We start from the raw sequence: 56,960 nt of genomic DNA, 5'->3' as shown, positions 1-56,960 counted from the left end.
AGTTGTCCTTACTGCCTGGACAGAATCCATGCCATCTCCTGGCAAACTGCAAAGACAGTTCCAAGCATCTACTAGCCAGGGTATTTCTTAAATGGCTAACAGAGTTTTTCTCCTCCTGTATTAAATGAGAGTTCAGTATTTTAGTTTTGCAATGCAATGGACTGAACTTGTTGAAGCCTGTATTTTTTTTTTTTAAAGCTCAGATTCAAAATCAGATAAAAACAGAAGCAGACAATACCTGAACAACCTCAGTATTAGAATATTTGGAATACTAACAATATAGAAAACAATAAATAAGTGCAGGGAAGACGAAAATACTTAGTTTGTTATTTTTGCTTCTTTGAATACTATGGAATGAAGTGTATTGTTAGGAATTCAAGCAGGGGGTTTAAAAATACCCAGTACTTAAATATGCCTAGATGCCCTGCATCACACACAAGGAAAAAAAGACACAAATATAAAATGTATTTGTTCTTCCTATTTTTGAGCTGCTGCATTTCTTTGTTAGCTGTATCTTCCTTATAAGGTTCTTATTACATAAAATCCCTTATTTGTACAAAGTGTAACTTAGTCTGAAAATGAAACAGAGGAACTCAAACGCTCTTCAAACTGTCAATGAACATGCAGGGAAAAGCTGACACCCAGTACAAAGGAATTAATTGAGAGTTTATTCCAGATGGTTCTCCTCACTCAGTACACAAGTCATCAGAATAATCTATCAAATAGACCTGGACTTTAACGATATTATTTTTCTATAATGCATTTTGGGTTTGGCTTTGAAATCCTGTTTAAAAAAAAAAAAAAAAAAATCTGCCAGATGAAATGTTCAGCACAAACTGCAATCCTTACTATTTGTAAAAAATATGATTTAAAAAAGGACACTATCAGGTAATTCTTATTTTAAATGTTTACACTTATAAAAATGCTTTGGAAGCTTGAAACTGAAATCCTTTGTAGCAATTTTCTTCTTCTACCTCCCTCTTCCCATCTTAAAAGCCTTTATTAGCCCAAGATTATCATAAATGACGGAGTGCAGCTGCTGATTAAAAACATTAAAAGACCACAACTGGATAAATTGTGTTTTTTTGAAAAAAATGGAAGCTTACATGGATTTTTTCTCCAACAAATAAAATGCATAGACGGCTACGGTACTCATCCGTCAACCTTTACAGTGTCCGCTTGAGGTAGCCTTTCTAAAGAATTACTAAACAAGCTACAACATAATCTAAATATTTGCATCAAAACCGCTATCTCCTCAAAAGTCCACTCTCAATTCAACACCAGTGGTGATCAACAACATAATACATTTTAAAAGCTCTTGAAAAAACAGCAGGTACAGTGGACATAAATGTTAGTTCTAAATCTGCAGCCCTCCATGTACATTGTATGCACATAAATATCTCAGCTATAATACACATTCAAGATCCATCCCTAAAATCGATACTATCATGTAAAGCACAGCCATGCTAACTTCAGGATACAAACCATAATTCCACGTCTACAAAATGAAAGTAGAATTAGTGGCAGTTTATTGCCCCATACAAATTTAACCAACATGGCCACCATGCCAAAGGAATTAAAACATTTTCAGGACATATGTACAGACTGTACATTTCAGAAACATCTGAACAATAAAAATGCAAGAACAATCTCTGCGTTATGAATTAAACTAAACAAATGGTTTGAAACCGTCAATGCATTGAATGGGTTTACAAAGGCACTTCCCTACCCAAAATAGGAAATGACAATCTGCAGCCTAGAGGGAGGTTGGAGAAGAGTGCTCATCAACTACTGCACAATCTCAACTTTAAGAAAAAATAAGCAGGATTTAATCAAACATTTATAGGATTCAATGTGATCCACTTCTGAAAGAGTTCACGCAGTCTCATCTTTGTTTTTCTGTTGCTTTTCTTGGCTCTCTGGTTCTGTACTTTGGCTCCTTCGATGCTCGTGTTTGTCCGAATGGTCCTTGCTGTCACTGTGATCGTGTTTGTGGGAACGTTCTTTGCTTCTGCTACGCTTCCTAGATTTTTCTTTGCTGGGACTCTGGTCTCGTTTTCTGGACTTCTCAACACTATCTGTTCTTCCTCTGCTTCTGCTTCTACTTCGTTTATTTGACTTCTCTTTACTTTCATTTTTATGTTTACTTGATTTCTCTTTGCTCCTGCTTCTGCTGCGCTTACCTGTATTCTTACTTCGGCTCCTGCTCCTATGCCTTCTTTCCCGGCTTCGACTTCTACTATGTTTTCTCTCTTTTTTGGAATCCCTCTTGTCATCTCTGTGTTTCTTGTCATCCTTTTCATCTTTGTGTCGTCTTTCTTCTATATCACCCTTACTTTTCCTTTCTTTCGATCTTTCTCTAGATCGATCTTTTTCCCTCTCACTACCTCTTTCCTTATCATAATCTCTCTCTTTTTTCCGGCTCCGTTCATTTTCTTTCTCTCGCTCCCTATCCCTGTCTCTTCGATCTCCTTTCCTGTCACGACTTCGACTACGGCTTCTGTATCTGTCCCTGCTTCTGCTTCGCCTCCGTTCTAGTGTGCGATCAGTGCTTCGAGATCTCCGCCTTTCTTTTTCTCTCTCCTTAGCTTCACGTTCTAATCTCTGCCGTTCTCTTTCTCTTTCTAGCTCTCTATCAAAACTGGATGATCCATGGCCTTCCCGATGATGACTTCTGCTTCTGGATCTTCTGGGAGACCTCCTGGGACTGATAGATCGTCTTGGAGACCTTTTAAAATACAAGATACTCAATATGAAACCCTTTTAAAGTTAAGTGACCTTCTTTACTTTATACTTTACATACATAGCCTATATTTAATCTTAAATACCAAATGTCATCTGATTATTTTAATTAGCATCCATAAACTGTTTTGCTTGTTGCCTTAAAACCTATCTCAGTGAAAAGAAGACACGTTTCTGGTAATAAGTAGTTCAACATTGAACTTTAAACATTCATTTTCCAAACACGTATACGACCTTGAACGTCTACGTTCTGCATGCCGGTCTATTTCTTCCATTCCCTCCTTGCCATCTTTCTTGATTTTTCTAGGTCTGCTTTTAATTTGCTGGTCAATGGTTTTCTGGACTGGCACAGGAATTCTTGGAAACAACGTGGAAAACCATTCCAGCTTAGTGAGGAAGGAACGAAGCATCTCCCCGATGGTCATAACACAGCCACCACCTGCCTTCACATCCAGGTCCTACAAAATACAAGCAAAAAATATCCTGATGGTCAAAAATACTCTTCACTTATTTAAAAAAAATGTTGCTACACTACTGCCCTCTTGAAGTCTCATGATTATGAAAGTTTACTTGTCTCATATTCTAATACATTTCCTTAGAAAAATTCCAACTCTGCACCCTTTGGATTTGCAGTATGTTACAGATAGGGAATGGGACTTAATATATATGCATGCAGGCACATACTAATCCTGCAGCCATCTGGATGGTAAGGGACTGTCAGTGAAGAGATTAACGTGAAATCCCCTTACACAGTCTGGCTATATGGTATGATCTTGTATTTCATTTAAATGCCACGAAGTTGAGAAGTCCTCTCAAACTACATTTAATACTCTGTTTTGTAGATGTACAACTGTGTACCATCATACCCAACCCTGTGGCCTAAATCACTTAAGAACTACATCATTGCCTATCTAAAAATGATCATAGAAAAACCTCTAGTATAAAATGGCATCCTAACAGAATTGGAAGCAATAGCAAACCAACTGCCATGAAGCAGTGAGGTTTCTAATTTAGAAATATGTAAAAAAAGAAATAAATGAACAAATAATTGGAAACGCATAATCCATGATGACCATTGTCTCTGAAAAGGGTCATTACCGCATGAAGGCCTTCTTGCTATGCCCTCTCACAGCTCAGGACATGTTAGTCAGCTATTGTCAGTCCCAAACCTATAGTGCAAGCACACAAGGAAAGTGAGATTTGTTATCTAAACAGGAAGAGAAAATCTAAATGTAAAACTGCTTGCACTCACACACATTTAAGTGTTCAGATATACAGATTTTCCAAATATAATCGCTGCAGAGATCTAAAGAAGAAAAAAAGGAGTTAAACGTAGCACCTAGAGAGTACGTACAGTTAAACAAAATAAACAAACATTTTGAAAAGTAAATCTGTATCCTGGGAAGTTTTTCACAGCAGCATGACAAAGATGAACTGCTTCCACATGTTTAAGAACTAGAGAAAGGCTTAATAATTCCATGTATATAAACTGGCTTCATCCAGTTGAACTTGACCAAGACTGGTAAGAAACTTAAAACAAGCAGCCCCAAGCAATTTTTCCTACATAACACAAAGCTACTGAAAGCAGCTGGAAAAGAAACTCTAATTCCAAAAATATATTGGGAAATTTTAAACCACAATAAACAAATATATGCTGATAATCAATATCTGCAAGAACTGAAATGTATAAACTAAAAAAGGCGCTTTGAATAATGAACCAGTTAAGACCTGCGATCACTTTATTGTCCTGGGAATCAAGTTGTTTGTGGGTCCCTGAAAATGAAGCCACCCCAATCCTCCTCATAAGTGACAATGCAACACTGCAGAGTTCATATTAACTAGCACCACCTGGGGGAGAAGGAGGATATCACAGCGATGCAATCACAATTTACATTTGTTTAGATTTTTTAAAAAACATACAAGAACACAGGTTTACCTGAAATAATAGCTGTTTCCTTTGCACAGTGTTTTTGATACTTAACAAGAAAGATGCTGTTTAAAATAAATACACTGCATTGCAGTCAGATACAGGTATAATTAACACTATTTTTAATACAAGAGTTCAGACATCATTCACAACTACAACATTTGAAACTTCCTGAAGATGCCTGCTGTCACACTGAAGAGGGCAAGTGATCTTTCCTGTTCCATTCTTAAATCTTGGATGCAATTTAAAACCTGCTCAATACATACAAATTGCAACAGTATGTAGCAGACTGTATATTCCACTTCAGAGATGGAGAACCTCACCCACCAGCTCCTTCTCCATTTGTCCACACAGTAGAATAGGACTATGGTACCAAAAGTATTCTATCTGGCTGAGTAATAGTGCAACCTCTTTACTCAATTTCTTCAGTTAGCAACTCATGTTGATTTTTTGCCCCATTAGCAAAGACATTAAGGTTACCAGAAACAATGCCACATTATGTAGTAATTAGGCTATTTGCTTCTCCTCTGAAGAAACCGAGTTTAGTTATTCCAGGACATGAATATAAGCCCAGAGATCTTTGGTATATTTTTCAAGATGAATGTTGGTTTCTACTATATACTTCTCATTCTTCCTTCTATGTAAGCACCAATTCCCCCTAACCCAGTAGTAAATGCAAAATACAAATTTAGCACTCTCAGGACTTACTATACCTTGCTTAAAAAAAAAGTTTTCTAAAAACCACATGGAAGCCGCACTCACGCAGCCTGTTGTCTGCATTCTGATTTAATAAACCTGTTTCACATGTCTTTGTAATATTTGACACTGTAAGATCCTAACCAATGGAAAATCCTGTTGGATCTTTAAAATCTAAGAAAAAAAAACTGCGTCCCAGCTCAGACCTGCTTCTTGCACTAATTAATGAAGTTACAAGAACATAACATTGCAACATTCGAACTGCATAAAACCTTATCAAACAGCGTTTAAACCTAAAGTGGTAATGTGAAAAGAAACAAAAGAAAACAAATTATTACCCTTGCGGACATACCTCTTCATCATCAAGAAAGGATTCAAACCAGTCCCATAGATCTGTAGGTGGCTGTGTGTACCTTGAAGTACAAAAAGAATGTAAAATTTTAATACAGGTTTCAATATATTAAATAAGCCATTCGTTGATTACATTGATACTTACCTAATATACATAAATCCAAGAGCCCTAATATATGGAGAGTCTGTATGAGTTATAAGGCCCATCACTTGCTTACGAGTGAGTTTCAGTGTAAATAATTTGTAGAGCAGACAAAAGGCAGTAGACACAATTCCTCCAGTTCCAACACCTCGCACCTTTCAAAAGAAAAAAAGTTAGTTGACAACACAGGAATTCACAAAGACATTATCCCAAATCTACAAAGGAACATGAGAACTAACACAGGATAAACTGCAAATCTACTACATGGAGAAAGTAACACTACTTGCATCTGCTGGTTTGGAAGCAAGGGGAATATATTCACTTTTTGTAATATAGTTTTACATCTAGAGATGCAAGTTTTAGCTGTGCTTGGGAAATTTATTTACCAGACAGAAAAATTTAAGAAGGCACGTACTTCTACTTACCCCTCCACACATCCCTGTCTGGCCTGCTGTTTTTCTGCTCCCCTTTTCCCACGGTTCAACGTGCGTAACCTGAAAAGTTGGGATGATGGAGAGGAAGGAAAGAAAGAAAATTACAATTACAACCTTCAGAATGTTTATCTGCCTATAAAAACCTAATTTAAACAATTAATATCCTAAATCAATCTTAAATAGCTTGTCTTCTCCTACTAAAATCAAGATCAAGTCTGCTTTGTCATTAAAGTAAACCATTCTGCTTTTTTAATTATCACATTGAAAAATTACAGCCAAAATCATGGATGAAGTTTTTTTTTTTAAAAAAAAAAGGGGGGGGGGGGGGGAACCAACAAAGCAAGCATCTATGCTTATTCTATACTCCATGTACTTTCAAATACTTTATGACTAAACCCCATCATTACTATTTTCTGTGGTGACTAAACCTTTATTCAAACTGTCTCTTAACAAGTTTAGTGATACCTGCCACTGACAGCTACAGGAATCAATCTACAGTCTCATTCATAAATCTCATTTATGCGTTGATCTTAGCTAAAGATTTGAGTATCATCTACAATCAGGACAAAAGAAAGATGTCTATAAGTATTTTAACCCAAATAGCCAATATTTTTTCTTGTAGTCTGCATTTATGTTTATAGATAAAATGGTTCCCAAGAACTAATAAGTAAAGCTTGCCTAATTCAAATATTTTGAGATGCATTTAGAGGTGAGTGCATAAATATAGTTAACCAACACTATTTGTTGAATTTGATACTAAGAGTCATAAAAAGTTAAAAACCATAAAACCACCTAAGCTACTATCTAAAATTGTGAAATTCAGAGCAGTAACATCCAGTTCAATAAACAAGTATATTTCCTAAACACGTCAACTTAAAAAAAAATAAGAGAAGACAAAAAAAGCTACAATGGTATTACACTGGACTGGAATAAGAGTTTGTGGCCAAGTTGTACTGTAGTTCACAAATCAAAATCATTTAACAATACATGAAACTAAACTAATTATGTACAGAATGACATGACATCAGAGATATCCTAACAGCTAAAGTTGCTGAACTGTTTTGTTGTTTTGTTTTTTCCCCACAGTTGCTGTCTTATGCAAATAGGAAACATGAGAGATGCCAATACCATAGAATTCAAAATCCACTATGACTTCCTGTATTACTAGCACAATATGAGAAGTTCACGAATCCTACATAAATAATACTGCGCATCCTTCTGATTATTTACGGTTTTGTGTCCCACAGGAGTAGCATTTTTTAGTCAAAGGGTCAAGCACGATGCTATCAGAATGGCAGTCTTCTTTTTTTAATTACAGTTAGGTTTATTGGCCACAATCAATATACACATGCTGGTTTTGAGATATATCAATAAACCCCAAATGTTTGAAAAGAAAACTAATTTCAGAAGAGTAAAGTTTTGATCCTACCAAAACTGCTGCACATGCATGCTTAACTTGTTGGAAATATACAGACTAAATGCAAGTTGAGGATGCTGTAATGCTAAGATCAAGGATAAAGAAAGAGGAAGTCAGTCACTTTGCAGATACAGAACTGAAACAGGAGACCAGAACCACAAGTGAATTAGTTCAAATATCTAGACAGAATCCATGTCTTCAGAGATGGTCACTATTACTACCTGCCTGTGTGAGAGAATCCAGCATTCTTAATCTTTTTTAATGAGCTACTTATTTTGGTTCCCAAAGACAAATACACTCGAAAATACACCTGCTATGGTAGATATCACAACCATTAAACACCCAGACAAAGCCAGCAATTTTTTCAGGAATTTTAAAACATTAACAGAATTAGTATCTTCTGCACATAATTCAAATCTTCTCAATATCAACAAATAACCTTAACCATCAGGTTGTCCTCTCCCTCTCATCTATTACTCATAAGGCTCTGAGTTATCACTTTATTTATAATGCAGTTTTGAGTCAGAGTAACTGTCAAGTTCAGTAAAACTTTATTTATATTGGATTAATAAGCAGATATTTAATGATATATCACATTTCTTCCCCAATTTAAGATTAAGCCACTTATGAAATGAAAAACCGAAACAAGCAAATGAACTATTTAACCTACTGCAGTTGAGCTCTACCAATATTAAGATGACAAATCGCATCAAATATTTTTTACTACATTTGAAAAGGTCCACATAAAATACAGTAAGCTCTCAAATTTCCTGAAAATGTTTCTTTTCTAAATCTTTCAGCTCTTGCCATCACTTGCAAAAATAAACTTTGCTGCTTTCCATGCTGATAGTCAGAAGGAATTATTTCTACTTCATATGCAGCAAGTGGTAAATTAACTGAAGAGAAGCGTTGTAGACAGTCTGTCATTCTAAGGATGAGTAGAATTAAGCAGTCCGCTCCAAATGACAGAGCCCAAGCAGAGAAGCTTTATCATTAAGAGGAAAAAGAGTAGCAACATCTTCATAAGTGCAAACAATGCCTGAAATCTCCAAATACTTCCACTGAGTTACTTTCCCACAGTTATAGTGCCCTGAGTAACATGACTTGCCCTGGTTAAATAATAAAAAAGGCTATTTTAAAAAATTGTTTTAAAGTATATTGAAACCCACTGACACATTAACATCATCAAGCAGAACCAATTCATCTGAAAAAATATCTCAATAACCGAAGTGCAGCTGACTGAAGACAGCAGCCTGGATTATCTAAGTTTTGGTCTCATTATCAGAACAAAGAAGGTGGCTGTGTTGATGAGCATTAATTATGCATACCTCTACCTGGGAGAATGGCTTGATGGAAGCCCCGCTGCAAAACTGATTCAATCCTGCTAACAAAACAAGAACTGAGACATGGGTGCACTGACAGTTATCTACCCGGTATATCCTACCTAACGCCAAAAGAAACACTAAAATGAACTAGCCTTTGGTTTGGTGTGGAGCACAGGATCTCAACCTCTAACTGAAGGCGGCAGCCACATGGAAACTCCTGCTGAAAGCGCCTGCAGCGACCACGGCACCTCCAGCGCGGTCACACGGCTGTGGGCAGTCCGGGCAGGGCCCGTCCCCGAGCCGGCAGCAGGTCGGGCCCCCTCTCCGCAGCCCTTCGCCGGCCATTTCCTCCCCATGGCCGGGCTCACACTGCCCGCTGCCGAACTCACAACTCCGGGATTCCAAATGCTACGTGAAACTCGCCTCTTTCATGAAGAGAAGGGACTATCTCGGATTCCCCCAATTAAACAATAAAGGATGTTTGCTCGCACCCCTTACCGGCAGATAAGGGTCAGGGAGGCAGGAGAGCCCGCAGGCCGCATCCCCTCGCACCGCGGGCGCAGGCGGGCTGGGCACCGGCGCCAGCGCGGCCCGCAGAGCCCGGGCCTCGGCTCCCCGCTCACCTTGAAGTAGATCTCGTCCACCACCTCATGGTAAGTCTTGAGCTCGTAGAGCTGCACCTTGAAGTACGGCGACGAAAGGATGTTGGTGAGGATCATGGGGTTCAGGTTCATGGTCTTCTCGTTCCCCCACAACGGCAGCACATTGCCCTGCTTGCCCGAGGCCGCCGGCTTGGGGGCTCCGCTCTGCAGCTGCTGCTGGGCCGGCGGGAGGGCGCCCGGCTGGTGCTGGGCCGCCTGCTGCCCCTGGCAGTTGCCTGCGCCGACAGCGGGGCTATTGTTGGCCATGGCGGCGCGGGGCCTGCGGGGCGGACGAGCGGCCACGCCACACCAGAGCGCGGGCTGCCGGGCCGGGCGCTGCCTCCGCCGACCGCTGACAAGATGGCGGACCTGCGGAAGTAACGGCTTCGCCTTCCGGGGCCGAGAGGGCCAATCCCCGCAAGGCGGGGGCGGGGGAGCGGGAGGGGCGTCCCGTTCCCGGCGCTTTCCCGCCGTGTGGCTGCGGGTCCGTGTTCTCAGACATCCTGCTGCGTCCCGGAGCCCGTGCGGCAGCAGCCGTCCCGCCGCCAGCAGCTGTGCTGTCCCTCTCCGAGGCTCACCCCAGGCCGCCGGGCTGCCCCGGCTGGGCCGCGGGGCCTCCAGGCGGGGAGCGGCGGCCCAGGGCGAGCGAGGGGCCCTAGCGGCCTGCCGGGGACAGCTGCCGCCACCGCAGCACCAGGTGTGAGGCCAGCGGCTTGGCAAACTTGTGAATGAGTGCCGTTAGTCACCCTCGTTGTTGTGATGAGGCTGGAGCCCAGCAGAGCACCTGCGGCCTGTGCCTGCCTTCACAGAAAGCGAGAGGCTGAGAAATAACGACAGGAATCCTGAGTGAAGAAGCGTGTGGTAGTGGCTGCACGGCCAGGATACATCAACGCCTGTTCATTTGAAGCTAATGTTGGTGGTGAGGCCCATTCCCAGGGGCCTGAGCAGCTTCCTGGAGTCTTGTCATGCACCAAGAAAACGATAACTATTCCTGTGGCTAAATTCAGGCTGGATGCCTCTTTCTGAAAGCAGTGATACTACATACAGACTTGGAACAACCAGAATAAAGTTACTGCATTTTCAAGTTAAGACAAAGCAGTTGCGTTTAGGAAAGTAACAGGAAACACAAGTTAAAATCCTCCAGTTTTGCCTGAAAAATATCTGATAGATGAATTGAACTTGAATTTTCAGGTTACGTTTAACTCATTATTCAAAGGTTCCCAGTAGGCTTTGAATTACAGTCTTTTTTTTCAAAAGCAGAAAGAAAAATAAAAACAAGTTTCATACTTCGGTGTTGAGCTTTAACTTGAAGTACAGAAAGAAGACTGAATGCACGATGTTGAAGAACTACCATGAGATTCTAAATGTCAAATGACTGTGCAAAAAAACTAAGTGAAAGTCCACCAAAATAACTGCAAACGGCACGGTGGAACAAAATACATTCAGTTGTACACACAGAGAAGGGTTCGATGTTGCTCAACACATCAGGAAACAGGTGCAGGGAGAAGCTGGTATGGAAAAAGCATCTCTACAGGTGTGATATTTAAAACTAATTTATTTTTTTAATTTAAAAATGAGATAAATACTGCTGGAAGTACCATTAGAATAGTTAGAGTATCTTCACAGTAATTAATCTTCCTTGCTCTGGCCCTTTTAACATACTTGAGAGCTCATACTATAGCAGAAAAGGGTCCTTATCAGTCCCTGGCAGTTAACAGTTTCTCTAAACTGCCTACTGTGCTATCTAGGCTCTTCACACCTCTTTCAGCCTCCACTTCCCATGGGGGCTGATTTCTAAAGTTGTTCACAAAACCTTTGTTACTCATCTCATGACTCTACCATCTTGATACAGTAAATGTCCACGTAACAATCTCATATGAAATTACAGAAAGAATCACAACATTAATTCTAAGAAAGTGGCCTTATAGCAGTGAAGTAATCTTGTTCTGGAGACAGCGAGAGTAGTAACTTTTCTTTGAAGCTGAATGGGTTGTTGTTGTTGTTCAGGGTGCCCTTGACTCTTTGAGTGCCTCCTTAATTTTTCTTGTATAATCACTTGAAGACAGCCTGTATTTCTGTTGTTACCCAAAATGTGTTTTCATGCATTTATCTTTTCCTGTTGAAAGATTTATTCAATAGGTTCCAAACCTCAGTGTTTTTTCCTCTGTATCGGACAACATTTTTGTACTTCTTACGCAGTCCCTCTTTGGTGGTGATGCCGAAACCTTTGATATAGCTGTAACCTATAAATCCATTTGCTGCAAATTAGATTTTCTTCCCTCAGGCATCCCAACCAGTCTTTGTACAGAACAGAGCCAAAGAAAAAAAAAATCAACCAGGAGGTGGTTTTCACTTGCAAACTGCAAGGAACTATGTATAATTATAAAAGAGTACAGTGATCTGTGTGTAAGAGCCTAGCCTCACTTCTCATTTGCACAGTTCGTTCTGAATGTTCTCAAATGAGCCTAATCTGTTATTTGAAGCTGAGGAGAAAGAAACTAGTACTTAGTTACTGAACATCCTCTGAATCTGTTTTTAGAGCAGTGGTTGTTAACTCTAAAATTACAGATGAGGCAGTATTGCCGCATGCATTTTCTTGTCAAATATCAGTGTAGATAGGAGTATTCAGGCAGCAATGCTGCATTAGATTACTATTTAGTTGTATGCACTATAGCTTTAAAGGGAAAATAAAGGAACTGTGTACTGTTGTCTTTCTCATCCCAGTTACTGAAGGATAAAGTAAGTTTCAGCAGTTTAAGACTTTTTGATTCATTACTTTCTATTGTGAGATGCCTTTATTTCAGTATGGTCATATAAATTGTTGCTCTCTATATGGTACAAAAGTAACATACTTCTCTAAAAATAACCTGTTTCATTTGTGGGCATATTGAACTGAATGCAACTTGAAATTCAGTTTGAGATTGTAATGTGAAAAATACCTTTGAAACAAAGTTTCTGAGAAACCTCATTGACTTGGACCTCCTTTGAGCAGGGCTTGTATTAGATAACCTCTAAAGGTCTCTTCTAACATAAATTGTTCTATGATTCCTTGAGAATGTTAGGAGGATTTAACACCGTATAAGGAAAAAAACACCCTGTATTTTCTCTTCTAAAAAGCAAAAATGTAATTAAAAAGTAAAAATCAATTTACTAGACTAGTCAAAGGGATTTAATGGGAATTATTCCCTGTACAAATATAGTTTCTGTGCATGGCCCAATTGGGTTATGCAGGTCTTTAAATCTTATTAGGGAAAAAATCCTACAAAAATAATTGACCAGGTGTTACATACAGTCTAAAATAAATTTCCTACATAGGTAAAGATTGGTAATATTACAACATGTATTTAAAACCTGTTTGCAATCCAAACTGATGGAGATAGCAACTCTCAGGCTGCCTTATTTGCATACACTGTTGTTAGCACTTCACCGTGATAATGGTAGGAAAGCAATTGTGAAATTGTACGGACAGTTCCTTATTTCTACTACTCATAAACCAAAATTAATACAAAGAAAAGCTATTTACCATTGTATTGCAAGCTCCGAAAACCAAAGAAGCTCAAACAGAATGGAACCATTCCAATAACTTGAGATTTCTGAAAAAAATGTCTGGATCACCAGTTTGCAAGCACACTTAAATACATTTCCTAGCTATTGAGTAAACAACATAGCTAACCTGCTGATAACTGCGTATCCTCTGTCTAGGCCGCATCCTGCAAAACTTAACCTTAGCCAAGACTCAAGTTTAAGCCATCACAGACAGGTATCAGCATGTAAATTTCTAGTATTTTCTGAAAACTAAACTGAAAAGCATTGAATTGTGGTCTAATTTAGTTAACAAATCTTCTCAACCCTCACTGTCACCGCAATCCTCCTTTCTTTTGGGTCCAGGCACACAGTGCACACCCTCCTTTTCACAGAGCAGCCCCACCCTATCATTAACACAGCGCTTTACAGACTTGTGAACAGAAAAAGTAACAGGAAACGTGGAACCGTATTTTCCTTTCTGCTTTCACTGTGCATCCAAACAGCAGCCTGCTCTTGGAGAGACAAATCTTGCCCCAGTGTGGAAAATACTTTATGCAATCTTGCGAAACACATCGATTGTCTTTTTTTGTGGCCTGTGCCTCCCTCCGCCTGGCAGAGCTCTCACCCTGTCACTGGATCCTGACCCTGTCGCTACCAGCGCAAAAGCATCAGTTTCTCCTATGGAGAAATAACAAACTCCTCTGCAGACACGGAAGCTGTACCGAGTCACACAGAACCTAAAAGAAGTAGCGCAAGGAGTAGCGGATTTTTTTCCTTTAGTGTAAAAATTAGGGACACCTTCCTGCCAATCACCTTTTAATTTCACAGAGGGAGGCTGGCGCAGGCAGAGACAAATAGAGCAAGGTGGGCCTTTGGATGTTCCTGTGACGCTAAGCTGTCTTGTGTTAATGAGGATTAGAAGGCATCGCTCTACGTTACAAGATGTAATACATAAATGTGTTGCTGTGCGGCACTGTAACTCCGGGGTGGAGGAGAGGCCGCCATCTGCTGCTGGGGGGCAGTTTCCCGGCGCTCCCAACGACGCCGAAGCGTCGAGTCTTTCTGCTGGAAGGGCCAGACGTGCCTCGGGAACCCGCACGCACGGGCCCGGGAGAGAGGGGAGCGGCAGGCGCGGGCCGGGCCTACGCTCATAGGTCGCGCCTGAGGCGGGCGCTGGCGGCTGCGCGCCGGGGAGGCGGCTGGCGGTGCGAGGTCAGCAACAGGAGATGGAGAGAGGGGCGCGGGGAAAGGGCGGGGGTGTCAGGGAGTGGCTCCCAGGACATGGCTGCTGGGGGGCGGCCCAGTCACGCTCCTCGCGAGCCCCGCGGATGACGAGGAGCAGGCCCTAGGAGATAGCCGGTGACGGTCGAGGGCCGGGGCCGGGCCGGGCCGGGCTGGGGCGGCTCTGGTCGGCGAGGCGTGGGCTGAGGCAGCGCCGGGCTGCTGGGTAGGGAGCCCGGGGAGGGCTGGGGTGCAGCCTGCGGGCCGGGAGCATGTGAGGATGATGAGGTGGGTGGCAGTGGCCCGGCTGCCCAGGCAGTTACTGGGGAGAGAAGCCCAACAGGGTCACTTGCTACTAAGGAGACAAATGGCTGGCCTGAACGTCGGTCTTATTTCTGGTTTTGTACATATGTATATATATATAAAATATATATTTATACTTATGCATGAAAGACGTTATGGGGTGTTCAGGTTGTCAGCAGGCCTGGCCCAGCTGCCCTGCCTGTGTTGGACCTGGTGCTTGTCAGATCTGCTCCTGGGCGCTGGGCTGCACTCCGCTGGGGAGCATGGGTGGCTCTGGCAACCCGGGTGTGCTCAGGACCCTTTTCTTTCACCTCTCTCTGGGGAGTTCACTCATCATTTATTAGGGCCTTATTTTCAGTTGGGAAATTTCTTGTTAAATATGTGTGCCAAAATGTAGCTTTTAATAAAAGGTAGGCAAGTTGGAAATGCACTAGTGGTTATGACTAGTTTCATGTTGTTAGATAAATTATAAAATACAGGCACTGGTAACAAGGTTTAGCTGGTAGTAAATCTGAAGCTAAGGCCTAGCAGAACCTTTCCTCTTGCACAACAAAGTAATTTTTCATATATTTCCTGCTAGGTGTTATATTGTAGAAATTGCATTGAGCTATACATAAACAAATCTAGATATCAAATAATCTGAATTGTAAGATAAAACAAATGATAGATGAGAGACAAGAAAGCAGGCACCTAAGTGATGAATTATTTATTTTTCTGCACTTGCCAGAGAAGCTTAGGAAGATTAAATATCTTGCAGTTGTGTAAACACTACATATGTGTACAGGATAGAGAGTGACAAATTACGAAACTTGCTTTTTATGATTGTTTATGATTTATAATTGGTTATTTACATCGTTATATGTGGAGGAAGCAGCTAGTGCCTAATTTCTCTAATTCCTATGTTTTTGTCATTCTCTGAATAGAACTGGGATCAGGTCTACCTGTGCTTAATTGTGAATTGAACACCACTGAAAACAGCAAACTCTATAATTTGATATGTTACAAAATGCTTTAGAAAATAAGAATTAACTTTTTTTTTAAATTTTAGCATTAGCAAAATATAATGGATAAGAACTTTCAAGAAGAACAGTTTACAGGAATTATTAAATTTACACCTCCTTTGTACAAACAACGCTACCAGTTCATTAAAGATTTAGTGGGGAAATACAAACCCAAAAAGGTTGGTATGTTTTGTCTTTTTATAAATTTGAAAAAAAAATAGTTTGCATTAGGTATCTCAGGAATACGGGAAATGGCTAGATAACCTACTGACCTAATTACCAAACAATAGTAGTGGAGGAGCTGTTGTTAGAACTGAATTTCCGTACTAGGCACTTGATGATCATGCTTTGTTTTTCAGGGGTGCATATAATGAATGTTAATTGATGGGAAGAGGGGAAGTCTAAACATGAAAAATGCCTCTTTTGGAGAGTAGGTTGGCATTGTGGTTTTAATTTAATGCTGAGGATTTTGGTTCAAGCTGCTTTCATCATTGTTTGGTTTTGCTCTCTAGAGCTGATAATTCCATATACAGTATGACGTTTACCTCATCGTTTACATAGATGTTCTCAGATGAGATGTGACACTCAGAGTGTGGGAATACGTGAGGCTAACTCTCCTCCACTTTCTTAAGGTCTTGTCACCTCTTTCTGTTTCCCCCCCTCCTTCCCCTCCCAATATGTCAGGGCTCTTGTTTTGATAGTCACCTTGAAAAGTTAAATTATTTAAGTAATGTTGTCTAGTGTTTGTTCTTTTCTAATGTGTCCTCCTTCCTAGCACCTCCTTCAAAAATGTAAAAAGTTGAGAAATACCTCTGTCTTCAGTGCTGAACCACAGAACTGATGTTAATATCTTAGAGAACGTTCAAGAAATTGATGAGAAGTGCACCTTCAGTGCATTCACATAATCATACTTTAAGTAGCTAATAAAAATCTCATCCAGTCTATGAGGTCATGGCACTATAATCTACTCTTAATTAGACTGTATTCTGGAGTGTTGCACTGGTATTTAAAGGTTTGAATTTTCTGATTTAGGATGTGAAATGGGGCAGTGTAAACTTTCTGTTTACCTGCAGGATAGAGGTAAGCTGAACAGAAACAATTCAGGATTTTCACACTAAGTACTGAGCAGTGTGCTTCAACCTTGACTTAGCCTGAGAAAGAACAGTGGGGTTTGGTTTGTGTACTCAGCTACCTCTTTGGCTTACAGGAAAAAAAATTCTATTCTATATTTGACTTTGTGCTCTGAATATCCCCAGCCTTCCCCACTTAAACATTAGACTGAGCCTGTAAACTTGTTCGCTGCTAACCTGGCTGCTGGTGAGCCTGTTCTCAGTGTTTGGGATAGAAAAAAGACGAGTGAAAAGCAGTGGTCAATATGAAAACTGCTGCACCTTTAATACTTAAAAATCATGCTGTACAGTTATTTGAGTGAATATGCCTTCATGTGGAAAACATTCTCCAGAGTAATTGGGATGTTCTATAAGTACTTGTTTATAGCTGTAATAACAAAAGGTTAATCCATTTGAAACGTCTTGTAGGATCTTCGCAAACATTTTTAGAAAGAATTTTCAAATCCATGTCTATACTGCTTGCAACTGTAAGTTTTAGTTATGATTGTGAAATGCTTTATTTTTAATTAAAATGTTATTTTTACATAAATGTGGAACTTTTATTTTATGAAAGTCTCTGAAATTACTTAGAAATATGCAGCATTTACATGTTATTTAATATCTGATTTACAGGTGGCAGATTTAGGATGTGCTGACTGTACTCTTCTCCAGATGCTGAAATTCTGCAGTTGTATTGAAGTGTTAGCTGGGCTAGATATCTGCACAAGTGTAATGAAAGAGAACATGTAAGCTCTTGCATTGTGTTAATTTAAGGTTTGTATTTGGCTTGACCTAGTGGCATGTTACATCATTTCTTGTCAAGAATTTCAAAGTGAAGGTAAATGCAGAAATCGCAGCTTGGCAAATGAAGAGCTATCCATTGTTATTTAGTTATTTTGCACCTGTGTGTGGGGACTGTTGGGCTGTAGGTGGCCATAACATCAGCTAATGTAGCAAAGGTCCAAGTGATGGAATGGCCCTGAAGGTGTGTGTATCTGAGAAATACAGGTTTGTAAAGGTACTAACACATTACACTAACTAGTACTATCTGTTTATGCTTATAAATGACATTACTGGGGTATGAAAATCTGATTGTTTTGAAATGTGCATGTTCCTCTCTTTTAGTCACCGTGGTGGGGACTTCATCCTTGTTAATTCTTTTGAAGTGGGAGGGTTAGTTAGCTACATGTTTTATGTCTGGCTTAGATGGCTCTAAAATATGAACTGTATGTGGTCTTTGAAGCATGAGTCAGACCAGTGAGGAACAACAAAGTTTCTCTCTGGGAAGCTGACTAATATGGTTTCAGTTAATATGTAGGATCTTGGTGGTGACATTATCACTTGCTCCTTCTAAAGAATGAAGAAAAGTAGCCTTTTATTTAATGTTTACTGTGTGATTTGTCTGATGCAGTATTTCAGAATGAAATTTGCACATGTATTTTAGTTCTCCATCTACTTTATTTGGGGAAAAAAAAAAGGTTAAGGTGCTTGCCTGATAACTTCCCCAAAAACCCTGTAAAGTGTGTCTAAGCCAGTCTAGAGTTGAGCTCCTATCAGAATTTACAAGCAGCTTTGCAAGAGGCTTTAGAGTATGGTAGAAATTTTTGTAAACGTGAAGGATGACTGCTGGTTTAACTCCTTTGCTCTTTCTGCCCTATTGTAGATAGTAATAAAAAGTGTTTGTATTAGAACTTTTTTTTTTTTTAATTCCTGTAAAATAGTAAACCTTTTGAGATTTAGAAGGTATCTATGTAGAGCATTGGCTAGTTCAGTTGCATGTACAATTTATCGTGTCTGAAGGTCCTTTCTATGACATAATGTTTTTAATACTTTTGTAGGCATAGGTTGTCTCCTCTTCCTGGTGATTATTTGCAACCGTCTGAAAGACCCCTAACTGTTACCTTGCATCAGGGTTCAGTTGCCCATAAAGATCCTTGCATGCTTGGTTTTGACTTGGTAACATGTATTGAACTGTGAGTATTACACCAGCATACTACATTTTTCCAAGTTCATTAGGGTTCAGTTTGGAATTTGTCCATACTCTAAAAGACTTGATCAAACCTTTTATGCAGAACAGTAGTAGAATGTGGCATCTTCTCACCTGTGCTTAAATTAACCATACTAAGAAATTCAAGTGGTGCTAGATTATGATGGAAAAAGGATATTGATGAAAAAGTAGAAAATGCAAGAGGAAATTTTCTCAGACAAAAACCTCTAAGCTGCCATTCAGCTACAGTGCCAGTACTAATATTGTAGAACGAGGCTTAAAGTTAACAAGGTAGAGAGGCAGGTTTGTTTTTTTTTTTTTTTTTGACAGGTTGTTAAGAAGATTGAAATACAGTAGAGTGGTTTTAGACATACATAAACTTATCCTTTACAGAATAGAGCACCTGGAACAATCAGAACTAGTGAAGTTTCCTGAAGTGGTGTTTGGTTTCATGGCTCCACGCATAGTTGTGATCAGTACTCCAAATTCTGAATTTAATGCTTTGCTTCCCGGCAAAGCATTATTCAGGCATCCAGACCACAAATTTGAATGGAACCAAGCGCAATTTCAAAGCTGGTAAGTTCACTGAACATTGTATGCAAACAGCTGTGAGCGTTCAGTAATGTGAGAAAGCTATAAGCTATACATTTTCAGAACCGTGTGTGTATGTGGTTTGGTGTCAGTGGAGCTTCACACCTACTGATTTGGTGAAACATTTCAATGCTGTTAAATAGTTAAGTATGCTCTGGGTGTTTTGCATTTTATGTTGTTTGTTAAGTTGACTTGCTTTTACTGTGATTGCTCTGCAAAAAGTATTTAAAACTTTTATGTTCCTTTTTCTATCTCTTTATTACAATTAATGCATTTGAAGTGTAAGGTATTAATTAACCTTTTCAGATAATAATACCCTGCTATAGAAATGCTTCATAAAAACCTAAGAGATGTGCTCACTTTGTGTGGTGTGTAATGAAAGCACTCAATTAATCCAGACCTTTTGGTAAGAGTATGCAAACAGATCAAGTAATCACAGGAGCAAAGCATGTTGAATAAAGTTAAGGATAGCTTAGTGTGTCATGGCACAATGAAAGATTTTATGCAAAACATATGTACATGACAGAGGGTTGCAGGAGATGTATCTTAATGTAATATCAGTAGATGTAATAAAAACAAAATAAAGAGGGAGTACGATATATGTCCTGTGATAACGTTGAACTGTCAGGCAGTTGTGGAAGAAAATCTGTGGTAAAGGGTGCCATACCTCAATAGTCAGCTCCTGGTCAGAAATTGTATCTTGGAAAATTTGCCCCATCAATTAGGTTATTTCTGCCATAGACTTCAAAGTATGCAGTTACTTTTGAGTATAGAGTTTTGCAAAACTTGAGGCATATATTTTTCCCCAAATAATGATTCTACACCCTGCCTGCATTATTAGCTGAAGGATGAATACCTTAGAGACCTTCTATATGACTTCAAGTAAATTGAGATTCTGCTTTTTGATATATGTGAATTAAAAATATTGGTATCATTGGAGGAGTGATGTTTTTTTGAGCAGCAGACATGAGAGCTTTTATGTTTGTGTTTTGAAATATAAGTATTGAAATATTCTCTAACATACATGAGATATTGATTTAGTTTACTTCTTTTTCATGACAAATGATGCAAGTAGGTAGTGCAATTTTAGTTTTTAGTTCCCTACTCCATCACTTTTTTCACACTGGCTGGTGTACAGTAGTACAAGATCGGTTTTCATTTAGATGTCATGTACATTGTTGTAACCTTGATTAGATAGACTTTACTCTTTATACAACAAACCTCACTTTTTTTTTTTTCCCTAATCAACTGGTGTCTTGTGGTTTTGGGGTGTGTACGTTTTTTATAGGTTCTTAAATAATTTTGTTCTTTAAACTGGTAGTTTTTAGCTCACTTTTAATGCATTTAAGGCAGTGAGTAAGCAACTGTGTACATGCATATTCTATGCAGATATTTTAGAAAGAACAGTAATGTTTGGTTACCTAAATTACAAATAATAAATGATTCAGACTATGGTAGGCATATGATTATAGCTCTGATTCAGCAAGTTTTGGCAGGCATGGGAGTATTGGAGGAATTATACTCAAGCATTCATAGGATCAGGGTCTTGCTTCTGTAAAAGAATGTATATTTGTTGCTGTAAAAGATAAATATTTAGTATGATTAGAATAATTTTTCTTTCTTAGGGCTCTAGAGACAGCCAGACGTTATGATTACTCAGTGGAATTTACTGGCGTAGGGCACCCACCAACAGGAATGGAGAATGTTGGGTTTTGTACCCAAATAGGTGTGTTTGTTAGAAAATATCCTCAAACCAGTGAATCTGCTCAGTCTGAGAAACCCACTGAAGCAGTTTACAAAACAGTAAGTAAGATTTCCTTCTTTTAGGAGGATGAATAAAGAGTAAAATTTTCTATGACCTTCCTGTGAAGGTGTTCTTACTGTGGTCTACTAGTGCTGTCCAGTCTTAGCTCTGATTAACACGCACCATCAGATCAAGAGAGTCTCAATTCTGTGATTTGTGTTTCTAATTGTATAAAGGCCTTAAATTTTTAGGTTATTATTTGCTAAATAGCAATATGGGTAATCATTCTTATTTTAACATAATATTATCCTTAGAATGAAAATTCTCCTTTTTGCCAGGTATAGTGTGATACTATTTTTATAATTGTTTATCTAATTATTCATCTTTTCATCATGTAGTTGTTAGCAGTGACACAGTTCTTTCAGATACATAAAAGATAAAAAGCATTTCTAGCAGTGTATGTTTTGAAGAAATGCAGAGTCTTGTCAAAATATATTATGAAGATGAAGGCATTTCCCAGAAATTTGATTGACAGGACCTGTTTTGTGTGCTTTGCCTTATTCGGTAGCATTTGGTGTTACACCCTAATCTTTGTGTTTTCAGGTAGCCAGTTTTGGGTTTTTTGGAGGCATCGGATCTTGCCATGTACTTGGTTCTCTGGTGGTGCACATCAAGCCTTTTTGGTTGTTAGCACTAAATGGCTTTCACTTTAGATAACTTCAATAATATTTTTGTGAAGTACTCAGCTGTGTGTTGCAGTGTGTCACATCAGCAGAACCTGATGCACCTAACTGCCCTGTGGCATAAATCAAAGGACATTTTTTTTTTCAGAGGTAACATGAAGCAATAATGCAAAAAGAAAAATATATTGGGGTGTTTTTTCAATCTTATGAGGCCTTTATTTGTTTCAGTGAACATGTTCTAATATTGCACTTATTTGTTTAAAGATATGTATGTATCTTCAATTGACTTATGACCTGACATTATGGGAGTGTCTTTTGTAGTTTCCAAGCTATAAAGACATGCTATACATTTGAAATGTCACCTGTCATCTACTGCCCTTAATAGAATTTTGAGTTGCTCTTTAATGCTCAGCAAACTTGGAAAGACATCTTGAGTGACTGACACGTCCTAGCAATTGCTTACATTGTCTTCTGTTACAGGGTTATTAGAGAGGGAGTTTTGACATCAGTGTCCTTTGAGTTTAAACAAGCATGTTATATCTCGTGTGTTTCTTATCGAGCTCAGACTATCAAATTAATTTTTATTTTATGATGTAACTAATTTACAGGAATAAATCAACATTTCCAGATGTAATCAGAAAGTAAGAAGTAGTTGTTCTAGACTGTGGAACTTCAGTGGTAGTGTGTTGGTATAAAGCACTTCTTATAAACTAGCAGGAATGAGATTACCTGCCTAGAGCCTCATGATAAGTAATATGGAAAGTATGAGAACAGTTAAAAAGGGCTTCACCTTGCCTGATGTGCAAGTACAGCTTGCAGATATAAGATAAATAGATATAAGCCTGGTTGTTTGGAAGTTCTGTTAACTTATCTAATGGCCATTGAAGTTGTAATACATAAAATCAAGTCATATTGTCTGGTTGTTTTTTTTTTTCCTGTTATCTGAAAATGCTTAAAGTAATAAGCAAAACAAGATTGAAACAAAAAATATATTCACATTTAGAAGCTCTTTTTGACAAGCAAATGTTAAAATCTGAGCCTATGATAACAAGAAACATTTTTTGTGTTCTTGTATGTTGTAAAGGTCTTCAGAGCTGTGTATCCAAGTCTTAAAGATGAGAAATACCTGAAGAATGCAGTGGTCAGTGAAGTTATTTTCACAGCACAAAATATTAAGCAAAGTCTGCTGGACCGTTTAATGGCAGAACATGAGGAATATAATAACGATCCCGTTGAGAGAAAATTCCAATTCCAGCCTTCAATGAACCGTTTTTCAGAAGATCTTGGAAAACTGGTAGTTGAAAAGAGCATGGAACCATTGGTCCATGGAAATGTGGTTTATATACCTCTAAAAACAATTTTTTCTTTTCCTAAAGTGAATCGGCTTTGTGGTACCTTTGAGAAGTTATGCAAACTTATTGCTGGCAAGGTCACACTGAGCAGTGATGGTTCTGCTGTGATGTTCAATACAGAACTTGAAAATGAAGAGAATTAAATAACAGATTTCTCATACAAAGCTCCATTAAAGCAATTTAGGTGTTTCTTCAGTAGCTGTCAAATGCTGTGTTCTATATGGACCTAGAACCACAAAATCTTTTCTAAACCTTCCAGTATTTATCCATCAGCACCTCTCTCACTGAGTAAAGATGAGTGCTTCTGACAAAGATCCCAGTAACTGGTAAGGTTTTAAAATAGATTATGAGGGGCTAAACAGAAAGAATTAATTCATGTGAAGAAAGAAATAAGTATTTATCTTTGTTTTCTATTACCATTTTGTAGCTATCGTGACTAGATTCTTTTTGGTAATCTTTTGTTTGCTCCAAGGATAGTTCATGATAATACAGAACTATGTTGTTGTGCTGAATAATGTGAGTCAGACAAAGATTTACAACAAGTTGTTTTGTAATAGAATAAAATTTATAGATGAGCTTTTTTAAGATGAGCACATACTCAGCCATGATGTGGGATGTAGGATGGGGAAAAAAAAAAAAGGATAAATTTAGTCTTATTGTCTTATCCAGTTTCTGCTACTTGGGAAATAACTTGCATCCTGTAACTTTCCAGAAGCTGAATTTAATGATTTTGAAACTGGTATCTTTGACTATTATGTTTTTGAAAAAATAAAAAATAGCTGTCTTTGTGAATGCTAAAGTGGCCTCCGTGTACCTGGAAAAAAAAATCTGCATTTTCACGTGCAGCAGTTTTCCAAAAAGTTTCAACGACATATTCAGCAAAGGTGTTCTAGATAGTACAGTTTACTGGCTTGGCCAGGGTGACTTTTTCTTAAACAGAGCTGAATTGTGTGTTTAAATGCCCAGTAGCAAATGTTAGATGATGGACTTACGAAGACAGGAATTTTGAAGGGTGCAGAGGATTGGCTTGTTCCTACAGTATCCGTGAAGTGACACACTGCAATTCTTTTTAAGTTTCTGTGCATACCCAAATTAGCTTAACCAATGATTTTAATGACTGTGTATTTCTTACGAGTAAAGAGTTGGTTAATTAAAAGGCCTCATTCTGTGTATATTTCACAATGTCATTGGCAGCTTTGGATGAACTAGTAGTATCAAGCTGACTTAATGTTTGTGTAAGTTTCGCAACTTTCTGAAAATAGAAACTTCTGTGTAAGGGCTGGCTGTTTCATAAAGAAGATGGCTGCATTCTACCATCTACATTTTTGGAATCCACTTGGAATGATTAAGGTGAAAGATCAGACATAAAGGGAAAAGGCAGCTGTAGTTCTCTGGATTGAGAAATGTTACAAAATCTGTAACAAGTGGAGTTTCAGGGAAAGAAGAATGCTCTGCAGTGCTCTGTCATACTGAAGGATTTAAAAATGCTTACTTAATAAGCTTTATATTTTGTGGGAGATTTCTTCTCCTGCAACAAATAGACATGGATTGTTAAAAATTAACACAATCTTTATAATCATTTTAAGAACTAATTAAAATGCATCTCTGTGGCAGAATGCAAATCCCCCTCTCTCCCCCTCCCTCCTTTAGTAGGCGCCAGTGAGCCGCTGGGCACCTGCGGCCAGTGTGGGGGATGTTTGGAGGCTTCAGGGGCGCCCACAGCCAGTGTGGGGGTGCAGAGAAGCTTCTACAATGCCTACAGTCAGATCTGATCAGCCAATAAAAAACGGGATCCTCGTCAAGACTCTGCCCATTGTCGCAGGTCTCTCGGAGCACGAGCGAAGTTGCTGCCGCCGAGAGCCCCGCTCCCCGGGACTGAGACTCCGCTTGCCGTGCCGCCACGAGTGTAAGTACGTGTATCTCTTTAAAATAATCCTGCACTGTGTTCAGGCAAATGTGTATTCGTCTCGGACTCGGGGCTGGCTCCAGCATTGTTTAGGGGGAAGCCACGTGCATGCACACTGCGGACCACCTGTTGTATTAGTTGCTGCCCCTTAATAATTTTCCTCAACTGATATCCAAACCTTTATTTAAGTCACTTTGGAGTGCTAAAACCCTATTTCTCACCGGTTTAATAAAAGTTGTTTTGGACCCTGTTGTCCCTTAAACTAACCTCGGGGTGCCTCTGTGACAATCTCTAATACAATACTTTAAATGGTTTTACTTGTTTTGACATTGTGATATGAACTTGCTATAGTTGGTATGTTAAACTATACGTAAAATTCAAAATTGGTAAATATGCTTTGGACACTAATAAGCGTAGCTGTTTCAGAATAGCATTGATTTGTTATTAGAAAGTATCACTGCAGTTCACTATATGGTTTTCTTTAGTCAGAAGATTTTTGGACCATGGAACTTCTTCCTGTGTCTCTTCTTTTCTGAACATTAGATCTTTAGTGTACTTTATAGCATGATGATTTTAAAATGAGGAAAAGGGAAGAGGAGGAGGTCCTGTCAGATTTGGAATGATACTTGCGTTTAATTTTGTATTTGGGTACCATCTAACTACAGGAATGTCTTGTGAATGACAGGACTGTATATGAATACATGCTTGTTTTTCCTCAAAACATTGTACCCTTAAAGCTTGTAGCTGTATATCAAAGTGGTTTCTGTGACTATTTGGTGGACTAATGTGAAGGGTCCTAAACCGTAATCCAATTTTTAAGGGGTACATGGATTCTCTTCCCCTACTTTGTAACAGGTTTCAGTTTTAAATGATATTAATAGCTAGGGCAAATATAAATTCCTACATTCTTGCTTCTGCCTTTCCTGGGGAAAATCTAAAGTCAAACTACAGATGTTTGGCCCTATCTGTTCGGAGTTTTCCTTAGTTTATGTATATGTGCTGAAACTGAAGAAGCTATTACATATCATATACAGAAGTGCTATTTAGAATATATACATTTTAATGGAGACTGCTGGCTTTTAGTAAAACAAGGTATGCTATTTTGTGTGCCAGCTTTCCACTGGCTTAAATAAATGTTAATCAAGACTTTAAAGTACTGAATGTATCTGTCTTTTCAGGAGCAGCTAAACCCTCTCACAGGATTCACTGCACAGTGCTTCATGATCAGGTTCGTCTTTTGATAAAAACAGTATTCATATTTGTGAATAAACACAGTGTTTATTGCTTCTCATTTAAACTTGCAGTTTGATCAGGGTCAATTCTGATGTCTCAAATCAGAATGCTGAAAAGAAATTTATAAAGATTTAAGTGTTTTAGACTTGTGGCAATATCACTGACCAGAAGATGGCACACATCTCAAAACAGATGAACCTTTGGTTCAAAACTGGAAAGTCCAAATAAAGTAGATTAAAACCAACAACAACACACCCACCACAAACCAAACAAAAACCAGTGCAGTATCCTGAAATAACTTACTAGCTATTGAGCAAGTACTATAAGGGTTGGTTGTGGTCAGAACTGCCTAATTGTGAGAACTGGAGGAGTTAATTGTCTGTCTCCCCAGAGACTTCTCAAACAAATAGATCTCCCAGCTAACAAACTTCTGATGTGTTTCAGTCCTGGCTCCCATGGGCTTCCATGGTATTAGGCTTTATTCCATACTTGTTTTTGTTATGTTGATCAATGAGGTTTGGATTAACAGTTACAGCTAGGTTATGTGTGACTCATAATGATTAGTTGTTGAAACTTTTTTATTTTGCTGCTTAAACTGAGTGGAAGAAACATAGGAAGGGGGTTCTGAAATGACAGAAAAATTCTTATGCTAAAGTCCTTTGATCTTTCTTCCTCATTCACAAACCAAACACATTATTTTGCAGTCCTGTATGCAAGCAGTTCACTGGGAACATCCCCAAAATAAATGCACTGATCCTAGCATATACTCAAATGAGGATACTAGTGAAACATTAGTAGATCCTAAGGCAATTAAAAAAATTTTAAAATACACCAAAACCACAACAACCTGGTGCCATCCTCAGAAGTATATGAACAATTTTAGTTGTGATTAGACGGGCAGTGCCTACAACTCTAAATTTAGGCAAAGCTTTGATAGCTTGTGCTTAGGTATTTCCTGTCACATAGAAATAAAAAGTTACTTAATTTCTAGTTTTTAACAAGGAAGCAATGAAACGAAAACAACCTCTCCCACAGAAGTGTTACCAAAAGTATTAAGACGTGCTTGCCTTTCCCCTTGTTGGCAGATACTGCTGTGAGGCCGTGAATCAACTCATCTGTCATAGAACCTTGTAGTGACACAACAGGTGGGAACAGGAGAGGAGGCAAGGATGAGCAGTTGGGTGGGAAGAAGGCAGAACTACTTATTTTGCCTCAAGATTTATAGAAAGTAACTTTTTCCTATGCTAATCTTTGCTTCTGTTTTGTTTTTTTCCAGTGCCAGAAGGTCCACAAAATGCACCTAGGTGTTCAAGGACAGCATTCAGAGTTCTGGTACTTCCTATCTCTTGTTTCTCTGTAGTGGTAAAGGAAAATATTTTCCTATACCACAATAATGGTTTTATTTAATGTCATTGTACCAGTGGGACATAGCCTTATTTTTCTCCATGAGCCTTATTTTCATTCATGGGATGTTTGCCTTTCAGATGAAAAAAAAAGAACTGTATCTAGATTACACATTTTCCTTACAACATGTATGTTACAGAAAAAGCAAAGTGTTTAACAAGAAAATCCCCTAGTGATAATATTTGTAGCTGCTGGTATTCAATAAGGTGCGCAGCGTCTAGGAATGTTTTATGTATATACAAGTATATTTTTGAGAGAACTCTGCACTGTGAGGTCCTTAACTGGGGGATTTGTTTGCTGATGAGATTTGCCTTTTGTTCTGTTTGGAAACTGTTGATGCATAAAACCAGAAGAAAGACAACAACCCACAAAAGAAATTCTAGGATACTCTAGTGAATATTTGGAAAAATTTTCTTCCTATTTGATTTGAAATACAGCTGAGACTGGTACATAGTACAGATACTTATTCCTTACTATACAGTTAATTGATCTGAGTGCCAAATAGTTTGTACTATAATTAGTTGCAATTTTCACCAATCTAGTTGTTTTTATGTAAGAACAGATACTTACTACAGTACCAAAAAGCTTGGTTATTTTGAATGTACTGATGAGAAATTAAATACATACCACAAGTAGTTTCATTATAAAAATAAGAAGGTAATATGCAAAGTTATACAAACTGTATGAAAAGTTTAAGTAGTGGTAATTTTGTCATTTGCAAGGTGAGAAGGCACTATGCACAGTGCCTTCACTTTCCCCATTTACTGCTAGTTGTGGAGCCTGCTTAAAAATTAACCTACCAATATGCCTCATACTTTAAAATTCATTTTCATTTGTATAAGACTGACGTATTAGTTTTCCTCTCCAGGAGACAGATAAAAAACTATGCACTAGTAGTGGTGCCATTAAATACTTTATGGACCAGTGATGAAATTTAATAAGCTGGAGAGATAAAGTCTGAAGAGCAGCAGAGAAACTGAAATGGACACAAACTTCCAGTAAAGTTTGTAATTTCTGCATTAAAAACTGCAGCAACATACTCCAAGCTGAAGACATGAGTTTATTGAATGTCTGAGACATTTGCATTTAAATACAGTCAAAAAAACCCAAACCAACACATCTCAAACAGTTTACTATATGAGAGTCTCCAGTATTCTTATAACACAGTTTACAAAAATAAAATGCTACATCTAAATATGAAGGTTATGTTCCACTTAAAATATGCATAATTAGAGAATCACTTAAGAGTAGTAACTCAAAGTGAGAACAATAAATTACTAGAATACCGTTTTATTAAAAGCTTTGTTTCCATGTAAACTTCCCTCCTAGTTAAAATATCTTCTCAGGCAATAAAATAATTGGTTTTTAGTAAACAGGATCTCCAATCTACGGCAGTCAGCTGTGTCTCCTAACACTGAATACACATCTGGACTGTGGAAATTCCCTTAAGAATTACATAAGTAGCTGTAAAATGTGGGGTTTTTTTAAGTCTGTTTTCCTCAAACTGTGGCTGTTTTTCCTAGTAAACCTAAGTGAACTGGTTTTAATAGATTTGTCAACAAGTGTAGCCGTGTTAAGGAGTACTGAAAACAACTTAATTTATTAATATTTCATGCATCTTTTGGCTTGCTGTAGGATTTTTTTGGTACAAATTAGTTATAAAACAGGGAAGGAAACTATCATGCTGTGGTATACTAGCAGTTATGTAGTTTCTGTTTAAATTCCTGTGGAGGACAGAAATGGATAATACCACACTTCTATTGACAGTAACTAAAATATAATCTTTGTGTCAATTATTTAACCATTAAAATACTTCAAAGAGATTATAACTAACAGTAGGAAATAAAAGTGTTTGAGTAACATAACTGAGAAATAGCTCATATTAATCATAGTCAGTAACAGCAGTCAAGTTTTAAAATCTTAAATTTCCTTAAAAAAACACAAATAAAAATCAGTTTAATAACTCTACTATAGATTTATGGAAAACAAATCCCGCTTTTCCTAATTTAACCTGTTAAATGCAGCCTACTTCTACTTCAATAAAAGGATGTCAAACATCACTCTAAGCAGAATTTGAAGCATTGAGAGCTTTCAAAAATAGCCACAGTATTTGTTTTTCTTTAATCCAAGACTTACTGATGAACAATACAACTAATCATAACCAAATCAAGGTCATTTTAGTTTACAATTAAATACAGCAGAGCCAAGCCGGAATTAGAACTGTGTCACCTAACACATCCCTTTAAAAAAAGAATCGATGAAAATGTTAAGGGATCTTTCATTCTTCTTGCCTGTCAGGCACATCACTGTTTGTGCAAATCTAAATACAGCACATTGACCTTAATATAAGAGTGGGCAGATAGTGAAGGAAGAAGCGTTCCACAAATCTACTGCACAGTAAGAATTTTTCAGAGCACAGATTATATCTACAATAAAGTGCTTCTCTTAATAAGTTATATTAATAATAGTATAGATGTTTACCTAGTTTTAAAGCTTAAGTTGCTTAGCAAAAAGTTAAATCTCCCTGTACCTCCCCAGTCCCGCAAGGCAAGTTCAAAAAACAAGCAAAGCACTCCATAACTGTGAAGGATTAAGCCACAATAGAAAGTTGTAAGTGGCAGTAAACTACTGACTAGGTTTGTAAACAGTACCATCCCATTGAATCAAAAGGTTCATGCATTATTGAACTTAGTTTTTGTGGAAGCAGCTTTTGGACTCCAGATAAAACAATCAAGTTGGCTTTCTTGATGATACACTATCGTGCTTTAGTATTTTGATGTGTGATCCCACTTCTTTTGTCACTTGCCTGAAAAAAGATGTCACATTTGATGCATTTAAGCCTCTAGACTTCATTTACCATCAACACAACTGATTACTGGCTGGTTTAGATCTATTTAGTGGGGTTTGTTTGTTGGTTTTTAATACATGTGAAGTTCACCTCTGCTTTTCATGATTACAATTAAGTTATGCTTAGTGCTCTTAAGACAAGTTTTTATGTTAAAACATAGCTGAGCTGTTTTGTGAAGGCCTTAATTTTAACTTGATGTTAATTTTGACTTAGCAGAAGTAATTAGCTTCTCTAAGACTAAAATGGCAGGGAGGATCAAATTGAGTAATTCATTTCTTCAGGTTCATCACCACAAGTGATCACCTGTATAAAATACTGAAGTGGCCCTCAGTTAATCACGCTTCCAGAAGAGCAATTACTTAAAAAGCAAGTAATTCCACTAACAGGAAGTAGAGCTTACAAAAGCAGCCCAAGAGCTCGCACAAGGTATACATAGCTAAACATTGCTGTCATACCACAGAAGGTGAAGCTCTAAGAGCAAGAGGCATTCCATTACTTTAAAAAAAAAATCACATTGAGTTCATTTTGCCTTTCACAACTCTTGCAACAGAGCAAACAAAACCAGAAGTATCAACGCCAGAGCTCCATGCTGTCATCTTGTCATTCCAGTCTAGCGTTTTATCACTACCTGTTCATATGCTCCAGATCCTGCTCTGAAAGAATGTTTGAAAGAAGTTAGTTCAACTTAACTGTAACCTAAACAGCAAGCATCACAGATCAGCAAGTTTACTCATTAAAAAAACCCCAACTACTGCCTCAAAAAAACACAATAGCTCATAGCAGAACAGCTAAATGTGAAGTGTAGAAAATATGCATGATTACCATGCCACTGAATTACCGACAGTTTAATGCATTAAAGCATTTTGTGTTATACTACAGTCAAAATGAAGAATGCTAAATAATGTTACTGAAAAAGAAGTTACTGTTGGACTTCTCTATAGTTCCTTAAACATTATTTTTGGGTACCCCTCCCACCCAAACCATATCATATACAGCTAATACTTTTTATATACATTTATGCATAAAGAGGCAAATGTCTCTTAAAATAGTATGTCTTCTTACATTAAGATACAAGAAAACCATCTTTCAGTGTTTTGTTCACACTGAATTGTAAATGCAGTTATAAAACTGTCTTATCCTCCACATGACAGAGCATAGTGGGTTGTGTCACATGGCAAATTGCAGTACTATGTCAAAAATTAATAGGGCAGAGCTCTGCCTTAGTATAAAATTCTGCTTGGACTGTTCTGGCAACTGAATTAGGACAGATCTCTATAGACTACTGTGGTGTGCTCTGTAACCATACATGTTATCCTAGATAGAAATTAGTGTACCCAGTTTGCAAGTAAGCCAATTAATTATCTTTTAACCACCAGTATTGCTTGCTTTGTAAAACTTATTTGTTCTATAACCTTCAGCATATTATCAGCTGCCTTTATACCTAATTCCAGAAGTACTTGCTGAAATACTGATGCCAGGTTAATTTTGTGTGATAAAGAAAAATCTTAAGAGTTACTCTGGAGGGCAGAATTATAGTATTAGAGCATATTACTTGTTTTTAGTGTTTTTTCAGCTGAGAAGACTAATACATTCAGGTCAAGTCACAGAACGGAGTATTTGAAGAGGGTTTAGAGAAGAAAAAAAAAATCTCCCTGTTTCTAAAGCAGCTACAAGAAGATAATCTGAAGGAGATTATCAAAGGAGAGAGTTTAGGACTACAGGATTTGAAAGATGAACAAGCCATTGAAACAGGAATAGTGTAGCATATGGAAACAGAAGGAGCTGTGTGCCAAACTGAAGGAAAATTAGGTTTGTTAGCAGGAAGACATAAAAGTTTGATACTGTAAAGGTGGATGTGTAAAACACTTTCTTCCAGCTCCAGAGAGTAACCTGGTAAATTTGTAGAGCTAAGACTTCAAACTGGTGCCTGTTTCCTGTGTCCCCACTGAAACACTGCTCATATCTGAAAACTCTGGAACTGAGACTTTCTGAAAGTTATAATTCCTATGGCTGACACATCAGTTTTATTTTGGAACTAACCTACACATTTTGTTTTAAAATATTACAATCTAGGTCTTTTGGTGCCTTTAAATGATACAGAATAGAAAGATATAAAGATCAAGAATGTACGTACAGAATAATTGCTGTATAAGATGCATTTTTGTTTATGGATTGTTTGTTGTTCAGGCTACGTACCTGTTAGGTAAATGATGGCTTCCAAAAGAAGTGCTTCCACCAGGTCCCACAAATAATCTTAAACCTTCTTCTAAAAAGGAAGGGAATTAACATATGTTATTTTCCTTTAATAATGCCCTAGCTAAAACTAAGTCATTTTAAATATCCAGGTTTTGTAACTGATACTTTCAGATGCAAACGTTTTTAACTAATGAAGAACAAAACTTCACATGGCATAGGCTGGAGGAACTACCTTCCTCAGAGATTTTTCCCCTGCCCTTTTCAGGCTTAAAATCATTCTGTGGGAAAGTTACCAGAGTCAAGTAAGAGTCTTTTCAACTTCTGAGAGACAGGATGAAGCAGAAAATGTAGGGATCCATATGTACAGTCCTTATGATTACAAGCAACAGGAGTTATGAAAAGGGTGGATTTTCCTAAGGCCTGCGACATGCATCAGTTTTCCCTAAACTGCTTTGTTTATCTCCATACCTTCTGCACTTGAGTCTAAACTGAAGTCTTGACTCTGGAGTATTTTTTCAACTATATCATCAGCATCAACTCTGGTAGCATCAACCCTCTTCAGCTGTGACTCCACAGAGTCTTGCTTTACAGGATGTCTGCAAAAATAAATATGTTTATAGCTCTTAGAAGCAATATAGTAAATTATGTTGTAGTTCTGCTAGGTAAGGCTTTCAAAGTTAAGTGTACCGGCAGAGCTTTTCTGATGGTGCATCTTTAACAGATGTATCAATAGTAGCTTCAGTTACTTTTGGCTCAGCCTCTTCACATGGCTCTAGAATACTCCCAATTCCTGTGGAGGTGCTGCCCACTGAGGGGTTTCTCCTGTGGCAAAGCTCAGACAAACTGGATGACCGGGAGTGACATGTGCTATATCCTGTTGGGAGAGTGCAGGAGAGCTATGTTAGGTATCTTATTGACAGCCAAAGTCATTGTATTTTACCATCCTGAAAGTGGAATTTGTGTTTGTCTTCTTATAAAGAAACTTCAAAACCCTGATGAATGTATATGCATTTACCAGCTAGGGAACTTTGGGTTTTAGGTTCCAGCACATGCTGTTTTCTTTTTGTTCTAAACAACTCTTGCTTTCTAACAAATATAATGACTTGGTGTCATTAGTTCCCCTTCAGCTGTTAGATCTAAGCCTCCGTTTCTAAGTTACTTGTTTTTACACATGGGAGAGGTAAAATCTCATTCAGATAAGTTAATTGGAAGGACCTAAGGGAAAAAGCTATCTCACATCTGAACAGATAATTTATTGTGCTTTTAAGGGGAAAACAATGTTACCCTCCCCACGCTTGAAACTCCTAGGATAAAAGCTTTCAACTTCAAACTTTTTTTTTAGCAAGTATACTTCTTTCTACAGTCTAAAACTGTGAAAGTAAATAAATCCAAACAATTAATAACAAAATTGTTAACAGCTACCTGACAATTTTGACTGCTGACTTGCATAGCTTGATGTTCTGGAATGTCCACATGCACCAAGGTTGTCTGGGACTGAGGCACTCTTTGAGACATCTGCAACACATGCAAGCCAGATACTGCTGCTAAAGCCAGTTTTGTTATTACTTTACCTGTAATCTTGATTAGACTCAAATGTCAGATTTCCCAGAGGGCTTAGGGACTTGACACTGGTTTTCTACAAACCCTTTGAAGATTCAAGTGCGCCAAAAATACCGTGTATGTTAACAAGTATGGGTTCCTTAAAAAGTAAAATAATCATCAGTATGTTGTCCATAGTACCAGAGTAGAATGGTCTGCTAGATCTATTTTTTTGGGGGGGCTGAAAAAGTAACTGTGGTTAAGACAAGTTAAACTGTGTTTAGGGTGAAAAATTAATAAGCTGTGTAAGAGCCTGAAACTTGTTAAAAAAAACCAAACAAACAACAAACCAAACAACAAAAACCACCCCAAATTCCAACCTGTAATAAAATGTTTTAATAGTATTTTTTTTCTAATACTCTGAATTTCAGAGTAACTACTTACATTTTAAACAATATTTCAGACTTTCACCACTCAAAATTTACGCAGCTATGCATATCCCTGTGATTCATAAGTTGAAAATGAAAGGCCAAATTAAATGTTCACTCGAAACACAAATCCAAAGCAAATCCAGAAATGTGTCACACAGAAAAGGAAATATTTTAGATGTTAAAAATAAGGCAGGGTATCAGTCTGATTTCTGTTCTTTCTTTCCATTAAACAGACTGTTTACAAAAGTAAAAAAGAGTGACTCCATTGATGTTACCTGGGGGAGTGTGTCTCCACACATAACCAAAGGCTTCTTTGTGTGTCAAAGACTTGAAGTATTTGTACATCTTGAAGCTATGAAGCCAGTTATAAAAGAAGTGAGAAACTAAGAGCATTATCTTATACCTGCTATGCCCAAATGTACCACTTTTAAGTTTTCTCCGCCTTTCCTGTCTTCATGCAAAGACTCTGATTCCCCAGGAATTGCAATCGACATTGCCGTAGAAGGCGGCCTGCAAGAAGAAGGTGGTTAAGATTTGCTGTGTTTTTGCTGTAATCCCTCCACATTGATCAACACAGACTTTTCAAGCAGGCTAGCATAATTCATACTGTGCTTCAAGTTAATAGGCTTGCAACTTTTTTTTTCTGAAAACATATGGCCTAGCACACTGTTAAAACAAACAAACCCAAACAAACAACACAAGCCTCCCTCCTGCCCAACCCCAACCTTTTGCTATTTTGCTATTGAGCTTCAGGACATTTTACAGAATCCACCTGCTCAGTCTTCAGGCTTCTAGGGATCCTTGAAAAGGCTCTTCCTTTTTTGATGATTGGGGGAGTGATATGTGTTTATTTTGAAGGTCTTAATTATTTTATTTAAGTATATGAATCACAAAATAATTTACATGCTAAGGATGTATATAGTACAGTACTTCATGGAACACGTGGCAAGATGGTAAGTTAAAAAATCCCAAACGCAGACAACAACAGTTGGCCAACTTGGCTTGTGCACTGTGATGTGCTTCTGGCTGTTTCATCTCCATTAAAATATGTGAGGAGGTTCTGGGCTGATAACCCTCTCACTCCTAACAGAGGGGCCTGTGTTACCATCTCCATCTATTCCCCTCTAAATTCTACCTTCTACAAATTAAAAAAACCATCATGTATACATAATTTAGATTTGGTTCAATATTTTAAAAGCTTTTGATAAAGCTTAAATGCTTGTTTCAGTTTATACCAAGACCCAAAATGATATTTTGTTAAAATGAATAAACATCTAAGTTTGTGCTTTGCTAGTTCAAAAGAACTAATAAGATGACAAAGTGGAAGTAATCTTCTTTTGCAAGCAAATACAGCTAAAATACATTTCAAGATGTTACCTACAGGTTTTTATAATGCTTGGTTGTTTGTGACTTTGGGAAGAGACTGTTGGTCTGCATACAAATGGATATTTGTTGACATTTTTAGATTTGACATATTCAGTAACTTAGTTGCTGCCTCTGTCTACAGTAGCATTTCCCCTCTGATGTTACATTTGAAAGTAAAGAGAGAAACAGTAAAAGCACTTCTGGAAATATAATGCTTGTGTGACTTAATTGCCTAACATACTTTCAAAAGCAAAAGCTGAATGCTTTCGGGGCTGTAACTCCAGATCAAACATCAAGCCTTCTAGGCTTCTCTGTAAGATATGTAGCTGTTTTCTGATTGTGAAATTGTTTAAGGTTTATTTTTCCTTCTATAAAGAACATCTGGATTAGATAAATGTTTGTTCTGTTTGCATTGAAGGTTAATGTTCCAGGAAATTGTTATATCATCAGTTTGGAAGAAAATGCCAAGTCTGAATAATTTCAGTTGGAGATTTTTTCCTAGGGACCTAGCATACTATTTAGGTACTAATTTCAACTACTTTGGTACCAGCCAGTAGAGACCAGAAATACATTGTTTTAAAACTAATAATTGATAAATTGTTTATCAGTATCAGTGAAGTATTTGTTAATAGGTCTGACTCAAAAAGTGCTAAATAACTAGGGATACAGAAGAGCTTTGGCCAGTCACACAAATTCAGATAATACCCTCTTACAGTTTGTTCAGTATGCACAAGATGAGATTTCACAGTGTTCTATTCTTCTTATTGAAGGTTAGAAGAAGACATGAGAAAGGACCTTTAGTGGTGCAAGGGGACATTGAAGAGTTCCTGCAGTGAATCACCTGAGCTAGACTGGTGCAGGCAACATTCTCAGATCTCCTCAGTAAGGTAAGGTAAGGATACAGCCACAGCAGCAATGCACAAAGTCTCTAGTTGCTACAGAAAACAGTTCTCCATTGTCCTAATAAAACCTACAAATTGTGAGTTACATGAAGTAACTTGCACCTCAGACTGAGTTAGGAGATCATGCTGCTTTTCTTGAAGCTGCAGGCTCGTTGCATTTTAAACACAATCTTTTTCACTTAAGAAAGACTTAATATCTGATCACTGCTACAGATTAAGCCTGTATAGGATTATTAGCCCTTTTAATTGGATTATTCAGAGGGACATTGATTGTCTACATTAATCTGATAAATTATGAGTTTAAATTCAGTTTATGAGAGTATGTTGAAGAAAACCCCTAATCCATACTGAAGTAAAAGTTACACAAAAAGTCGAGATTGACATAACAAAGGTGAAGCTAGCAATTTTTTCCGGATTGTTTTCCTTAAACTCATTTTTTTTTCTTTTAAAGTTATGTGCAATACTTGGAACTCTGCCTTCGATTGTTTTTGAAAAGGCTGACATGAGAACAAGTATGCTGTCTCAGAGCAAAGGCCTCTCTAGCCTGGCATCCTGTTTCTGTCAGCAGCAAAGAGGTGCTAAGAGAATATGGCACACCTAGTAATGTATCTCCCAAATATTCTTCCAACACTTCCTCATCTGTACCTTAGTTATATCTTGAGCCTCATAGGATGTTTTAGACCTAATAGCCGTCAATTTTTTTCTTATTCAGGACTGTGTCTTAATTCTTTCTTGAGCTTTTAGTATTCACAATGTGTAGTAGCAAGGAGTTCCACAGCTTAAATGCATTTGCTGGGAAGAAAAATATATCCTCTCATTTTGATTCTGTCTCCTACTAGTTTAATTATAACAATGTGGTCAAGGAAGTAAACTGAAGAAAAATTTGAGTTAAACCAGAACTTAAGGGCTCAAGTGTATTTTGAAGGAAGTATTTCATCAACCCATACCACAAACATCTTGTGAAAGTAAAATACAACTAAGTTAGTTTAAACCTGATCTAGACAAAATTACCACCTATTGTCACGTAGAATTACAAAACATTAACATTAAACGGAAAAGTACATATATTTTGAACAACCCGGTCTAACAGCATTCTAAATTGTAGAAAAGCAGTGGCATTAAGAGTCTTGGCAAGCACTGAGGAATATTCCACACTGCATTCATGGAAGCAGATTCTATACATATCTCTAAGCCTCTCCTTAAAATGAATGTTTAGGTTTTTATAAAATCTCTTTTGTAATACAAATGATATGTAAGAGTTCTTCACTTCCTACTGATCAGGATAATTAAGTCATGGTTAGGAAGGTAGTGCTGGTCTCTGGAATTAGGAAGCTTGCCAATTGCACTGTTCCAGTTCAACTGGGGTGCCTCATACCAAAGTGTCTTATTAGTCTAGAAAGACAGCAACAATGTCATCTTACTCATGACTAGGTTTTTCCCTAGCATGTGTGATCTTTCTGTGCTGTGGTTAGTTATGGAAGCTAACATGATCTAGCAAAACTGTGACATTTCCTTAACTATGAATTAAGGGCAATGAGATCAAAGGATCCTGAAAATATAGCGGTGTATTCTTCCAGATGTTACCTCTTGCATCTTTTACTAAGTTGCATAATGACTTTGCTAATTAAATATCTGTAAGTGCTTTCTCTTGTACTAAGTCATATCAAACGTCTGGGGTTTTTTTTAAATAAATATTTTACAATCATTTGGGACTTGTACATAAAAGGTGTAACAGCACATTTTCCCAAACACAAGCATTAGTCAGATCACCCCATATTTATATAAGCTTGCTGCAGGAACAGTTTCTCTTAAGTGGTAGTAGAGTTTTAGGGGAGTTTGGTGAGGTTGTTTTGATTGTTGGGGTTTGTTTGTTTGTTTGTTTATTTGTTTTAATTACAGGTGTACAGGCTAGTATTCTTTGCTTGAAAATATACTATTTAACCAGCAAGGAGACCTCTAATACTTATACTGGTATTTTTACTGTGTTAGCCGTTATTCAGCTATCATCTCATTTTTTTGTGCCTTTTTTTTTTTTCTTTAAGTTTTTGCCAGATTGGACTGATTTATAAATGCAAATTAGAAGTATAATTCTGAACAAAGAATGTGTGACCAAAACACTATCTTACACAGGTATTTTATAAACTTACATTTTAAAGCATGGGTCGCCAGACATTAGCTGCATGTTGATCAAAACCTACAGATTAAGAAAACAAAACCCTCCGTAAGAGAAAAAAATGGAATTGGTCTGTGATACATAGCCATGTTACTAAGTTATACCTGCCACAAATCTTACGTTTAAGTAAAATAAAATGGCATAATTACATATGCAAATAAACACACTTATGCAAAAAAAAAAATTCTTAGTACACATGCAATCAAAACAAAATAGCATTTGAAATAACACTTGCATGTACAAGATTCTGAAAAAGATACTCAGATCAAGAAGAATCTTTGAGTCATTAATAGTTAAGATAGCTTCAGGGGAAAAATAGACAGGAAATCCAAAAGGTTAATGAGCAAACAGAATATTGTTTAAAACAGTGGGTGCTGAAATATGTTCTTTGCTGAGTGTGTTTAACAAACTGCTAGCATACAAGAACTGGTTGTACTAACATCAGAAAGAGTAAAACCACAAAAGATAAATAATGGCATAGGACAACAATGCGTTGAGAAGGCTCGTTAGCTGGGTCAAAGCCATCGATTAGAAGTTTTCTGGAAAAAGTCTATGACTGTCTAGTGCATGCTTAATGGTATTCTCAATGGTTTGAGAAATTAATCCTAGTGTTGTGGTAGGAAAAGAATTTTTTTTTTAATTTACTTGTAACATTCTGTATGTAGTTATTTTCAGGTTAATGCAGTTTATTCAATTTTTTAAACTCCCTGGACTAATGAAATACAACAGCAGAGTGAGTTACTTCAGCAACACTCACCAATTGTTACATTGATTACTATTAAATAGAAAAGGGCAAGTTCTGGGAGTCATAGAGGTGTTGAAGCTGGCTTATGAGAAATAAACCAATTAAGAGATACACTCTTAGAAAAACTGCACAGGAAGTTGTCGAGTCTTAAACATGTAATTGCTACATTTATATGAATGTGTTAACGACTTTGTTGTGTTTCCCCATCCCATTTTTCTATCCCTGTTAGAATAGCAATGCCTTTTGAAAGCTTTTCTTCTACAGCTAGCCAGCTCCATTGCAAAGAATAACAGAAGTTCTGGTTTTGACTGAATGGATTTTAATGATCCTCACTAAACAGTGCTGATGTTTTCACTTTAAATAGTGTTCCTTCTAGAAAGAGGTTCAGCAAATATGTTTTAAATTTCATGAAGTGCTTAATAAATTAATAAAGCAGAGAACAAGTGGTATTAAGTATGATAAAAGTGAGAAATTACTTTGAGAATGGAGTTATCCTGTCTTGTATTTTTGGTATCATAACCTTCCAGTAAGCAGCGACGAGTGGTATTTCCCGATCCAGCAAACTCCGCTAGATTTAGATCTGCAAATCCCAACTGTTAAGAGAAAATAACCAAGTTAGTAGTAAGCATATTACTCAATGAAGGTACTTGCTAAATGTAGAGTGTTGAGTGCCATTCAACAGCAGTTTCTCACAAATATGGACAGGAGGATGCCCATTGCAGGGAGTGGCCCAAGGCAAAAAGCAGAAAACAAACTTTTGAGCGTCAAATTCAGCATAGCTCTGTTTTCAGTTAAAAATTTAAGTCTCAAGAGATAAAGGAACAAGGAGTATTTTCTTTATTTTTACAATTAAACACACAGAGGAGGGTTTACTTTTATCAACCCTTTCAACATACTAAATTGAAAGAGAAGAACACATTCTGGTGGTGTAATATTATCCCCACTAAACACACTAATCAAGAGTTCCAAACCACTGTGTCACTATAATGCGCATAATGAAATAATGGATATTAGAGTACTATTCTGGAATTACTTTAAAAAGGCATTAAATGTCAAGAAAGAAAAGCCAATTTGTATGCAAAATTAGATACACCTCAATTTACCTTTGCATATGCCTTTCCCCCTTTTAACTCCTAGAGAAAAAGAAAAAAGACATGTCATTAGCCCTTAAAGATACTGACTGGGGATTTTTTGTTTGATTTGTTTTTTTTGTTTTTATTTAGAAGAGCAAATACTAATATTTGTTTTAAAATAGCTCAAGACACATTTGCTAGGCTGTACTGTTGTCATTTAGAAGCTGGTATTAATACTGCCATCAGTGCAGGCCAGCAGAAGACCGTCATCTTAGCAGGGTGAGGAAGGGTGAGTGCCCCATGCCAACCAGCATTTGGCTCTTGCAGAGTCTTGCCCCAAAAGCAGCAAGTGCTGTACACAAAATTCTGGTACTTAGCACAGTTCAAGGCTTCGAAGTTTACTACTGCTTGCTAGAAGTATCTGTCGGGGTGACTTTACAAAGACTGAGTGATTACTTTGTCGTCCTGCTGGAATAAGTGTACTTTTTAATAAGAACATAAAACCCCATGAATTAGAGGTAATTAAGAAGATTACTATGAAATTTTGAATAGAATATCTGACATGATTGCAGCTAAAATTTGGTGTATGAAATTTATCAGACATTTAAAAATTAAACCAAAACAGGTAAAGAAAGAGCAGGGAAAACAGAGAGAAAGGAAAAGAGCTACTTACCTTCCGTACAGACACTCTGCAAACACAAGGATCCAGAATCCCTGTTGTGGCACTGGCACTGATTTTACACATAAATACGAACTTTTTCTTCCAGCGGACACAGTTTGCCTGTACGACCTCCCTGCAAACAGAGAGCATGCTTGGTATCAGTTGCATATACATCAGGACCATAAGATACAATAGGGAAGCTCAAGATACAAACAGCAGAACCAGTGTTTGTAGAGTGCAAACCTTCATGCAAAACCTGATCCAAGGCCTGAATAACTCTTTTTCATTCTTCTCTTTGCGTGGCAAGACCAATAACTTGTTTCAAACATTGAACACAATATTAGACCTACAGAAAGATTCAATAGCCGTGTGATTCTCCAGTTTGCCTCAGGAGCGTGAAGTCTTCCTGAACATTAGCTCCCAGGCAGGCACTGCCTTCCAAGCTGCTGAGCTTTGGAATGTGCTCAAGATTCCATCTCTGAGAAGCAGTTTTTCAATACAGAGAAAGGGAGCATCATACAAGCAGATAGATTTGAGGCCCAGGAAAGTACAAAGGAGGTGATGTACAATAACCAGATCTAAAATAATGCATTTGGGGCAAACAAGAATTTCAGCTACTTGCTGGGAGCTTGCCATTTGAGAGCAAAAGAAGATGACATATCTGAATGGGTTTGTTCATCACAGGAGGGTTACAACCTGACAGGCTGATGCAGCTGAGAAAAAAAGCAAAATGTAGGATGCTTTCAGCTATATTAATGTCATTATATAAGGCTCAAACAGAACACATTCTATTTGGGTAACTCTGGTTGAAAAAGACTCAAAAATGAACAGGTACAGGAAGGACAAATAGAAAACTCCGGTATCTTAGAAGAAAAGATTACATATGATAAAAATACACTAGTGATTCAAACACTTTAGAGACCAAATAACTTTAAGTCAAATGACAAGTGATTAGAACCAAAATAAGGCGTAATGATTTAAAAGTGAAAATTACAAGATCTCAAACCACAGAGCACATTTTTAGAGCAGCCTTCAAGTAAGAGAGGTAGGAGCAAAAAAATCTTACTGTAATTAAGATCTTACTGACCTCATTAACATTTATAAATATACAAAGGGTGAGTGTCACGAGGATGGAGCCAGGCTCTTCTCGGTGACCACCAGTGGTAAGAGAAGGTATAATGGGTTCAAACTGGAACGCAAGAGGTTCCACTTAAATATGAGAAGAAATTTATTCTCAGTGTGGGTAACAGAGCACTGGAACAGGCTGCCCAGGGGAGTTGTGGAGTCTCCTACTCTGGAGACATTCAAAACCCGCCTGGACACATTCCAGAGTAGCCTCATCTGGGTGTTCCTGCTCCGGCAGGGGGATTGGACTAGATGATCTTTTGAGGTCCTTTCTAATCCCTGACATTCTGTGATTAAAGACAAGGGTAGCTAGTTTGTCAATAACAGGCAACATAAGGACTGTGATTCTGAGGGAACCTCCTCAATGATCAAAAGCTTTTTTCTAGTCTCACGTTTCTTAACTTGGAACTGTGGAGAAACTGTGCTAATTTTTTCTGCCACTCTAATGCTTCAAGTGCAGTCTTCACATATTAATGTTGTCCTTTTCTTTCTCTTCCATTTTTTTTCTAATACATACATTCCCATGTTTTTTTATTAACTTCTTGCAGCAGCTTATTAGTGAAGATCCAGTCTGACATCTATAACAGAGGTAGAATTCTATGGTTCCACAGAAGTTGGAGTCAGAGTTCATCACCTATGGAGAAATGATGAATCCCAAGGCTCCCACAAAAGCTCTTTTTGCTGTGCTGGTCAGACTGCAAGCTACAGTGCTCACTGGCACCGAGACTTGCTAAGGTAGGAATCAACTAGCCTGCCTGAAATGAGTCAGTTTAATGATCGCAGACTAACGGATTCTGATGATACAACGCTGAGTCATATTCAAGCATGTGACCTAAAAGGAACAGCCTCTGTACACCACTGGCTACCCACCGGTTATGTTTTACATTGTAAACTTCCCTGTGCTTTGGAAAAAAAATATCCAAAACTGCCAGTATATGAGTTATTTAAATCCAAAATAGAACCTGAATTCAAAAAAGGTGAATTACTAATAACTGCATCTTCTACTGGAAACAGGCTTAAGAAAGAAGACATCAAGTGAAATACAACCTTAAAGGGATATTTGATAACTGCTATCATTTGTCATATGTAGAAGGCTTGGGAACATCTATTGTAGCACTTATGTGATAGTTGCTCAACTCTCATGCAAAGAAAATAGTTGACTAGATGTCCACTATTGAGCAGAACACAGCTATCCAGTTTATGGATATCTGGGGCCTGCATATTTGTAGGTTTCATATGCTGCACTTAAAGATAATGTAACTTCTGAGAATGCTCTTTTTTCTGCAGATCACAGTGGTCCAGTAACTTAGAAATGAATTGGGTTTCAGTTGTTTTTTTTTTTTCTAAGTAACCTTTGGAGTTTATCCTAAAAATGAAAGAATAGCAGGTCCTCTTTTCTCTTAAAAACACCACCACATCAGTTTTACTAGCTACAGATTTTTTTTCAAATAGAGAAGGGCTATTTTGTCACTATCTTAAGTCATTAAATACACTGTAGTACTCTGAGCCTTCTGTCAACAGTTCTGTCAGGATAGACTGAGAATGCTAAAAGCTCTTAGGAAACAATGCTAATGTCCTCTTGGGAGCACCAGGAGCAACTGGCCTGCGTTGATACTTAAAGACAATAGACTTGAACATAACATTATAATTAAAAAACTTCTACATTAAGAGGATAATTAAAAATGCTGTCACCTAAACAAAGTGATTGTTGTAGCCAGCTCTCTCTTTTACTAGAAACAGTTACTGAAATTAAATCTTACCAGAAATATGTATCAATACTAAAATGCATGCAATTGTACAAACCTTTATTAAGTTTGAAAGAGCAAGAACTCTTAACAATTCTTTGCCTTAAGCTCTATCTTTAGACTCAGATCAAGGCATATCAGCTATGGCCATGAATCCACAGGAAGCATTTGCACATAACTATGCATCCAAAAATATCTGCAAAACAATCCAGTCTCAAGCGTCCTTTTGGAAAGTAGAAGCAATATAGATTTTCTGCTATTTGTTATAAGGCTATAAGATAATGCTACAAGACTGAAAGTGGTCACTTGTCATCCATAAAACTCAGAAAATCCCTTCCCATAGCATCTGCTCACCACACAATTAGGACAGTTGTCATCACGCTTATACATGTCACTTATCACCCAGGATACCATTGGGACGACCAGTAACAGAATCACTTCTCCTATTCATCATTTCAGCAAGTTCTTGTAGTGTTTTTACATGTGTCATATTTCCAGTTATTAATAACACTTTTTCCTACAAATAATGCCTTTGATTTTCTAGATGTTTCTATAAACTCATAAGGTCAAAATCATGTACCGAAATCTTTGTGCAACTCAGTATAATGGTTCAGGTTATGTTTCTGCTTTTCAGAACAGCTTTCCACCTCTACAGCAAGCTACAGTCAAAGCCGCTTTCATTGTACAGTTATATAGTATTCCAGAGATCACTAACATTATAGTAAAATATAATTTAGTGAACATTAAATGTAGTATTTTTTTTTGTAAGTACAAGATAGGTATAAGTAACATCTGCTTGGGGAATGTAAGTGTCCTTAAAACCTTTAAGCATTGTGAATTTATTTCAACATACAAATACTACTATAGGTATATAATTGTTCAAATAAGGAAGACAGCACAAAACCACTACATTTTTGGAAGACTCAGTCCACTCATAACACAGGTCAGGATTTATTCAGGCAGGTAATTTAATAGACATTGAATAGGACAATCGGGTTTTTAAGTTCTCTTACAAACAAGAAATTAAAAGTTACAGTAAGAGTGCCTCAGTTACACATACTGATGCTCTAATTATCGTAAAAATAAAATCAGGTAAAACCAGGAATACCCCTTCCTCCTCATAAGGAACTCAAAAAACTATTGTTAGTTTCTTTCACTGGCATATTGTCAAACTGTTTTAAAAAAATCAATATATTTGGAACATTCATACACAATGTGCAAAAAGACCCCAACCAGACCCCCTTGACGCCTGGAACAGTTCTTCTAATTCTATTATACAAAGAAAAAAATTATCCCATTTTCATGAAGGTAATTTTTGTGTGAAGAAAAGCACCAGCAAGTTATTCCTCTCATGCAGAAAAAAAGTCAAATAATCAGAACACTTAACTTTTAATTGAGGATAATATCTAATATTTTAAGAGTCTTAATTCAAGTGCCAGGCCTTTAGAAAATAAACAGTTTTATTGATTGGTTACTATGGAAATGAACCCAGATAACTTCTTGGCAATTGGGCCGACGCTACAGGGCAGGCTGGAGAAAGCTTTCCGTTATGAGTCAGCTTCCTCTGAGCCTCACAGTCACTTTACCACATGCAAAGCAAAACCAGTTGTTTTATGAATCAAAATACATCTTAGTTACTAAGACGCATTCAAATACATACTAAGTCGTCATGCTTTGGTGTAACTTCACTAATCCTGTAAGACCTAACTACGAATAAATTGAATAGATAGATATTTTGAGATAATTGCTTCCAAAGCATAGGTTAAGTTACTAGCAGTTTAACAAATAAGTGTTGTTTCTCTAGAGAAACAATTTCACATGGACTAAATTTCAAATGCAAGAATTCAGCTGTAGACAAGTCTTTTTCTGTATGCATTTTATGTGCTGTACATAATTGCAGTTTAGAATGATGAAAAGTCTTGTTTTTTCTCTTCCACGAAAGAGAAAACACAAAAACCAACACAAAAGAAATAAATCCTAATCCAACCAATTTTTCATCCCAATTTGTTAAAAAGTGATGGGCTCTTTCTTGATCAACAGATTGGTTGTTCATTTCCACATGAATAAAAGATATGACTAATGACTTGTTTCAGCAAATAGCCACAAACACAAAAATAAATCACTTTTAAGGACCTTAAATGTAATGTGAAAAATCCCTTCTCACCAAATAGAAAAGCTTTAACAAGAGAGGCTTAGAAATAAAGAAGCTGAAACGCTTTGTGGGCATTTACCAAAATACTGTGTTTCATTAGTTAGGAAAATGTTTCTTCAGGTTTTTGTCTGAATTATTCTAGACAGCCAAGTATAACATTTAGCCATACGGGGGTGATTATGTTAAAGAATCTTTTTCCACTGCAATTATTTTAGACTCCTTGGTCAAAGAAACAAAAATTGGAAGCGTTTGTTTTAAGATGCCATTCAGTCTTTATGTCAGACTACTTTCACATGAAGCTACTTCTAGCAATACCATTGGAATCAATTGGGTCAGTATGCTTCTTTATGTTAAGGAAAGGAGTGTTTGCTTAGACATCTTACAGCTTTTGTACAGAACATGAGTTGCCTACACACTATAAATACCTTGAAAAAAATAGCTACTTCACTCCATGAAGTAAATGAGAATATTATTGTTAAAATTGTTTTTTAGAACTGGTAGTTTGATGGGAGAGTTGCTTTGGACTTCTAAGAACTATTGAGGCCAGTTTCTTAAAATCCAAAATACAGTGAATAAAATGACTTTAGAAGAATTCTCTCTGAGCAACTGCAGCTTTTCCAGTATTGGCCAAGTTTTTCTTGCTTTTTTCAGGGGAAAATATATCATGTTGATGAGACAATGCAAGAGAATTAAGGCTGCTGCAGCTCCACTCCCCAGATCCAGCCCATTGTGAGGGTGAAGATGTATGTGCTCCTGGTAAGTACCCACACACAGGTCACAAATGCAGAGAGCACCCGCAGAGACAGCACCAGCAGCTTCAGCCCGCTCTCTGCTCTGGTGCAACAGGACAGGGTTTGCTAGCAAGACCCATATACGTGTAGCACAGGTGATCTGTCCCACCATCCCAGGCCAGCTGCTGCCACCAAGACTCTCACTCACTTCAGTTGCTGACACAATGAACACATGGGCCCCTGTGACCCACAGTACCACTCCTGTGGCTGGCACTTAAGTCCATTCACTCAGGTCTCTCCTGTTGCTGGCCACAGGCACCTGGGCCCTCTGATGCAGAGTCTTGACTCCAGCTGCTGGCACTCAGCGCCCCCCACACCCCATACACACTGAACAGAGAGCCCTTCACCCAGGAAGGAGTTAGAAGGTACTTTGAGATGAAGAGACAGACTGCGCTGATTAGAAACAGGGCATGGCCAGACAAATATACAAACCAGCAAGCTATTCTCACCTAACTGCCCCATTGGTCACCTTACCTCTCTATTTTCCCCACATTTGCTCCTCCCCAAATGACCTAAGTTGTTCTTCCTTTAGTTCCTCTCCTAACATTCCATAATAAGCTGCTTCCCCTGCATCCCATCATGTGTCTCACAGCGCTATGCAGCAACTCCCCTCAGTCCCAAAGGTGCTTTGGTGTTAGCACAACACAATGGGTTTTCTGCCTGGACAATGGGGCTGAGGCTCCCCTGGGACAGCCCTGGCAGAGGCCCAGACAGGGTCTCCCCTCTACCAAGTCCATAATTTCATTTCCCCATCTGCCTCTATGTCCCTGGACCTGTATAAATGGGCCTTTGATGGGCCAGTGGCTCCTGGGACAGGCCTTGGAGTAGCTGGGGCAGGATCTTATTTTATCTCCCCCACCCTCCTCTGTGTTTTTTCTGTACTCGTTTCTGGGTGTGCACATGAACTTCTCACCTACTCTAACAGCTTCCTTTGATCAGCCCTTGGCTGAATAAACTCAGTACAGTTAGCTCTGTACTTCTTACACAAATACAGCATTTAGTAGATTGAAATAACACAGTTACTTTTAGCATAGAAAATAGTATTTTAAAATGGGAACAATATCCCATTCTTAGATATATTTATATATATAAAAAAAAAAACCAAACGTCTTTCTTCCGCAGAACACCAGAGCACCTAACAAAGAATGCCAAATGCCGTGATCCCACCCAAGAGACAGGAATTAAGGCATTAGCCTATAATCTATCAGTTTATCAACCACACTTTCAGTGCCCTCAGTGATTCAGGTACTTTACAGCAAGATTTGACCTTTCCTAGGCTATCTTCAGGATTAGGAAGGTGGTGTTGGATATAGAGTTCTCATTTATACCAGGGAACACAATAGTTTGACATGCAAGAGAACACCCTCTTGCACCCCTCTCACCAAAAATCTACTTTATTTCACATTTGTGCAGTCTCACCATTGAGTGAAAGCTACAGGTACCGATGCAGCACGCTCCCGGAGCAACTGAGCTCCCATCTTATCAGTCCACTTTCAAGCAAAACATTATGCACTGCTATTCACTCTCCCAGGATCTGCTAAATAGGTTGCTATTTGTGAAGTGTTAGGATCCTCAGAATGAAACTAATCTTGCTACACAGAAGTGTTGTCTTCTTGTTTGGTTTAGATTCACACAGCTGAAATGTCAAACAATATGGTTTACTCATGCCTTTTCTTTTAATATCTCTACTGTATGCACAATCAAAAATTTAAACAAGATCACAGAACAAAGAGATCCTTCACTTTTAAATTAAATCAGAAATCTTTACTGCTGAGTTGATGATGGAAGTAAAACCAAACACATAGACAAATACGAAATTAGCACAGGTATTTTAAAGCAAATAAAAGACCTAGCACCAGTACCAGTTTCATTCAAATGTATTCTATGCATTTAATACACATAACATACATGCTGCCCATACATGCAGCAATTCCAACATCATTATCTTTAAAGAACATTGAGCTACAAAAGAGCAAAAAACATTCAATATAACTTTTCAAATACCAAGCTATACCTTAAATTGTTATTTGATAACCAGAATGCTAAATTTAGTCTTCATGTAGAAAGGTGCATCTCTTGAAGTTAGAGATCAGAGCATCAACTCCAAAGTTCAAACTGTAGTAGTAAACTTATGTGAAGCTTCCATTTATTTCTTATATTCAGGAAGAAATACAGTTTACTTTAATATTCTGTGTTTTCTCTGTGCCTGAGTTATATAAGAGATATGCTCTCCAACAAAACTTTTTTCCTAAGCATTGCAAAAAAAAATGAACAAAACCAGGCGTTGACAAACAGAGCTCAAATATTTCACAAATTTCAGCACTAAGCAGACCAGCAAACAGCTGGCTCCTGCAGGAAGAGCTCCACTTGTTTACAGTGTACAACTCCCCACTTATTTTGCTGTTAGTACACGCAAAACTTCAATAGAGCAGTCATTTTCTATTGCACATGTTTTTACTTATAATAAACAGGTTACATCTTGAACTAGCAACATTTCATGTCAAGTATTTCCTATAAAAATCATCACATTGAAACAGATGCTTTGGAATACCATTACTTACGAAAAACTGCTGGTTACAGGCAAATGCAGAGACCGAAAAGGGAATCAGCACCATGAAGGGCAAACTGCAGTAGCAAGAGTATAGCCAGCAGTTCAAAGGAAGTGATTTTTCCCCTCTGTTGAACATTCGTGATACTCTATTTGCAGCATTGCATCTGGTTTTGGGGGCCTCACAGTAGAAGAAAGACACTGATAAACCAAAGCAAGTCCAGGGGATGTGATATGAGGGTCTGGAGTCAAAGATGAGGAGGATGAAGCACCTGATGTGGGAGAAGTTTGGAACATGGCATTTTTACAATCTGAAGAAGAGATGAAGGAAGATGTAATTGTCACCTTCAGCCATCTCTATTGAGTTAGAGAGAAAATGGAGCCAGATGTTTCTTAATGGGGAACAGAGAATTGAAAAGAGGCAGTAACAGGAGAAATTCCAATAAAATAAGGGGGAAAAGAGTTCACAATAAAAGTGATGAAGCAGAGGGGCAGGTTTTCTACAAAGAATGGAATCCCTGTTCTTACAGATTTTTTAAGTTGACAGGACAAAGCTCTGAGTTTCCTGATTTAAGTTAGTCTTGCTTTGAGCAGGAACTTGGACTATGTGATCTCTAGCGCTCCCCTCCACTCTACATTATTCCGTTAACAGAAGTAGTCTTTAAAATATGAAGGGAATCAGGTGCTATGCTGCTTGCAAGTAACAAGTTTATGGCAGCAAAATACTATGCTCCACGTACTGTGCTGGGGTCAAAGGGAAAACAATACAAGAACATCACCACCAGCTCTTTTAAACTAAAGTGCCTTTTCTTCTGCACAAGCCAGACACATCAAGCATAAAAGCTTTTCCCTCCTTCCACACCCTCTTCTTTGACAGATGCCTGTCATGCATCTCTTTTCAGGAACAATTTCCTGAAAAGCTAGCTGTTGCTGTATCTCTTACCAGTACTTACAGTTACAGTAACAAAAGCCTCACAAGAACGAGCCCTTGTTGTACCTGTAATAACCAGCTACATCACATGCAAAAATGCAGTCTGTATAAACATTTTGTTTCTTGTCTAGTCCTTGTACATCATGTTACCTTCCTCAAACCTATTTTCTGAAACTGTTGACTACATACATTTTATTGTTACTATTAATGAAAGACTGAAGAGGTACAAAGAAGCTACATTTTAAAAGTTATAATTTGTGTTGAGAACTTTTCCTGCTTACATCTTCGTCTTTACAGAGGACAAGGCGTGTAAGATGCTTGACCAACACCCTCACAACTGAGAAACCACTAAGTGCTGAAAAGCACAGCTACAAAATTGCAAGCCAGGATTTTTATCTCTCTACCAATTTTCCTCACAGCATCTTACAACTTTGTTTCAGTTTATCCAACTGCTAATTTGATTACAGCTGAAAAACTATTAGAAGTGGCATCATCCATTGCCAGCTCTGAAGACTCAACAGGATTCATACATCACACAGGAAGATGAGAGTGATAGGAACAGTACTTCCATGTGACAGGTATGTTTTTTCTAACAAGTGCTTTTGTTCAAAAACAGAAAGCTGGTTAAGCTGTGTTACTGTCAAAAGAAATTTTCCCTTTCAAATGCAATAGCAGCAACACAAAACAATGGTTTAAAAGCAATTAGAAGAGTTTGGTCAGGCAGAAAATGTAGTTGCTGGAGTCACAAAAAATAAATGCAGTTTTAGGCAGCCAAGAAGAAGGTAGCCAAGCATAACTAGAAGTAAGAAGTGCTTATCTGAATGATAAGAAATCAATTTCTACAGAAGACAATTCCATACTCTAGCCTGTATCCCTCAGAAATAAGAATATATTCATGCTAGTCATGTCAGAGCTCTAAGACTGCCTCTCAGGACTCAGAGCATCCTGTACCTTAAAAAAAAGCTTCCCTGGTATCTGTTGGGGAATAAAATGTTTTGATGAAATAGTTGTAGTTCTCAGCTGCTTCTATTCTGTCTGATCACACAGATACTGATGACAGTCAGCTTCTTAGTTTTGAACGTTGTTTTGTGAAAGAAGAGAAACATCAGCAGCCTGAAGTGTCAGAAATCAGATCTCAAAGGCAGAGGATATGACGAAACTGAAGACTGCAGTCATAAGAACACAACAACCAGTAAGTCCTTCCCTTGAGCATGAGTGGAAATTGGGCTAAAAATGTAACTACCAGGCTTACAGCTACTCTAACATAAACCTATATGGTCCAGTGTTGAAAGTACACCCTCAAGAAATAAGATATTTTCCAAAATTTATTTGATTTCCTCATATCCCATATGTTCTTTTGCTGCTGGTTGAGCAACAACTCAGCCTGTGAGCAGTTATCTGCTCTTGGGGCCCATCAATTATTTCTTCAGCCTGCTAGAACGAGGGCAGTTGCAGACAGCCTGTACTTTCAGTGGCTTTATGTCTGAATTAGAGTAGCTTTGTATAAATATGCTTGGTATTTAGTCAAGTCTATAACTTAGAATAATATTTTTCTGTTCAATATATTAATAGATGTAATTTCTGCCCTAGAATAATCTTCTGTCCTTTCACGGTACAATAGACATTATATGCACAGTATTTTATGACCAGGCAGTGTATAGATACATAGTATCCTGGAATCTGCACAAATATCCTGTTCTAGTGTATCCAGTTTCAGAGAGAGATATCTAGTGCCAGTGACCCAGGGAAATTAGAACTGTAGCAAGATGCCTTTCCACATAGGAAGCCAGGCTCAAGCTAGAAAGTTTTATAAAAGAAAATGAGGTTTGTTAGCATAACTTTGCATGCATCCACAGTCCATTTGCTGAAAATCCACCCTTTGTTACAAAACCTAAAAATACTGTTGTAGAGATCCAGAAGTCATATAGAAAGCAATTTCAAAAAGGGGAGGGCAGGAATTACACTGTATTGCTGGTTGGCAGTTTACTAAAATACCCAAACAAAACCTTGCCCCCTTCTGCAACTTATTTGAAGGTTTCCCATGTTGTAGAGTCAAAGCTTATAACCCCTGGAATTCTCCCTAGAATTCCAGGGTCATGTTCTTGCACACACACTCAAACATTCTCCACAGGTTTAAATGCTGCTACTACCTGGCTGCTCAGTGTCCTTTGACAGTATGAGACTACTTTAAAAAGCTGAATATTTTGTCAGGTAATTAAGCATTTAGCATTATAATATACAGATTTTTTTTCTTAAAGTAAGTATTCACAAATACACATAGGGAAGTTTCAAATACAAGTTCAGGGACTGGAGTTTTAAAAAACTACATACAAACCAAAAAACCCATAGTAATGTGTAAAAAAAAAAATTAATATGGTTGCTATTTATGTATCTCCATGTATTATACATTATCTGAAATGAGTTTGTACATTACCTTCTGAAACACAATGGAATTCTTCAGTCTTCTTCAATAACACTAAAAAGATCACTACTTTAAGGATAAGACTGCCAGCTCACACTGAAACTAATAAATGCCTGCAACTAGAAGATGATGGCCATTAAAAACAAGTTCGCAACTGATGAGTTTTCAAATCCTGCCACTCTAGTGTTAGCTTAATTTCATCCTTATTTATTCAGACCTTTGCTGAATCACCACTGTGAAAAATCCATCTGTTAATTCTTAAGCCAAGAGCAAAGGCACTCCCTAAATTGGCACTGAAGGATCGCTGCAGAGGAATTCTTTACCTTCCTACCAGCATATCTCAACACTTCTCAGTCCAGCAGGAATGGACTCAGTTACAGTCACAAGGACTCTGACATACCAGCATATGTTTTACCGCTCTTCTTATTTTTAAGCCATACCCTCCAGAAAAGAAAGCAGAAGAATTTCAAAGCCTCTTTGACTCCAGCACAATACTTCAACACAATTTTTTACATCATCACACTTCTGCTGACACTCCCTACATACACATACTACCTCCTGTCAGTCATATTTCACTCTAATACACTGTTCACATTCATAAAGATATGCATGTATGCTTTCAAGCTTTTATTTTTAGTTTTGTAAACAGGCAAGGCAAAAAAAGGCTAAGATCACACTAAGGTACCAAAACATCATCTCAGCTGAAAGAACTCATTTAAAATAGAGATACTATGACCTGTCAGCCTGTGAAAGTGACTTCAAGGCAGTAAGGGCTGCATTAGGACAGTAATGGCACATTAGTGCCTAAAATCATGATTATCATCATTTATGACTCCTGAAGAAGTTGGTCACAAGTAAAGCATTGAAGAGACATGAAATGTGGACAGGAAAGTGATGAGTTGAACACCCTGTACAGAATAAAAAATAGTCTTCAGTTATACATGCTAGTATAACAGAATGGGCAAATGAGGATGTTTTAGGCCAAAGTTCCATTTTTATGCTTGTTATTGGCCTTGATAAATTCTATTTGCAGACGCAAAAGCAGATAATTAAGCAAGCTCTGTAACAGCAGTATGTTAATAAGAAAATAACTTAATATTCATGGATTTGTTACTGATTTCTGTCTGCTTCCAGCATTCTACAAGACATTTTTCAGTAAATCCTTTTCGTAATAACATTAAAGTAATATTATAACCTATACAACGTGAACAAGCGTAGTGGGAAAGGTAGTTTCCTCCTCCCCAGACCTGAAGCCACAGCACAACCCTCCTATTGACAAGGTTCTGCCTCTGCCTGGCACCTGGAAAAAATTAACCCACTTGCACCGTGTTTACCAATCACCACCAGCAGATCAGAAAGCCACTGTCACAGCATAGGACAGCTCTACTGCTGAGGGACAAAATAAGAAGAAAAAAAAAAAAAGATAAAAAGACATCTGTTTACTGCCGCACTTGCACTGCAGAATTAAGCATGAACAAAGTAACATGTATGACCCGAATACCTACACGAAATGAGAGGAACTTTTCATCAAGCTATTTATGTTAACTCTTTGTGTAAATATCCACAGAACGAAATACAGAGATCCAGTGGCCAATAGAATAAAAGACCAAGGTCGCACAGCTCACGTTGACAGAGGACAGCTCCGAACTTAAAGTTAGCGGCAAGAAATTTCTTCCCCTCCTGTTACCACACAATCAGCTTTACAGCTCAGGACGTTATGGCACAAGCGACCGGTTTCTTTAGGACAACCCCCCTCCACTCACAGATGCATTTCCCGTATTTTAAAGTGTTACGACTTCAAGCAGCGAGCAGCCACGCAGACGAGGAACCTGCAGGCGCACATCTGTTCTGCTGGTGCTGGTGGTGCGGACGGGACGAGCAACCAGGCAGCCTGCCTGCTGCCAAGCTGCCGTGTCCCCGGAGCTGTGAGCGCCCGCTCCCCTTCCCGCTGCCCCAGCTGCGGACCGAAGCCGCCAGGAGCCCCGGGGCTGCCTCTGGTGCGCGGAGTCGCGGCGCGGCCGCTCCCCCCACCGGCCTTGCCCCGTGCGGGAGGAGCGGGCAGAGGGGGCTGCAGAGGCGGCCGCCCGGGCTCCCGAGGGGACGCGGCTCCCCGGCGTGCAGACTGAGGGGAGCCCGTCGGAAAGGGGCGGCCGCGGCTCGGCTGGGACTGCCGCCCCTCAGCCGCTCGCCTTGCGAGCTTCGGTAACACCTACCGGGAGGACTCCCCGCTGAAGCTGCCCCCGTCCAGCAGCCGCACCTTGCAGAAGAGGATGCCGTTGACGAAGGGCACGGAGGAGAGCTCGTCCAGCTCCAGCTCCACGCGGAACTTGAACTTCTTCTTCTTCATCATGATGAAGGCCATGGGCCGGGGATTCCCCGGGGGCCGCCCCCCCGTCCGCTCAGCGCCGCGCGGCAGCTCCGCTCCGCGCCGGCCGCCCCGCTCCGCTCCCATCCCCGCAGCGAGGGCGGCACGGCCGGGCCGGCTCGGAGCGCTGGTTGCTCCCAGCTCAGCTCCTGCCCGCGGCGCCGCCCGGTCAGCGCTTACATGGCAGCCGGCGCCTCCCTTTCAAACCCGCCCGCCTCCGCTCCGCCCGCGGCCGCCAACGGCTGGCGGCGGGGCGGGGCGCGGCCGGCAGCAGCCATCGGGCAGCAGCCGTCCCCCGAGCCTCGGCCGCTGCCCTGCGAGGGCCCGGACACCGGCGTGGCGCTTCAGGAAGAAGGTGGCCGGTGCCGTTGCAAGGTTGTTTAATAACGGAACCTGACGTGTCCCGGTCCCGCGCAGCTGGGGCGTCCGGAGGAGGGACGTGGCCGCGGCGCCAGCAGAGCTGAGCTTGTGGATTCTGCTCCCGCAGCGCTTCCCCTTCCCAGAGACCCTGCTGGGGCTCGAGTGGAAACCTGCTGGTTTGCTAACATTAACCTCTGTTAAATGGATTGTTTTAAAGAACATTAACAAAACATCGTTTGGATGTCGAGATATAAACTCTGAATTTAGGTTCCTTCTAAAGTGATTCAAACCTTACCGCGGTCTTCTACAGTGGCTCAGCCTGTAATTTACAACTAGCGCCACTTCTCATATGAGCAACAGATGCTCAGTCCTGTAGAGAAAGAATAATGTACATATCTGTATTTACATTTAAGAACAGTCCTGGGGCACACAGATGATCACAGCAGCACCCATACAACACATTTGCATAGTGCTGGTTCAACACCAGCACACGCTCCCCTAGCAAAAGCTTTGTCTCAAAAACTCATTCCAAGAAACTAAAACAAAGCAAGCTCCGAGCAACCTCCACTTTCCTCTTCACAGAGAGTTGTGTAAGAAAACCCTAACACAGCATGTCTTCCCACAACTGAGCCTTTATTCACATTGTAAGAAAAATAGTTTGTAGAATTATGCATGCTGTGTGACACTGAGCCCCTGAAGTCTTATGGCTGTAGTGAAAGTCCTACTGTCCCTTTTTCAGGATAAATAGGTAAAAAAAAAAAATATTTTTCATGGAACATAAACCTGATGAATACAGACATCTCAAGTGATGTGTGTGGCTAAGTATACAAACATGTCAACAGCCATCCTGTAGC

At 38.6% G+C, this 56,960-nt stretch overlaps 3 protein-coding genes across 7 annotated transcripts; 1 reads left to right on the top strand and 2 right to left on the bottom strand.

Annotated features, from left to right (window-relative positions):
* Nucleotides 1-1,801: 1,801 nt before the first annotated feature.
* PRPF38B (pre-mRNA processing factor 38B) lies at nt 1,802-10,089 on the bottom strand. Of its 3 annotated transcripts, XM_080348508.1 has the most exons (6): nt 9,658-10,089; nt 6,284-6,352; nt 5,862-6,013; nt 5,718-5,778; nt 2,977-3,200; nt 1,802-2,728 (listed from the first exon to the last, which is right to left on the bottom strand). In XM_080348508.1, the coding sequence occupies exons 1-6, from the start codon at nt 9,940-9,942 to the stop codon at nt 1,876-1,878; spliced, it is 1,644 nt and encodes a 547-aa protein (XP_080204634.1). In that variant the 5' UTR covers nt 9,943-10,089; the 3' UTR covers nt 1,802-1,875. The 3 variants fall into 3 exon arrangements, with proteins under 3 accessions (XP_080204634.1, XP_080204633.1, XP_080204635.1); XM_080348507.1 differs by lacking the exon at nt 9,658-10,089 and having other exon boundaries at nt 6,274-6,352; XM_080348509.1 differs by lacking the exons at nt 5,862-6,013; nt 6,284-6,352; nt 9,658-10,089 and adding an exon at nt 3,841-3,911 and having other exon boundaries at nt 5,718-5,777.
* A 5,698-nt stretch (nt 10,090-15,787) lies between these two features.
* Nucleotides 15,788-23,334, top strand: HENMT1 (HEN methyltransferase 1; the record flags this gene model as incomplete). The annotated part of the gene is made up of 6 exons (XM_080349029.1): nt 15,788-15,904; nt 17,468-17,580; nt 18,673-18,807; nt 19,215-19,397; nt 21,038-21,215; nt 22,924-23,334. 6 exons carry the CDS (start codon nt 15,788-15,790, stop codon nt 23,332-23,334), a joined length of 1,137 nt encoding a protein of 378 aa, XP_080205155.1.
* Nucleotides 23,335-28,774: 5,440 nt separating this feature from the next.
* On the bottom strand, nt 28,775-55,915 carry EEIG2 (EEIG family member 2). 3 transcript variants are annotated; one of them, XM_080348781.1, is made up of 11 exons: nt 55,595-55,915; nt 41,680-41,800; nt 41,037-41,066; nt 40,410-40,526; nt 39,163-39,209; nt 35,152-35,258; nt 34,201-34,293; nt 33,466-33,652; nt 33,247-33,374; nt 32,779-32,848; nt 28,775-31,235 (listed from the first exon to the last, which is right to left on the bottom strand). In XM_080348781.1, the coding sequence occupies exons 1-11, from the start codon at nt 55,831-55,833 to the stop codon at nt 31,193-31,195; spliced, it is 1,182 nt and encodes a 393-aa protein (XP_080204907.1). In that variant the 5' UTR covers nt 55,834-55,915; the 3' UTR covers nt 28,775-31,192. The 3 variants fall into 3 exon arrangements, with proteins under 3 accessions (XP_080204907.1, XP_080204909.1, XP_080204908.1); XM_080348783.1 differs by having other exon boundaries at nt 28,775-31,230; XM_080348782.1 differs by having other exon boundaries at nt 32,779-32,845.
* Nucleotides 55,916-56,960: the final 1,045 nt, after the last annotated feature.

This window comes from Nesoenas mayeri (assembly GCF_963082525.1).
Source record: "Nesoenas mayeri genome assembly, chromosome: 8".
Taxonomy (NCBI): Eukaryota; Metazoa; Chordata; class Aves; order Columbiformes; family Columbidae; genus Nesoenas; species Nesoenas mayeri.
The sequence above is the reverse complement of the archived record's forward strand: the minus strand, read 5'-3'. Positions and strand labels throughout refer to the sequence as shown.

Coding starts and splice junctions, on each gene's coding strand:
- PRPF38B (XM_080348508.1), bottom strand. CDS start 9,942: ATGGCCAACAATAGCCCCGCTGTCGGCGCAGGCAACTGCCAGGGGCAG. Junction 3,201..5,717: donor CCTTTCTTGATGATGAAGAG/GTATGTCCGCAA, acceptor TGTATTTTGTAG/GACCTGGATGTGAAGGCAGG. Junction 2,729..2,976: donor GCAGAACGTAGACGTTCAAG/GTCGTATACGTG, acceptor GTATTTTAAAAG/GTCTCCAAGACGATCTATCA.
- EEIG2 (XM_080348781.1), bottom strand. CDS start 55,833: ATGGGAGCGGAGCGGGGCGGCCGGCGCGGAGCGGAGCTGCCGCGCGGC. Junction 33,653..34,200: donor TCAGCAGTCAAAATTGTCAG/GTAGCTGTTAAC, acceptor CTCTCCCAACAG/GATATAGCACATGTCACTCC. Junction 32,849..33,246: donor TTTAGACTCAAGTGCAGAAG/GTATGGAGATAA, acceptor CTTCCTTTTTAG/AAGAAGGTTTAAGATTATTT.